Here is a 72,089-nt window from a genome sequence, read left to right as displayed (position 1 = left end):
TGCCATGATTTTAGTGTTTTTACTGACTATCGTGTCAGCATTGGCGAGTTTTTTGGCGATTAATCCATAGCATGCCTGTAATAGTAACCGAAAATCGAATTGTGCTTTCGACACGTTTTCTCAACCGATTGAATCAAAGACGATTGCTTTTGTAGTCATAAAAACCCATATCAAATTTGATATATTTAAGTCATTGTCTTTTGGAATCATCGCGTTTATACGTTTCGTACAGACCGACAGGCAGTCAATCATCTGTTAGATTTGGCTCAAATTTCATAGGTTCCACACTATAGATGTTAACTCTGTACACCGATTTTTATATATCCAACTATCTTCCTTTTATAGTTATCGTGTTAACTTTCAAAAAGCCAAACAGATGGACTTCGGCTGAACAGAGTTTACTCAAAATTGGACAGAAATCTGCAAATTAGGTGTAAAGATCGTGTACTAAATTTCAGCTGTCTAACTCAAAATATTTTTTGAGTTACCTTTGTCGCAGACAGACGGAGATTTTCCAAAAATGTGTTTTTCGAACTCAGGGTGGGCGTGGAGATTCTACAACATCTCGCGGTCGAATTTTTTGATAATTACTATACTTTCTCTATACGTGAAAGTAAAAATGCATAGAATTATCAAACAACTAAACGAAAATTTAGCCAATTTTCATTTAAATGAAAACTTTGAATGGAAATTCATGCCTCCAAAATAGCCAAACTTCGGTGGCCTTTGGGAGACTAGGGTCAACTCGTTTTAGCACCATCAGAAATGTGTTATTCGAAATGCTCAATTGTTTCTGGAAGAATTTCTTACAATATTCTAGAGACTACGAGTGTTCTAAATGATTCCTTACTAACCCTCTTCCCCGTCATGACAGTTTGACAATTTTAAAACTTTATCACCTGGTCATTTCTTTATAGAGAGATCTTTAACTTTAATTGTTAAACCCGATTTCCTTAATATATCAGAAAATAAACGTTCCGAGTAGAGAAAAAAAAATTCATCACGGCAAGCTAGGAGGCACAGACAGATTCCTTTGCATCTGTTAATTATTATCTGGCAGCATAAATTGTCGGTGTTAGAAACAGTCAGGATTAAGGCTTGAAAAATTACTTTTCAGCCCCTGATTTTTAAAGTATTGCAGTTATCGAAGGTTATTAAAGAGAATATTTATTCTATTAAAGGGAAATCTGCAGTATCTGAGATCAAGTAATTCATGTTATCAGCCTTCCTATATTTAATTTTTTTTAAAGATAGAAGCATATTTTCCAGCAAGAATACAAAAATGCATAAGAATTCTGAACGAATAATAAATGCAATCAAGAACTTAAACATAACAAAAACACAAGAATTTTGGAAGAACGCCACAGTTATTGATTAAACTCACTATTTATGGGGGGTTTTTTTTCTAATTTTAACACATTAATATGAAAAAATAACGAAGCGTGCAAAATTGTAAAACGCGCGAATTCTGTCCTTAATACAAATCATTATTCGCAAAGCAGATTTCAAGAAAGCAAGTGATATTTATTTAATTTTGAGAAGATTCTGGAAATGATTAATTTTTTTGTAGTTTAAAAACACTATTAACATGAAAAATATCCAATATTTTATTGTTTTAAGTGAAGCTTCGAAATATTTTGCTGAAGAAACCATGAATGCCAAGTTAAATAAAATATTTAGTTGTAAATTTTGACGACTATTAATCCCAACTAATCACTTGGTCACAAAAAGCGAAATAATTCTTAATATAATTTTTTTTAATGATTGTCTAGAAATTTCCTTTTATTATTAAACTCAATGCTGTTTAATTTCTTTATCATATTTTTTGCAGGGCGTCATGTTTTTATAATTTTTTATTCCCTAATTTTAATAATTTTATAATTTTCAGTTAATTTATAAATAAGTGCTTTAAAAAATTATCAATTTTAATACTGATATAAATTAATGAATAAAAAAATTATATAATCATTTTTATAATTATCATAGAATAATGGTATTAGTTTTTTTCTCAAATTCACTACTAGATGGCGCCATTTACGCACAGTCATAAATTAAAATAAACTGATGATTAAAATTTAAAAATATTAAACTTTTTCACAATTTATTCATTTTTATTCAAAATCATCGACTATTATGAGTATCATTTGTTCGTTCGAAAGAAATTTTTCCTTTAATTCTATGAGCCTAGACTAGACTCTGGACTAGCTGAAATCTAAGGGTGGAAAATAATTCGCGATGAACAGCTAGTACAGAAGGGACGATTTATCCCATTTTCGAGCATAAAAAATTGTCCTGAATTTTGAAGTACAGGAAATCTCATACGACGAGATCATAAAGTTAAATGCAAAATAATAGTCTTGCGCTAAAAGCAAATATCATAGCTTTTTAAGTGCCAGAAAAAGTGAATCTGAGAATTATTTTCAGAGAATTGTGGAGAAATCTCCAGTTAAAAGATAATTTAAATATTATTAGAACATTATATACAGCATTTATTTCAATGGCTCTATTTAAATAAAAACGCACGATTTTAGAACTTTCTATCGACTGTCTTGAAGAAAATATGCCAGTGAAGGCTTGGATTTTTTTCCCAGAACTGATTGTCTAAAATAATATAATTGTCGATAGTCCTAAAATAATGATATTCAAAGCTTTATAACTCGACCCGGCTTGATCTCAAAATATTGAAAAGTTAGATTATAAAGATAATTTTGTTGAATAAGATTTATAGGATCGAAGGACTGAATAAAATTTAGACTTCATAATTATTTTCAGAAATGCATTTATGGGTTGAAATAAAATAAAATATCATTTACAGTATTTAAATCTTTTTGGAGATAAACTGAGTTTCATGTTGAATCAGAAATTTTTTTTATTGAATAATTTTTTGAAATATTGCATATAAAAATTTAATATAAAAAATTATCCTGTGGTACACATTAGATTACAATGCTGAAGGATTTGATTTTCGGTTGTCATTTTTTTTTTTAATTTAGTTTCAGCAACAAAGTTTTCTTACTTACTGAAGTCTCTTCCATTTAAAATTCAAATTTAAATCTTATGGGAGCTGACAGAAAATTAGAGATTTATACTGTACAATGTACTAAATACCGAAGGTTTCTATATTAGTATGAATTGTATAAATATCAAAATTTGAAGCGTAAAAACTTTTTTCTGAAGAAGCTATTAAGAGACCAAAGTACATAAATATTTAATTAAAAATTTTAGAGAATATAACTCCAAGCGAACCAACGGGTCGCCAAAGACGACCAGTAACTAAATAAATGTGAAAAGATAGATCATTTATAAAGGGGTGAAAAAAAATACTATGCGTCGTAACGCGAAACAAGATGTATAGGAAGTTCTGTCTGTTAAAGAAACTCATGCAATATGGATAGAAAGAAAAGCAGAAACTCAATTTAGATTCAAAGCCCGTTCAGAATTCTACATCTTAAGAAATATGTCGACCATCTTCCAAATACAGTTATTCAAATATCTGGTTGCCGTTTAAGAGTTGCCGCCATACTAATTCCTTAAGGAAAAAGAAAAAAAAAACTACACTTTTGTTATTAAGATGTAACAACGATTATGAACGGTTTCAAAATTTTACATTCTCGGATTTTTTTTTCCTTTATAATAAATAAAAAAATTAAAATTTCATATTTCCTTACACCCTATCTTTTATATATTCTTTTTAGTTCTCACAATTTTTGAAGTGACATTTTCATTAAAAACATTTTCTTATTTATTTTTTCACAATTTAAGTTAATATTTTAATATTTATGTTACTGAAATCCTAACCTATCAAATATTGTTGCTTGATGAACAAAATTTGCAGAGAACTAAATAATTGCCATTTGCATTTAAAAGCTGTTTCAGCATACTTGTGTATCACATGTTTCAGTTTAATTTAAAGCAATTCAAACAGTTATTAAATACAGCTAGCTGTTGAACATCTCATATAAAATGGTACTCACGTTTTCGATAAAAATCCCCTCGTCATGTTGTTTATTCATGAAAAAGTAATATTTAAAAAGATTGAAATATTCTTGCGAGATACATTGTTACATAATAATGTTTTAAGTCTGATTCGTCCGCAGAGGAATGTAGATTCGCCCATCTTTATTTCACTTTATAAATCAATCTTTAATTTATTCGGTGTTAATTATTAATGTAATTATATAGTGAATTAGATAAATTACGTCCATGCATAAAATTATGCAGTATCAGAAAGCATATCAGCATAATTCCTGTAATTAAAGGAATAAAAAGGAATTTTAATGATTTGTAAAACATGCATGTTTGTCTGCATGTTTTACAAATCATTAAAATTAGAAAAACTGCGCGGAAATTAAAATTTTAAAGCTTTTTAAAAAAACTCATTTTTTTAAGGATTGAAGTGGTATGAAAGTCTATTTTGAAAATAGTATGTATGGATATTATTAGGAGAAAAATTTATTATAAAAAGAGTTAAAATTTCTATTGATATGTAATTCAAATTAAAGTTTCGAAAACCCTTTCTTGGCAAACGCCTACTATGCAAGAAATAATTAGGTATCCAATTTTTAGCTCTATATCCATTGGCCTGCAGCGTGGAACATTTTAAATTATTTTTTACATCAAGTATGGTGTATGGAGCAATTCAGAGACATTATATCAACCTATAATTAACTCATGTAAAAATGGAGTCAATAAAGCAATGTTAAAATGGAACTAATAAAATCGTGTTAAAATGGTACTGATAAAAATCATTTTATTTTTATTTGTTAAGTATATGCATAAGCAGAAATAGAATAAAGACATTGAAAGTTTATTCACACTTTTTCCAAAATAAATTCAGATTTTTTTTTTTGCATTTCGTGCAATGCAGAATTGATACAAGATATATTATATATGCTTTAGGGAATATATACTCTAAGGAATATATTTTTCTGATATTCTAAGGAATGTATTTTTAGGGAAACTATGAGACTCTTAATACAGGGTGTCCATAATTAAATGACCCTTTTTGAAGTTCTTTACAGATGGAACTATTCTGCAGAAAGGTATGAAATTTTGAATAGGACTTACTGAAAGGGTGGGAATTTGTTTAACCATTAAATGCCATAGGTTTCAAATTTAATACTGGACATTTAAATCTGACTGTACATTTGCAATTGGTTTGCTTTTAATATTAGGCTGTATGTATGTTACCATTGCATAACTTTCTTTTGAACACAAAAGTTAAAAAAATAAACTTCAGTTGTCAAATTTTTTTTAAATAATATGGCATTTCGTTTTTCCGCCGTATTGAATGAGTGACATATTATTAGAAAAGGTTTAGCGAAATAAATCTTTGGGCGCATTTAATTTTTCAGAAAAATAAAAATACTTTTAAGATAGGCGAGTATCTAATTTTTACTATAATATAATTATTTTTAGCAATGACTTGTTTTGCTTGAAGAAAGACTTGCTATTTTTGTGAATATCTATTTTGATACTTCAGGCGGATAAAATATATTAATATATGTATTGCGTTTTTTCCCCTCCCGCAGTTAATTCGTCGAAGAAAAACGGGCCGAGAATCGATAATGCATTAAATCCACTCCACACTGTTGCTTTTGATTACTACAGTGTAACCTCTAATATTGAATGCGGATGTTCCGTTTCCCAATTTGGCTGTTGCAAGGGTTTACTGAACCGTTCAATGAAAATGTGTTTTGTCTGTAAAGAGAATATTCCAAAGCCATTCTGAATCAACCTCAAGTCGAGAAAGAAACTAAACCAAGCTAGCGAGTGCTATGTCGAGTCCCGAAATGATGTAGAAGCAACCTCTGCACAAGTTGAAGCTTATGCGGATAATATTGGAGGCAATCTCCGCGTGATCTTCTGGACAACTGAGTTTATTCAACTTTTGGTGCGTGGTTTAACACGCATTGCCAAATTTACTTTAAATTAAAGTATTAAAACATTTTTACTTAATGAAAACTGCCAGCCATGTAGATAACAAAAATAAATTTTAATTACAAATTAAATTAACAAATATAGAACATGATACATTGGCCGTAATTCCATCGACCAGCACGAGGCAGCAGCTCTGAACAAGCCGGCGAAGGCAGGAAGTGAGTCACTCGTATTTGTTGGAGAGCAAAGTTCATCTCCGTAGGTATGATTGATGCTTATCGCCAACTGGCGAAACAAACAGTCATTTATCGCCTGTTTGGCCGCTGCAAACTGTTCTGGCACACGACGGATACTAGTACTAGCTTGTACGTTGGAAGCTTTGTCCTCTTCCACCAGAAGTTTTTCTTATTTTTCCAGAAAAAAACATTAAATGAATCTGTTTCTTCAAATGCCATTAATCGAAGCGTTTTAATAATCAATGGACTTTTTCTCATAGCCTTCAAATTCCGTTATTTCTGTAGAGTAACTAGTGCAAAATTATCGATTTTAGCGAACACATTGATAACAAAACCACAGCGAAAGTTTCAGAGTTTTATAATAGTTGCTACATGGCATGGACAAAAATTTGAGTTTTTGTTTCTTCTTCATCGTTTGTTTAAATCTTATCTTCAAAAATTAATTATCAAGAAAGTTTTTGATTGAGTGCAGTCATCAAACGACACCTCGTTAAGAAATCTTGTACTTCACAGTACTCGCACATCTGAAGAGAAATTTTTTAACAGAGCTCGAGTGCCTGCATTGAAAGACATTTCGTATTTTTAATGTTTTGTTTTTCTCGCATTAACTGTCAAAAAGATAGGGTTTTTGATAAGTTTCAATTGAGAGCAATGAGTTCAAATATTTTCGATGGAGTTGATATCGAAATTGTAACCAAGAGTATATTTAATTGTTTTAATTAAAGTTTACAGTTTATTTTAGCGATTGCGTAATTTAATAAGCTTGAGTTATTGTCTTAGATAATAACCTATGGATAAATAGGTAATGAAACCTATTAATAACACGTAAATGGGCAATTCATTGAAAAAAATGCCCTTTGGTAGCGAAAGTTTTGAACTAAATTTTTTATTCGCTCAATAAATCCCTATCTTTCCGTATGACGTACACAAAATTTCATTACCTTTTTCAATAGTTCCGACTACAGACAATTTTAAAATAAAATTGTTTAATTATGGACATTCTGTATTTCGCACATTTTATAGGCATTCTGAGCAATGCCATATGACAAACCGTGGAAGTATGAAATACAGCCTCGATTTTTGTTTTCGAATATCAATGTGAGACTTAGGTTTTTTTTTTTTTTTTTTTTTTTTTTACGCTCTACCCAGAATTTGCAATTTGCATTGTATATTTTGTTGGGAATGTCAAAATAAGCATTCTGTAGAATGCATGCCATTTAAATAATAATATTATCTTCATCTATCTAATATATAAAAATGAATTTTTGTTTGTCCGTACCTAATGCGCTGCCGTACCGTTCCTCCGATTGCGTTAAAACTTGATCAACTTTCTGCTAGCCCTTTCGCGATGTTTATAGGCATAGTAGATTTATAAGCATCTATTTTGAATACAATAAAATTTAAAAACAAATCGTTTCATGCGTTTCTATTATTCAACATTTTCTTAAAATTGACTATTAACAAAAGACAAACAGTAAACAGCAAACGGCACATGCCATTCGCAGTTAATCCCACATATATCAAACAAAACGAAATCGGTAATATCGATGCCAATCAAAGTGAATGAAGTGAAATCAAAAATATTTAGTGTAAGTGCTAATAGCTTTTTTTTATGCTTTTGATTAATGATTAGTCATCTATCCACGACATTGTCATTCAACGGGCACAATATTTTTACTGCGTCGAACCACGTTTATTATTCAGAATTTGACACACATACAAAATAGAATTATTATCGATGCTGATCAAGGCTTCGATGATTAATTATTATCGATGCTAAGTTTTCCATTGCAAACATCAATTTTTTCGTTTATTCAATGAATTGACATACGATATTTCGGTTATACAGTGTATATCGTGTTAATTGCTCCGTCAAAAAATATGCCCCCCAAACGATCGTCACTTAATGAATCTATCAGCGCAGCACGTAGAAATAAACGAATTCAAATTTCTCAAATGCGGAACGACAAGCGAGCAATGAAGCAGATCGTTTACGAATTGCAAATTCAGGTGTTTCAGAATCTCATGACCAACATGCAGCAAGAATCGAGGTAACTATTCTTAACGGAAAGTCGAATGGATAAGACGTGCTCATTCGACGCATTCCTATTATTCCCATCGATATGCCTTTGGATTTTAAACGACTGCAGTTCCCCATTCGACTCTCGATGACCCTCAACAAGGCACAAGGTCAATCACTTCAAGTGCGGATTGAACTTAGAAAATACATGTTTTTTACATGGCCAATTGTATGTTGGATACTCACGAATCGAACAGCCAAGAAATCTATCTGATTTTGCTGAAGACGGAAAAAAACATATTGTCTACCCTAAGCACTTGAATAATAAAGTAAAAAAATAGAATAAATGTTAATTATGCTGCCCCTTTATATATCATTCAATTTCAATGAATTTATTCATTGTCGAAAAGAGAATAAATATCTTTCTTTTTATCATTTGTAATTAAACAAGATAGTTATTTCAAATTTGAAACGATATTTCATAATTTCCTTCTGCGGCAGCAACGCGCCTGGTACCGGCTAATATTACATAAAAACCTTATATATTCATCTCATATTACATATAAACCTTACTATGACCTTCAACTCATATTTTGCGTAAAGAGAATTTCTATTCTATAGAATGCCAAAGCATTACATACAATACCCGGAGAAAGTATAATACATTTAAATAAATCACATTTTGTAATTTCCGTAAAAATGTCTTAGAAATCTTTAAAATGCCGCTTTTTCGTACATTAACGATAACGATGCATTTATATTCACAATTACTTTTAGTAATCTAAATTCATCCTTGTCGCCCAATTAGTGCATTATTCTTTCTGGATAACTTGTGCGATTGTGCAAAAAAAAATTACTCAAATTTTTGCACTAAATACAATTTCTCCAAAATTCTAAAATTATATATCAAAATTTTTAAAAATACATTTTTACTTTTATAATGTTGTACGTAAAATTTTTATGTGGTAATTTGTGTGATTGTGGACAAAAAAAAAAGCAAATTTTTGCACTAAATACAAACACAATTCCTCCAAAATTATACTTCAAAATTTTTAAAGAATATATTTTTCTTTACTTTTATGAAGCCTACATATGATTTCTGGTGAAAAGAAGTATTCAAAAGAAATCTAAAACATTTAAATCCTCAAATACTGGTACGCATATCAATGTGGCAAAAACAGTTAACACATGTCTAAACACTTGAAGCGTGATAAAACTCTAACGTCTTCGGTGGGGAATTACGAATTAAGCGTTATCCATTCGTCAATTATAATGATATTATATTATAATATTCTCTATCATTTGAAGTAATTATAATCGAAAAATGGCGCGAACTGAAAAAGAATTACCGATTACCGATAGATAATGAATAATATTCACTAAAATAGGAAATAAAATAGTTTTCGATTAATGTTTTTTGAGGTCCGGATTCTATCAAAAGTAATTCAAATGACCTTAAACTATTCCAAGAATAGAACGAGTGAGATGAGACATTCTCCAAACTTAAACTTCTCCATTCCTATAACTGAAACGCCTGTTACAGCATTTTTAAACGATTTTATTTAAATGACTTCTAAAATATTCGAAAAGGTAAGATTTTGTATTTCTATCTTCCTCTCGAAAACATTAGAATTGTGAAATTTTAAAAATTTATATAATTATTAGCATTGGGGTGCTATAATTATTGTGCTATTAGGGTCAAATAATTCTAATTTAATTTTGGAAAAATCCGTATGAAATATGTCATCTAGTAATAAATCTGGTGTAAAATTTATTTGGAGTTTTCTTGGTATTGTGGTGAATAGCATATAAGCAGTCCGGGTCACCAATTTAGGCGGTTTGCGATGCGCGAGGATAGAACCTGGGACCTTGTGGTTAGCAATCCAGTAACATAACCAGGATACAAAAGCATATGCTCGTGTAGTGTAGTTGTTAACTGGCTTATATGCTATTCACCACAGTAATAATGACAATGAATTACGAAATATATTCTTGAATGAATTTTTGAATTAATGAACTTCTAATAATATACGAAATAATAGAAAAAAATTTTTTTAAGTAAGAGCCCGAAAGTTAAAACCAAAATCGTAAGAGGTAATAAAAATAACACTATTAGGAAATTAAATTATAATAAATATTAGAATAAAGAAAACCCTTAGACCTTTAATAATTAAAATATATTTTATATTTGAATGAAATTTCACCTTTTTCACAGTACCTTTTGATGCTTTTAATGTTTCGGCTTCTATATTTTTGATTTAAAAATTTATATTTTCACTTTTTAGTTTAAATTTACCTAAATTGATGTCTCGTTTGAAAATAACAGTAGGACTATTTTGGAACGGACTTTATAATTTTGATCATATGAAGGTCAGATGAAGACAACACTTGGGGGTGGCAATCCCTCTCAAAACTTCGGCACCACACCAACGGGAGGACGTTTGGTCCATGACCAAATTTAATGTTCGAAAGGCCAGAATACACGACTGGTCTTGAGCGGAATCGGATTTAGAGTCTGAGATCCTCCGACTCAGAGGTCGATCTTAATTACTAATCTTACGATTAATTACTTAATTATTAATTAATCTTACCACTAGGCTACCGAGCCACTTTTTAGTACAAAAGATACAAAGAAAAGGAGTCAATGAAATATGGAACAATGAGACTTATTAAGAATTATTTTGAAAAGTAGAAATGGAAATTTTATAGTTGTAATCTTTAAAATGTGTTGTATTTTAAAATATTGATGCACTCTATATTTTGTAAAATGATTTCATTATCGCTATTCGCATAGTCCTTGGGTGTACAATTGATTGATGAACAACAAGTTATCAAGGATTCGTCTATGCTTGCTTTATACCATGTAACACAGTCTTTTCTACAATATTGTACAATTAATATTGTGTGATATTATATGATATTCAACAATGGTACACAAAATTGCGAGTATTGATTAATGTCATACGTCATTGTATAATATTTGTGTGCTATTAGGGTAACCAATTCAGTGGCATCATACAGGCGATAAAGTATGAAACAATAAGATGCATGAAGACCTTAATTTTTCTGGACTTTCCAGTATTACTTTGAAAAAATAAAAATAAGTAAAATGTTTTGAGTGAGAAGTACTTTGATTGAGAAAATGATGTATCACGTATTTTGTAAAATGAAGGTTTCATAATCTTATTTTGCATATTTATTGGGCAAATTACACACACGGTGGATCTTTACTGAAGCTCGTCAACATAGCCGGCCTTCTCCAAAAAGGGGCCTGAATGCAAGAAACCATTTGGGACCCTCACTTTTTGTTGTACAGTAAAAAAATTACAAACACGAAACATAAAACTATTGCATTTTTATTTAATACGCGATTTTGTTTTGCTATTAATTACATCAAAAAAATTACTATTTTTGGTAAGTTTTTTTTATGGAAAGTAGATTTAAGCTTTCTGCGCATTTGCCTGATCAAAGAATATTATTTTTAATTTGCTGTAAGAGTGCTCAGTATTAGTTATGGTAACTGTCAAAGTAAAAAAAAAATTGAAACACAGTTAATACATTTAGAAATAAGTCATTATAATTATTTTATATGCATTGTAACATATCTTGTGCGTTTTTACATGCCTTTCATTTAAAATCAAATCCCGCAGCAAACCAATTTCCTGGAGTAGGTATCTTTGTTATAAATTTTTTTTTAAAAAATGGAAAATTTTTCTAAGTTTTTATATTAATGATTAATTTGAAATATTTTTAAATCCATCTTCTAGTTATACAATAACAATATCAATTACATTATTAAAAATGGCATCTAAATTCTTCTGCCGGGTTTTCTTTCATTTCCAACTTTGCTATTTCGGAATATAATCTTTTCTTTTTCTGAATTCGTTTTTCAGGAAAATGTTCTGAAATATTCAAATTACCTGGTATCACTTTTACTTCGTCTAAAAATGTGTTGAAATTTGATTTTAAATTTTGTATTTGAGTTATAATTTTGTTGACTAAATTAAATTAAATCATCCAAGAATAATTATTTTTGCTTGAAATAGTTTATTGGTTGTGTTAATTTTGGACAATATTCCAAACCATACTTTTAAACATAAAACAAATGTCATTTCTTGTATTGAATCCAATAGATAACTTTAACATCGGAAATTGATTTATCATTATTATTTGCGTCAATAAAATATTCTAGGGCATTACAAATTTGTTCAAACTGTGTATACATTACTTTAATTGAATCCATTTTGGCTCCCCAAAGAGATCGCATAATAGTTTAAGACCAACATTTAAATGCGTTTGCATAATTTGCCATCTCTTTGTAGATACAGAAAGTAAGCAATAAGAAAGCTTCAAATTCCAAAAAAAAATTGTTTACTATACTGCTGAAGAGGTATCGGAAATTAATAAATTAAAAGATTATGATAGGCAAGGCACATAAATTGCATAGGGGTTTAAAGATTGTACACTTTTATATTTCCCTCTCATGTTGCTACCTTGTTGAAAACCCGTCCTCTACAATTCATAATATTGTCACGTAGGTACTCTAGTGTGAAACTCTATGATACACACAAGAAGTAGAGCTAAACCAATTTATTAACTCAACTCAGAACACAGTTACTGACAGATATTCTGCTTTTATACTAGCAGGGAAAGTTCCAGAATACTTTTCTGGAGACAGTAAGAAAAGTCCAGAACACTTGTCTGGTAAACTAAAGAAAGGTCCAGAATCTTCTGGAACATGAAACAAAGGAAAACATAAAATCAAGGAATTAAATATTTACACAAACTGTGAATTGCATTGTCTCTAGTGGGATTCGAACTTACGATCTCTTGATGAAGTGACCAGTGCTATGGCCATTCGGCCATGCAGAGTCAACTGCCTCTTTTCAATGCGGCAATATTTAAATCAAACTCACTTCATCTTTTCAATAATTTTTGCCTTCTGAGTCCTTCTCAGTTACTTCAATAGACCCTATAAAAGACTCCTCTTTAATTTTTTTTTCTCTTCAAAATTTATAGGACAAAAAGGATTGAAGTTTGTTCCTTATGGGAAATATCAGGAGTAGAATCCATTTGGATACTGTAGTACAAGTATATCGTCTTTAACTTTGTTAAGGATGTTATTTCCTAAAGCAGGAATAATTTGTTCTTGTTATCTATGTACCAAATGATGCACAATTATATTTTTTGAAATTTTCAGATGAAATTATTGCTTAGAACGTTATTTTAATGATTGATCATGTTCGTGCCCCGGTGCATAGCATCCACCGCACACCCCATATGGCCGACCCTGCTGGTCAAGACCTTAATATCTAGTCGCTAAGATCTTGAGTTAAACACAATAAAATGACATTAACCCCACAAGTGTTTTTGGGAAAAAGAAAATTGACTGTTTTATAATAAGCCTTTATCTAGAATGTTTTCTTCTTTAAGACATTGTTATTTCTAACAGAGATTTTTTACCCACGATTACTTTTTATGGTAATTTGAAGATGATTCACAGCAAAATTCCTCTCTCGGTTTCTTCTACTTCAGTCATTACACCCAAATTATTTATCTACATTTTTGGGACCTAATGGGCCAAAACAGAAGAACCCTGTCATTTGCATTCCCAGAAAGGCGCAGTTGTCAATTAGGTGAAATGACCTTGGCATTCGCCGCAAAGCACTTTCTCTTCTACCCTTTTTCAAGGGTAGTGAAAGTGGTAAATAAACAGCAGAGACCCATGGGCGGTTGCCTTCAACTGACCATGAAATATCTACCCACATGGAGTATAAAGGCTTAAGTAGATAATGTGGAGCCTACATGCATATTTTCAGCATAATACAAAGATGGGTGACATAGTAAGTTATGCTTTTTTTCCTCATATTAGTTACAAATTGTTACATAAAGAATTAGGCAATGCGATCTATTTTTAATAGTTTGAGTGCATTTTTATATGATAATGAATGGATTTTTTATTAAATTTGTATAAACATTAATTTTCAAATATCGTAATGTATTTAAAAATAATTTGTTGCCGAAATTGTTTCGTTAATTTTTTTTCGTATTTAACTGCTTAACTGTGGTCCTTAACTTCAATCATGTAGCGAATAATCATCTTCAAAATAATAAACTGAAATTATTAACAGAATATTTCATTCATAAATATATGAATTATTCTGTGAAATCTGAAATGAATCGATTACACCTATCCAGAAAAAGCACGATCTCATTACTAGAACATAACGTAGAAAATTAATTACACAGTTAGGAGTCAACTATTATGTGCTGCAGTAGTTTTTCACTAGTATATTAATTCTTTATTTACTTATATTTTTTTTATTTATTTTCTAGTCCGGAAATTTGACTTTCTTCGAATACTTTTCTAAATATTCAACAGATTTTTGCGGTAGCATATAATTTTTATGAATTTAATTATGAAGAATTTCAGTTGCATTTTTATCCCTTCTTAAATAAGTAAAAAACAGGATTTTTTTATCACTCTTGAAATACTGACGAAAAGTTATATTAAAGAAATTAAAAGTAATTTCTTTTAAGTATATTAAATAATATAATTTTTAAAAGTAATTTTTTTAAGTATATTAAATAATATAATTCTTAAAAGTAATTTTTATAATTATATTAAGAATTAAAAGTTAAAACCTTTAAATAATTTATTAATCAATCGCAAAAAATAATTGTAGTACAATAATGTGGTTATAATATGTAATGGTTATAATATTGTTTTAATTACGGTACTTAGCATCCAATAATATAACTATACGATAAATACTAGTGAAAGAAATATCTAAATTTAATATTCATAATAATTAATTTAAAAATTGACATATTTACTGTAGCTTAATGATTCGAGTCTTGATTATTACTTTGACTACAATTTTTGATAGAAATTGCTTTGTTATTTAAAAAAATATTCATCAAAGGTTTACTAGTATAAGTACAAATATTTTGTTAATTCAGCATTCATAAATAATTGATTAATCAATTTTGACATCAATTTTATATATTTGAAGGTAATTATTCTTTTCTTGACAGTTACTTCAAAAACGGTGTATAATATTCGAAACAAACAAATTCAACGATAAAAAAAATGGACATATTTGTCATAAAATTTTTTATTTTAGAAAATGTTTATTTAAATTCTGAAAAATTTAAATTTAAATTTAAATATAGTAAAGAAATATCCGATGATTTAATTCTAGTACATAATTATGCCACAGTTAATTAAATTAATGAATCTAGCTTGTGATCACGTGATAAATTTTAATAATCAGTATAATAGACAGTATCAGTATAATTCCATTGCCTGATTGTTGTACGGTTAGCATAAAGGAAGGTACAGTTTGACAACAGAAGGCATGCGCAGTTGCTATTATGACGTGACTAACATCCAGTGATTTATAGATTACATTACAATTTTTAAAAAAATAGAAAATAAGCAAATGGTATTTAATTTGATAAAAACTCTTATAAAAAATAAAATCTTATAAGAAAATAAAAATAATTAAATAAGAATAAAAAGATTCATTGTGCACTTTGAGCTTGAAAAACAGTTAAGGATAATTTAACAACATCGTAACAAATCTTATTTCATTATTGTGGTAAATCAAGTTTTGCCTTTTTTAATGATTTACATACTTCAAGACATAATCATACTTTACATACTTTAAGCATTCAAATATAAATCAAGCCCATTAAACTTTACAAACCTTATTCTGTATTTTGAATATAATATCAAATTTATATTCAACTCAAGATTGTGAAAATTATATTAAAATAATTTTAAAAAAAGATTCTAAATACTAAAACTTAAATAATTCATAATCTATTCTTCTGCAAAAACTAGCGAAAAATGAAACTTGTAATTATTTGCTATTTAGCTCCTAAAAATCAAAAAAATTGTAAGACGTCGGCCCCTAAAGAAATAAATATCTGATAGATTTTATATATGATATTGCTATTATTTCATAAACTTTTGAAATAATTTCAATATATTATTTCATATCTTTATTATCATATTTACATTTTTGTTGTATATTTACAGATACATTTATAGAAATAAATACCATTTATTTTTATAGCAATATATTATTTCCTTATTTTTACATATATGTAATGATATTTTAAACTCTTAATTTAATCCAAATTAATTTCAAAAACTTTATCTTAATTTGGCCCATTGTAACTTCATTCTAAAATATTCTCTTATTTCGTGATCCAATTCCACTTTCGGTTTAATTAATACCTTTGTAGAAATAATGTGCCATCAGTACTGAATGAATCAAATGAAAGTGATACTTTTGCCCTTATCAGAGATCAAAATATGTATTTCATCTGCACGCGGCCGGTTATCCTATGTTATGTAAGGCTAGTGATCATTTGTTTCGTCCCTTTTCGCTTCTTTCAGACTTCTGCTTTTGTGCCGCGCTGCGTCTGCTTGTAAATAAATTGCTTTCCCGAGATGGATATTAAGGAGAGAATAAAACGAAATTAAAGATACAAAGTCTCTTCACTGCTTGTCTTCAAACCTGCCTTCTACTTCAAATTAATAATGTTACATATATGTAAAAATAAGGAAATGAAGCATATAAATAGATCATGTAAAAACTGAAGTCATCCAATAGGTTATGTAATACCAGTAAAGTTAATGTAACACCTTCCATTACAAAAAAAAAAATTTCTTTTCGTAAGGATTGGTTTTATATAGTTATATAAAGTAAAATAAAAAAAATAAAAGAAAAATTCAGAGAAAGCATCATTTATCAAGAAAACCATTTATCAAAATAATGATCAAATGCTGTCAAAAGACTATAATCTAAAATATGAATAACCAACGGAGTTACTCTGTTATTATTTTCTACTAAATGACAAACCACAACTTCAACCTTGAAGTTCAAAGTCTAAGAGCTGTTCTGTTTTCTATTCTTTTCCGCCCTAAAATTGGAGTGGAACTATAAATAAATGTTATAATTCCCGACTTCCATATCACCTATCAAAATTTTAAAAATCTTAAGATTTATTAAAGGTATTACGTAAAAAAAATATCGTAGATCAAATTCTTTATTACTTACTCGTACTCGAATAAAAAGGAAAACATTACAATCGTCAAAATATTCGAACGCGATGTTTTGAAAAATCTCTACGTTTCAAACCTCCTTGAGACTGAAAAGCCTATTTTGGCGTTATGCCTACTGTTGGTCAATCTGCCTGTGAAAACTATTAACTCATAAAAGCTTTGTGTTAAAAGGATAAAATCTGATATATGGACATTAGATATAATTTACAGATTTCTATCCTATTTTGAAAAAACTCATTAAGAGAAAAGTTGGCTGCCAACTATCAGAATACAAGTAAATTCAACAACTACCAAACGTAAAGAACTAGATAAATAAAATTTGGCACATAAGTGTAGCACCTAAAATGTAAATTCTTATCAATTTTTTTAAAAAATCTGCCAAAGGCTGACCGTGTGTCGATACGAGTTCTCACATGCATATAAAGGCAATAACTTACAAATGAATTACTTAAACTGGTGAAATTTAGTACGTTGTGATTACAACTGTTCCGTTCAAATTTTGGTTTTAAACGATCGGTAAAAAAGATGTCCAAAATATATATTTGCACAACTGATTCAGTAAAAATATAAATTAACGCTCAAGATCTATATTTGATGACTTCTGTTCACCAGTGCCAAGCCAAGCATTCACGGCTTTAACGAATGTCCACAATTTTACGTGGGAAGAAGGAAAGGGAGTAAGGCATTTATTGAAGAGTATGCGAGACAGTTTCGAGGAGACCATTACCTTTGGTTTTATTGCAAATAGTATACTTCAAGTTATTTTTTAAAATATCTCATTAATAAATTCGTTGTAAACAATATAGCTTTTATATAACTTACAATATTTAGAACATTTTGTAAAAAAGAAAAAAATGCAGTTGTTAAATATCAAAGTAGTTTGTTAATATTGTTAAGATTTTACAATATGTGATCTGTTTTATAACTAAAATCTGTTTTAAATTCCTATAAATCAACAACTCTCTGACTGTACATTCTTTTAAAATCACTATTTAAATGCGTTGTTTGCAAATAAGTTCAAATATTTTCCAAACAAATTGAAATGATATTATATGTTACACGATGATAATAGGATATAAAAATCTGTAATCGTAAAAATAAACTCTAAACTGCGAAAAAACTAGGAAATGGACTGATTGCGAACCCGCGGAAATCATGAATAAGCAACTTGAGGGATAACGATATATAATTTATTTTATATTAAATAAGTAATCACTTACTAAATATTTCTCGCTGCGAAGAAGACGATAACGTACACAAACGAAGAGGATCAATCTAAATTTGGCGCATAAAAAAATGAAGTTGGCGATATTTGCCAAACTCTGAATAAATGAACAATAAATTGAATATCTGGAAGTTAAAATATCAGTTTACTTTTTTGAATGAATTTATTATCACATTATGTCAAGGTTGAAATCATGTGGTGGAAAACCTTATCTGGTTATTAATTGGTTAATTATCTGGTTACTTAATAGTTAGCGACGCTGCATATTTAAAACTAGTTTATATAACTGATATTACTCTCGGAATTAAAATCGTTTCACGTATAAAATTTTTCACGCAAAAATTATTTTGATTTAAAATATTGTAATATACAAAAGTTCTTGTATCATCTAAAATCTTAACGGCTTGGTTTAAATTAAAATAAGAATTTCGATTGAATCGTACCATTTTTAAAAACCACCGATAGCTAGTTTTATCCATAAGTTATTAATATTAGTTGTATAAACAATATTTTCGTTTGAGCGATTCATTCAAAATTAACACATATAAGGATAGTACTTTTATAGAATTCAATTATTTATCCCGTCTATAAATATAAATGAATAAATGACGGTTATACCCAAAAATAAAAAAATATATAAGTACGTTTCTTTTAATTGTCGCACCCACTAAAATATTTTTCTATAAGTATTTCGAAAGAAAAGACACTTTAAAACTCAGAAGAAAAAAAAATATGACATTGCTAGCCTTAGCCCTATTAATAAAAGTATTGTGAAAAAAGTACAAAAAAAGAAATTTAAGAAAGATACTGACAGAGCAATTAAAATGTAAAAAAGGGCGACATTTTAGTTAATTGAATATTTAATTCATTTTTGGCTTTTAAAAATTGGCAGTGTACTTTCTCATGTCTGATATAATAAATGTGCAAAATTTGGCTAATATATTTAGGAATAGATGTGGGGCATACATGCATGAATGAAATGATGTCTCTTAATCTAATTTAAATCCTAATTACTTCCCTAGTTTTTATCTTAATTTAGCCCATATTAACTTCATTCTAAAACTGTCTCTTATTTCCTGATCCAATTCCACTTTTTATTTAATTACTTTTAATATGCGCTTTAGAAAACTGATGAATTCGGCAAGTTCCCATGCTCTGATCGAAGGGATAAAAATCCATAATGCTTACAACATTCTTTTAAAGGTACCTAAATGTCCCTTTCCTAAGATTACATGTGTCAAAAGGAATCCCTATCAAAATCTCAAAGTAAAACCATCCAATTGGGAAATTTCTCTTTTTCCTTCTCTTGTGTCGTGAAGTAGGCTGACGTTTTTCTAACCGTTTTTTGTCTATAAATTATGCCTCCCGAGATGGAATAAATTGAAATTTTAAAACTTAAAAAGTTTCTTCAATTCGGTCAGACAACTGCTACAATATATTTACATACATACATGGATATACACCTGGAATGCATGGTTATGTATTTCGGCTATGCTTTCATGTATGCATGGCCAAAGTAACTTCTATTCATATCGAATTCTCAGGGTACCGAGTCCCCTTAAGACGAAAACTGTTCCATGCTTTTGGTAAATGCAATAAATTTTCTACTTGTATTGTACTCCTTATTTCTCTATTCATTTACATCTCCTGTTTCTTAATTACATAACTTACTATTAGTTTCTTTATGACATAACTTACTATTAGTTTCTTTATGACATAACTTACTATTAGTTTCTTTATGACATAACTTACTATTAGTTTCTTTATGACATAACTTACTATTAGTTTCTTTATGACATAACTTACTATTAGTTTCTTTATGACATAACTTACTATTAGTTTCTTTATGACATAACTTACTATTAGTTTCTTTATGACATAACTTACTATTAGTTTCTTTATGACATAACTTACTATTAGTTTCTTTATGACATAACTTACTATTAGTTTCTTTATTACATAACTTACTATTAGTTTCTTTATGACATAACTTACTATTAGTTTCTTTATTACATAACTTACTATTAGTTTCTTTATGACATAACTTACTATTAGTTTCTTTATGACATAACTTACTATTAGTTTCTTTATGACATAACTTACTATTAGTTTCTTTATTACATAACTTACTATTAGTTTCTTTATTACATAACTTACTATTAGTTTCTTTATTACATAACTTACTATTAGTTTCTTTATGACATAACTTACTATTAGTTTCTTTATGACATAACTTACTATTAGTTTCTTTATGACATAACTTACTATTAGTTTCTTTATGACATAACTTACTATTAGTTTCTTTATGACATAACTTACTATTAGTTTCTTTATTACATAACTTACTATTAGTTTCTTTATTACATAAACTTACATATAATGTAAATTAATCCCTTTCATTATGGTTTGAAAAACAAAGTTTCCTTTATCTAAATTGAAATTTTCATAACATTTGTTATTACAAGAAATTTTTTTCTTTATGTAATGAAAGGTTATACAAAACCAATTTTCTAGGAAATTCGTCGTATATAAACTAGTCCTCAGGTCTTTGCTTAGTTTAATAACCATTGTTTCACGAGATTAGATTTAAGAATCATAGGGAGGGGTCTTCCCGAAGCTTTCTCGCCTACTTTCCAAGAAATATCTTATCATCTGGCATAAAATTGCGGATCTTTTGTAAAATCACGTATACTTAACTCAGCATGGCATTGGCAAACAAAACTAATAAAAGGCAAACAGATCTTTGGATTGAATCGAGCATTTACTGAGTCTATTGTGCGAGTATGTATTTTCGACACCTTTTTTCAGATCGATTGAATCCAAAATTTGATACAAAACTGCATCTATAGTCAGAAAGTCACATACCAAATTTCACTGATTTAAGTCATTGTGTTTATGAGTTATTCCATTTGCATGCATGAAAAAGTGGATACCAACACGCGATCAAATACTTTGAAAAATGTAGTTCAAAATTTAAATATAACTTTAAGAATAAATGTAGTAGTGAAAATGAGAATTTACATTTTAAATGCCGCATCTACGTACCAAATTTTATTTATCTAGCTCTTCACGTTTTGTGGTTATCGAATTCAGTTGCACTCGAATATCCAGACAGACTTCCTTCGATTGGATTTCGTTCAAAATTTGATAGAAATCAAGAAATTTAGTGATAACCAAATTTCACCCATTCGTTTACTTCAGATGGATTTTGTTCTTCATCTGTTCACAGCCAGATGGGCATAAGGACAAAAGAATACTTTTCAAACTCAAAGAGAATTAAAATGTGGAAATTTGTCAGAATCTCGAATTCGAAATTTTTAATGGTCACAAAAAATTTTCTATACTTCGTGTACGAGAAAGTCAAAAGAAACTTAGTCTAGACTACATAAAATTGTGTTTGTACCAACTATGGTTAGAATGCAAAAGCAGTCATATTAGTATTCCGTGTCCAATTGCGACATCTTATATTTTTACTTATGAAATCGCATTTTAAATCTCAGAATGCTCTTTTAAAATTCGTAGTACTCAAAGAATTGTGGGGTTTTTTTTAAAACATTCACGATTTTTAAACATTCATACGATTAGTATTCGGAATATTATTGTAATTATTTGTTCTTCTTTCAATTTATTTAATACAAAAATGAAATGGCTCTTGAAGCTTTTACTATTACGTTAACAAGAAAAGGAATGACGCTATGTACTATGCATATCTTTTCTATGTTAAAATGGATGCGAGATTCATCTTACGAAGAAAACAACGTTTATTAAATTCAACGGATCAGAATAGATAATAATTTATGATTTCTCCTTTTATAAATTTCAATTGTGAATCCTTCTTTAAGATTTTTTATTTCCTTAAGAAATTTTGTATAAAAGTAAATTCTTATGACTTTCGAATTTCTTGTGTGTGTGTGTCTTAAATTTTAAAAACATTTGTGCTGCTCCAAATTCAGTACACTGACTATTATTTCTATTATTTATTTTCGAAACAATTCACATATATTTGTAAGAAAATAATTTTACGAAATAAAATGTCGAGCATAATATTATAATCGTGTCTACTTCAATTAAGGTAAACGTTATATAATAAGTAAAAATTTCTGTTCTGCTTAAACACCTGATTTTTTTCAAAGCTAATTAACATTATTACCTTGATAAATTTATTTTATGAAAACACAATTTGACAACTATTTTGCAATATTTTCAATTTAACTGATTGCTTCATAAATTAATATAATATTTCATATTTGTCATTTATAAGTAAGCAATTTTTTTCTCTTGCTGTTAAAAATAATTTAAAATAACGAATCAGTTTAGAATTTGTATTTAGAAATCAATAATCCCCTTTTCTAAAAGATATGTTTAAATTTGTTTTTAAAAAACATGTCAATTATTTTTCGTTGATTTCAGGAGTAAAAACATTCACCCTCTTTCAAAAAGTACCAAACAAATTTAGAATTCGACTATTAGGCTCTTTGAATGCGTTACTTTTCATTATTTTTCAACTTTAATTTCAAAGTTAGTAATATATATAGACCTGTAATGATATATGGTAAGATTGTCCTGTAATCTTCATTGCCATGATAATAACTGGATTACAGAAATTCAAAAAATCAGGAAACATTATCTTTCGAAAAAAATAGTATCGTGTTATAGAAAAATAAAATGTATAACAATCAATCAAGTTGAATATATATTGATTTATGTTTCCTTGCTCTTTCTTTGCAACATCGCAATACCTGCAATTAATATTCAATGCATAAATTTAATCTCTATTTATTTCATTCTACTTTTAATATTTAAATCCAATAAGAATCTTATGCAATTTTGCTTTTAGAGCTTTCAATACTAAGGGAAAACGCAAGGAAAAACATTATCTTTTTCTTAGAGGTCAACACAGTGGGTTGAGTTTTCAGCAATCAGTGTTTCCTTCTGCTGCGCATGTGCAATAATAAAACGCGATTTTTTTTTTGCTACTACAGTTTTAACGGGGGTGAGGAATGCAACGGATATCTTAGAATTTCAAACAATTTCCCGCAACGAAAAAAAATAATGACAAACACATGAAAAGAAATCTTTTTGTATTTTGAATTTTTTTGCAAATAAATATCATAACTTCCCTATACGCATTTTATTTTAAAATTATGCTTTATAAAGAAGAAATGCAAAAAAAAAAATTGAGGGCACTTATTTTAATGAAAATAAGATATAAAGTATATGTTAAATGTATAAATTATTTAAAAATATATTGTTAATTATTTCTTTCTTTAAAATGTCTTGATTAAAGACTTGCATGTATCCAAGTCAAAAATGTGATTGTTTTATTGACTTATCATCAAATCAACCAAAATGAATTAAAAAGAAAATTTTATAAAGAAATAAATCAAGAAACAGTGTCTTTAAAAGTGCGTGCAAGAGATAGATAAGTTACAATACTCTTATAATTACAAATGCACTGATGAATTCTTCAGGTAAAATTGTATTTTGTACATACTAAAATAATTTTCACTATTTAATAAATTTTATTCTGCATTCTATAAATATATTTATAACATGCTGAAAATTTCATAAATTACCCTGGATACTCAAAACCATTTAAGCAAATGAAATACAAAATAATAATAATAATAACAAGCTTTCTACCATTTAGTGTCAATTTTTCTGTTATTGAGATGCATGATTTTAAAAAATAGGACGATTTACTTTAAAATGATTTCTTTATTGTTAGGTCACTGTTGCATTTTGTCTTTTATTGGCCCTTCCTTCAGCTTACCTCCAGGAACATGCTGAACATAGAGAATTCCAATACAATTCAGTGGTTGATCCCAGTACCGGGCGTTACAATTTCGCTTACGATACTGGAAACGATAATGACATTGCACATTCTTTGCATATGCAATACCAAGATGCTAATGGAATAGTCAGAGGAAGATATGGCTATACAGATCCTAGAGGTAAGCTGAGGATGGTAGAATACGAAGCTGGACCCAATGGGTTCATCGCAAGAGGCGATGTAGGTCCTGATCAATTTCCTCACGACCAAGCACCAGCTCCTGGATCCGACTCACAGCCTGTCCTGTCATCATTGACTGACACGTCTGCGAATGATTTTGATCTGGATCCAGCTCCTGTCCAAATGGCTGGATGGGATCCAGCTGAAGATCCAATGAATCAGGCACAACCTGGTGCAGACTATTCAGCTCAAAGGTCTGGCGTCGAGTCAGAAAATCCAACTGAGGAGAATTCGGATGGTAATGAATTAACTGATCAAGGGCAAACTCAATACGCAACAATAAATGTCACAAGTGAAAATGCTTTGGATATTTATGGGCCAGAACTTGGATTCTACAATGATCGTTACCCGAGAATATCATATTCGTTGGTAAGTATCTGAAAATTTTTGTAGCACATGTTAAGGTAAAAGACCTATATTTGATAAATGTCGACATTCTCCTGTGAATATCAGTATTCACGTAGTCACCATTCACCGGATTCAACGGATGAGAATGTCGATCCTGATAGGAGAATGTTGACATTTATATTTGATAATAATATAGACATAATTTTCCTGTTTCCTTTAAAAATAGAAATAGAATGGGATAAAGGCATGTTGTATGTTCTTTGCTTTCGTGAATGTGGAATATACAAATAATAATCTTTTAAATGTTTAAAAGATTATTATTTAATAAATAACATTTCTTTCCTACCGTGTGGCCAGGTAACGAGGGAACACCTGTAGACGAATAGTCCTGAGACGGTGGTACAATCAGTCGAAAAAAATCATGAACTATAAATGCTACATTCAAGTAAAATATGTCATCGAACTTGGAAATATATCTTGTGTAAACTGCATTTATAAAACGGGCCATCTACTTACTTATATTTGCATAATTTCCAAATTTCCCAATTACATATCTTTGATCAGTGACTTTTTTAAGTCTTAAATCAATATTATTGAGAAATGGGAAAAAATCAGTATTTCCCGAAATCCGTTGCCTTGTAATGCCTTTAATATGAAACTGAAATATAACAAAACCAATTGATTCATTGATCATTTTAAAATTACTGAAGTAATATGCTCCCGTCTAAAACACGAATGTACACATTATCAGAATTATATCAGGATGTAGGTGAAAAATTGATAAAAGAATTCCATTTTTACAAACATTTAACTAGTCAAACTGCATAAAAGTGAATAAAAATAGAATTGTTCAATAGTTAAGCCTACGAATCTCAGCAACTTTAAGATTAACGCCGATTTTCGAAATATTAAAACATCAATGTACAATACCAGAAAATTATTAGAGGAAATATCCAGGGTCTATTTCAAAAATTAAAGAAAATGCAACCATTTTAATAGTTTGTTAGGTCCTGTTAATATAAGAAAGAAAATTTTTAGATAATCTTACCAATCCGCCACAGCAGGTAACAACAAATTGCGCTAATATTAACTAATGATAAAAAAATGCTTTCCAGAATTTCTAAAAATATTTGTTTATTTTAATAAATAGAAATTATCACAGAACAATTCATAGCAACCGAATGATGTACTGGATTTGTGGTAAAAGCTTATAAGCCAGTTAACAGCTACACTACACGAGCAATTGCTTTTGTATTGTGGTCATGTTACTGGACTGCGGACCACAAGGTGTCAGGTTCTATCCTCGCTCATCCCAATCCGCCACAGATTAATGCCTAATTTAGTATATTGCGGGGAGACTGCTCGTATCAAAAACCATGTACTTTATTGTCTATCTATGCAATCGCGAAGTTTACGAGAAATGTCCCAAGCCAATTAAAATTTAGAATCATTTCATATCTTAAACTATCACTCGTAATGTTAAAAATAATTATTAATTAATTTCTATTTATATTCTCTTGGAAAAATCATTCAAGTTCTTATTAAAATTGCTAATTTATTATTATTTTTTTAATTTTGTCGAATTTATTGAATCTTATTTTTATCAGAATCATTCGTATTGTTGTTCATATTTTAAATAAGTATTTAATAAAATTATGCCAGCATTTATTTTCAATTGTCTTCACTTAAATTATTTTATAAGCTACTTTTATTAGTTGATCTATTAGTTCAATACATAATTATACTAGTGTGTTGGAAGAAATATTAAGCCTAATGGAACACAATATGATGGAGATTTAAAAGCTTCTGTTCGAAAATTCGCAGTTCACATTAATAACAAAAATGTTAAAAAGGGAATATGACAATTTAATTCATCTTTTGCATAATTACCAAAGACAAATAGTAATAAACCTTACTTCGTCTTTCAAAAGCTTCATTTAAATATAAATACAATAATAATTTTTAGTAGAGGGTAGATGAAGAGCAAGATATTTTTATAGAGTTGATTGCTTTATATGTAATCATAATGTATTATTGCAGATGGATATCTAATACAGTAAACCATTCTATTTCATAATTAGATATCATCGGCCGTTATGCTTGTAATGTGACATTATAATCACATGGTTCTATTCTGAGACGTGAGAAGATAGCAAGATAGATATTGAAATGACATTGAAGCTAAAAGAATATTCTTTCTACCCGAATTTCCACAAATTGCAGAAATATCAGCACGATTTTTCTAATATTGGAGAGCTGATAATTAACGCAATGTGTGCTGCCACAGATAGCAGAGCAGTGCAACTAATAATTATCGCAAAACATATTCATTTTTATGAGATTAATTCTACAAAAAAATTGGCTTTAATAATCAACGGCCAGCAAGAATCCCTTTGATTTCGCAATATAATGGACGATATTTGCGAGGTAAAAACAGCATAAAATATTTGATGCGTGGGAATTTGTTGACTGATCTGACAGCAGATTTACTACATATAATGGTAACATTTGTGTTCCTGAATGGTCCATTTAAGAGAAGAATAAAGATATATTAATCAATTCCAAAACAATCTAATCTGGGGCAATTATGCATTACAATTGTAAATTGTAATATGCTTACTTAAACAAGCACAATAAAGAAAAGCCATCATTAAACAGTAAAAACAAAATTTAATTCTTGGCTATAAGTATATATACCTTTGTAACTATTAAAGTATCGTTATTCTAATGGTTCACTAATTACATCATTTATCTGATAAATACATATTTAAATTAACTATAGCACATAAATAAAAAACGGAAAACAACGACTGGAAATGCTTCCATTCTTAAGATAAGGAAAAGTGCCATTTTCTTACGAAAGGCACAATTTATTATAAATAGAAATTATATTATCCACTTTATAAATCGCACGACAAACCTAAGATAAAAATAAAAAAGAATTATATTGCTCGGAATTTGTAATATTTTTAACTTGCGCAATACATTTTCTGGAAAGAGATAATTTTACAGATATTGTTCGGTAAATAACATAATCTAAATCTGTTAATAGACATTTAGCAGACGATTCCTTTTCAGACATTTTATAACTGCTACCATTTTTATTTTGTTAAAATATTATTAAAAAGCAGAAGCAAACGAATTTTTCTTTGATAAACATATTTTGTTAATATTATTTCGTTTATTTTTTGTATAATAGCTAATGATCAATTGTAAACCTTCTGGAATCTGGCAATGTTTGTAAGATACGCTGTTATGTTGAAAGAATAAACAAACCGATGGAATTCTAAATTGCTTGGAGTATTTATTATTTTAGTTGTAAGAATTTAAGATGCTCTGCAAGCTATAGTTTGAAGCTTAAGAAAACGGGTAGTTTTCTAGAAAGCCTGCAAAAGATATAGTAACAACTGCTGAATGGATGCTGAGTCAATGACTCCCGGCAATAGCAATTATTTGGAGACTTAGAATGCAAAAATGAAGGACTGGGAATATTCGAGTATTTTGGCGATAGTAAAACTTGAGTTCCAGTGTTCGTTCTAAAACATTTTATGCCCTTACTGCTGTTTACTACTGCTGCTGCTATTCTTGAATATACTCCGACTATGTTTTATTATTACGATACACTTTTGAAAACTCAAACAAACAAAAAATGTAACATTCATAAGCTATAGAAAAAATTATTACTTTCAATGGCTAAAGTGCAGGATTAAATGGCTCTCTTTATGGGCTATAGATAGCTTAAAGTTTTAGGGCTCCTTTATACGAAACATCTTCCGAAATCAAATTATTAAACGATTCTGATTTTACCTCTATATAAGCAGTTCTCAAATTTCGAAATTAAGACAAACTGGAAAAGCAGAACATTTAATCTCAGGTCATCATTAAGGCAGTTTTAAATATCTCACATACCAGCAAAATTTTAATTTTAAAAGTACTCAAACAATATATTCAACAAATTTCAAGTCTTTTTAAAATAATCGAAACAACACAAATTTCCCCGTGATTATTTACTTCTGAGGCATATAAGAAACTACAAAAAAGGTCAATTCGGAGTGAATTCCAAAATGTAAATCCCAGTAATGATATTATGAAATTTAAACTTTTATTTTGTTTTAAATTTCCTTATATACGGCCTAGCAATTCAAACGAAAGGGCAAAATTAAATTTCCCTGAAAATGCTACAAAAAAAAATTTGAATTTTTTGGAGCCCTTCGGCAGTTGTCTAAATTGCTTGTTTGATAATCTGGTTCAGTATGTGTATGCTTTTATAGAAGAAAATGAAATTTATTTTAAAAATCGCAAAGGAAACTCTTACAAGAATTATTATAAACTGAAAAAAAGTACTGTGATATTGGTTTAGAATTCATAAGTATTTATTGAGACGTTAGAAAAAATGTTAAAATTTGTTTTTGTGTTTTACTAATACGTTATTTTTTAGGATTGAGTGCCTCATTCTGATTTTTTTTCTCTAAATTTTATTATTTATAATATAAATCTTAAAGTTGTGTATATTATTACGCAAGAAGTTTGTGATGAATGAATTTATTTGAAAAGTCCATTGCAAAATCTTCAAATTTGTCTTCAAATTTTTTTTTAAATAGAAAAAAAAATTGATTTTTTAAAAAAGTACAAAACATATTTCTTTATCCATCTTAAAAATTTGGCATATCTGAATCTGTTACGGTCTGAAGGAACAAAACGCAGCTAGATATGACAAATTTTCACTCTTGGCCATCTCCTAATTAATCAAAGTAAATTTGCTTGTTATTATATAATATTGACATTAGACTCTCCAATTCCTGAGAACCAAGCTTTATTTTAATTAAGAACAAATACGATGTTTTCTTAATATAACTAATGCCATCTATAGAATTAAATCACTACTAAAAGTGCATACAATTTCCTCAAAGATAGTTGGTAATTACCTTGTGTTCCTGTATTAGGACTTAACACTAATTTCATTTTAATTAATGGTATGTACTGAATTTCTCGATGCATTTTTACAATTCCCTTTATCTAAATAAAAGAGTATACATGTTAGAGTAATTGAAGTTGAGCGAATATTAAAGATATAAATTTCGAAAATTCCATAGCTCATTACCTGTAAGTTTTTTTTGTCGTTTTATCCATAACGAATCTCTTCCAAATTCCATTGGAAATTCATTAAAATTCTTCGTCAGTTAATGACCCATGCAACTGAATTTTTCAAGAAACAAGATATAACTTTACAAATTTATTAAATTGTACAAAATACTAATTTTCTTTCCTGCCTTATTTAAAATATTTTAATTAAAATGATAAAAATTGCAAGCTCGTCTGATTTCAGATTTTAAAAAAATTCAATAATAGTTATTATAATCATATTTCTTAAATTTAGGGCTGAAAATTTAATTTATATAATAGAATTTGGACACGACAAAAATTAAAATTTAAACATAAGTTAAAATTATTTAAGAACTATACAACTAAATTTGTTTTCTTCGGCTTCGAATTCGAGGTCAAATTGAAGCGAAAACATTTCTTTCTTTTGCTTATTTAAGAATTGAGTGGGTCAAATTAAATTGGTTTTAAATTAAATTTAAAATTAAGGTTGGATTAAAAAAGATTACTTATTTACTAAAAGTAATTTATAAATTTGGTTTCATCAGCTTCGTATTCGAGGTCAAATTGAAGCGAAAACATTTCTTTCTTTCGCTTATATAAGAATTGAGTGGCTTCAATTTAATTAGTTTTAAATTAAATTTAAAATTAAAGTCGGATTAAAAAAGATTACTTATTTACTAAAAGTAATTTTAAGAATTTTCTGTGGATTTTTTTTATACTTTGGATCAGAAAATTTCAAATATTTTATTGCAAACGAATTATTACGAAAATAATTTAAAACTTGACAATGGCTCCGATTTATCTTTGAAGTGCAGATTGTTTTCATTCATTTCATTGCAGCAGTCATTTTTTTTAATTTCCCGATTTAATAAAAATTTTAATCGGATGATTAAATATTTAAAATTTATCTATGTGTTGACCGCAAAACTTAGCTTTACAGAATTCCAATTTTTTTAAAAAAAAGTTCGAATTTTTTAACCGTAGTTATATAGTGAAAAATTCTTCTTCAATGCCAAAGAAATAAAAATGGATAAATATAATTTAGTTTTATCAACTATAGTAAAAATAGGATCAGATGCAATTTGTTAGCTGTCGGATAAACTATGTTTCTATGGTTACTCAATAATTAGATTAGACTGTAGCCTGTTTAGTACATATTTTAATATAATTTTATATTAAAAAAATATAAATTCATTATATATGGGCTAACAGGTGAATATGAAGGTATCTACAATTATTTATGATTTCTGGAATTGTTAACTGATCAGGATTTTTAAGTTTTAAACCATTCGCTGCTTCAAAATACTGAGAATATCTTGTTCTCAGAAAAAAAAATTCTTATTTGTCTTTGGAAAACATATTTCCTAAAGTTTTTTTTTAATCAATGAACAGCAAATATTATCTTTTGAGAAGCATTTATAATATTTTAAAAGCATATTAAATCATAGTGTAGATGGCACCACTAAATAAATTCATAAATTAAACGAAAATTCCAAAGTATTTAATAATGTGTATACAACGGAACTTTGATAATTTGAACTTCTCGAATAAACAATAAAGATTCGATTTATTCAAAAATTTGAATTAAGAAAAGCAGGTCAGCAGTGTGAATATTTAGAGAAGTCAATATACAAAATAAAAGTGGCAGATTTGCAATATTTAATAATTATGTATTATTTATAAAAAATGGGAACAAACAATTCGTCATTTTAATAAAGTATTCAAAGACATAATAAAATCTTTGATATTTTTTAAAATAATATCAGTAAATAAGCAAACAGTTTTAGTAAACTATATACAGCGTTTTAAATATAACGATTGAAAAATAAGATTCTAAAATGGAATAATTCTCAACTAAAGTGTTCGATTGTTTTAAATCAGATTTTAATCAGTGTTTTGTTTTATTGGATGTATTGTAAAATAATGAAATCTTCGAATGAATTAAAGATTTTAAAAAAATTTTCACTTAATCTCACAATTTTTTTCAAGATTTGCTATATTCAAATTTCCCATAGTCTCATGAAGACACAAGAGACTGACACATTTAAATAATAAAAAAAAGTTGAAAATTTTTAAAAAAATGCATTTTATTTTGACTTTGATTAATCAATTCATTTCAAATTAAAGATGGTATTTTAACAATATGCTAATTGAATAATCAAATGGTAATGTTTACCTTACAAATTTAACGTTATATGAATTGACTATTATGCATAGCATTACCAGGGACCGTTTTAAAAATTCAGTTTTAAAAAAATTACCCCCGATAATGATAATTAACATTATAAAAATTTTCTGGTTAGTGATGCCTTTTATACTTTCCTAAAAGATTCGTGTAATTCCGATTCATCCATTGATCTAAATAACCTTAACAGCAAACAGTATAAAGCGGAAATATTTTTGAACACTTTCTCAATATATTGTCCTGAGTTTTTTTTTTTTTTTTTTTTTTTTTTTTGGTAATATTTAACTATGTTGACTACATAAATATCAATTTTATAAATAGGCATGTTTTTTCCCCACAACGTTAAACAAAGTTGTTGCTGAAAGATAATATGTCAGTGAATATTAGTAATAAAAAATTCATCAGCATATTATTATCGACATTCTGCAATAAAAAATTTTTAATAAAATAATTTATTTTGATTTTTTTTAATTACAAAATTTTTGATTTCCCAAGAATAGATAGTAAACTGTACACCATAATGTCTTGAATATATTAATTAAAAGGAAATTGAAAAACGAATTTATAAATATTTTAGTAATTAAAATAATTGGATTCATTAATCGTAATTATTTTGATAACTGACTTTGTGAATTTAAAGAAATACTTACTCTAAATACTGCTAATAATAATTGCTAAATAATATGTTATCAGATTGTCATTAAAAATCAAAAGAATTCTGTTAAATCAGATCTATTTTGAAAAAAAATTAATAAAGATGGATCGATATTAAGAATATAAAATTGATCTAGTTTAAAATCAACACCTTTACAAAGGGATGGAGCACTAGGAATTTTTAACATTAAAATCTCAATTAAATTTTTTTTTGTTAATTCATTTTCGATACCCACTGAAAATTTTTAATGCTTATGAGAAAAGATAGCAATAATTCCATCAAAGCCAGTGACACCAGAGGGCGACACGTCAAACAAAACTATTTAATACATTTTAAAACAATAATAGGATTTTTGTTTAAAATATCAAAATATATGAAATTTCTACTACTAATTCAAAACTCTGCGTTATTAGATTTTATATTATATATTATATATATATATATATATATATATATTCCAAATACCGCAGAAATAATGAAAAATGAAACCAAATTTAAAAATGATGGCGAAATATTCGTTTGTATAAATCAAGTCTGCATTGTCGAAACAAGTCAAAAACATCAATTAATTTTTTATAGTATTTTCATACAAAAGAAGTAAAAATCATAAAATAAATTAACTCTATCAACTGATATTTTCTTTTTCTCTGACGTTCTATGATGGATGAATTAAATCACTTCTTCTCTGTCTTTAAAAATTCTTTCAAGGTACAATGAAAATGCATTCACTCATTAGGCTACTTGTACTTATAAGATATAATTAGTATAAATGTTAAATATTATGTTAATTATAATTAGTATAAATGTTAAATATTATGTTAATTATAATTAGTATAAATGTTAAATATTATGTTAATTATAATTAGTATAAATGTTGGAGATATTTTTATTAACATTTTTTAATGGATTAGTATACTTTGATTTCTCAAAGACACTAGTTTAGTTTTTGATTCATCAGAGATTTTTTTATTGTTATTTTTAAGTTTGGAGGGGGAAAAGTTAAATTGTTAAAATTTATTTTATGATACCAAATAAATTAACGGAGTGACATAAAGCAAAAGTGAAATTATGTGAAATGCTATTAGAAACCATATTCCTACATCATATATTATTCGCAATCATGTTCAATAATTTATTCCCAATAATTCCCAATATTCATCTTATTCCCAATAATTTATATAAGAAATCTGTTACAGAATTTCTACATATCTGCTTTGCAAAACACACTGTTACGATTCGGACGAACTTGTGGATTGATTGTATTTTAAAATAAATTTATTTACAGTAATTATTTACAAAAATTTTAAATTAATCAAAAGTAAACGGCACAATCTTTTATAAATTACAAAAGTAATGTACCATCTCACTCACGAAGGTATAAAAACATTCAAAACTTCACGCGGTAAATCGACTCAGATTCTCGACCAAATTCAGAAGCTTTGTAATAATCAAAGGCATCAAAGATCGTGTTCCACATTAAATCAGCGAAATAGCAATAGTAATTCCTTTTTTCCCACGATTCCAGCAATATACTCTCGGGAAAACTCCCGAATTTTCTAGAAAGAATTGAAATTTTGCCATACCAAGAAATTAAATAAACCAACAAGTCTGTAGAGATATGTGATGCGCGAGGATAGAACCTGGGACCTTGTGGTTAGCAGTCCAGTAACATAACCATTATACCAAAACAATTGTTCGGGTAAAAGAGTTGTTAACTGGCTTATATGCTATTCACCACAAGTCTGTTGCTAGTTCACCAAAAATATAGCCAAAATTTGCTGTCCAGTCTCTAATCTTGATGTCTAAATCCTCATCGAGAAGACAAATTACTTTTAATTTACAGAATTCATAACAACATTTAACACATTTTCGACAGTATGCATGAATTGACTTCTTTTGGTATTCGATTGTTTGTATTGGGGAACATTAATTTGCGTCTTTCTACAATTCAGGAGCTAAGGAATTAAAAACACGTGCTTTATTAATACATCGTCTTCAATGATTAAACTTTGTTTCTCTTTAATTTCAGGGTAACGATGTATCTGCAGGTGACTCCAGCAATTCAAACTACCAAGATAATCAGCAAGAAACGACATCCAATCCTATTCAAGAGAACCCTGGTTTGAACATTTACAACATTGATGTTGATCCAGACCAGATTCGGGAGGCTGCTGGAACACCTGTAAGAAGATCAGTCAACACGACCCGTGCACCCATCGTTCGACGGTCAGGAGATACAGTTCGCTCATCTTATCGATACTATCCCAGACAAACTCATGATCATGATGCAGAAATGAGATCAAGATGGGCCCATGATCACTATAATGAAAGAACATATCGCCTACGACAAACTCACGATCACGATGCTGAAAAATACCGATCCCGGCAAACTCATGATCATGATGCAGAAAAATATCGAGCTCGACAAACTCACGATCACGATGCAGAGAAATATCGCGCTCGGCAAACTCACGATCACGATGCTGAGCGATACAGATATTACAGATATCCTGATCATACAGCCGATCGTGCAGCTTACTATCGAAGGGCGTATGGTAGATACAATTATCCAAGAAGAATTTTTTATAGAGACAGTCACAGCATGGAGCCACATGAGCATTATGATAATCCTGTTTATCAAAATTACCGTGATCATCAGCATTCTGATGTTCATTTGTATGGTAGATATCGAAATTATGACTATCCTGCGACGGCTAAACCTCGTCAATTGCATTATGTACCTGCTGATAAATATCATGACAAAGCATATTATTGGACATACTCTTAGAAAAAAAATTTGGACAGATGGACAGAAGTACCACCAGGCAATAAGCTTGTTACTCTGTTTTCATTTAAAGTAAATTTCATAAAAAGACTTCTTATTAACACAGAAGATAACTAAGTTCAAATCAAAATTTCAAAAATATAAATTTCTGTTTGAACAATCTTTATATTTATTCAATGAACTAATTGTATATTTATGTTCACTGAGTATGAAGTTTGCTTATTGAAGAAAAAACACTTTTTTTACGAACAGAAACGATCGGCATTCATTCATTCAGTTGCGACTCAATTATATTTATTCAGTAATTAAAAATTATTCTGTTCTTTGTGAAGGCTTCTAAATTGCTTAAGAGCCTTTTGTTTTAAAATATCATTGTTCTGAAGACTGTAATTATGAAGTGTTTGTTTTAAAGAATAAAAACTTTTCTATAAATATAGTTTCAAGATTCATTAAGAAAATATATAAACACGTGAATATGAACTCTAAAAATGAATTAAAAACTCCTAACAGTAAGGAATTTAACGGCAAATTAAAATTCAATTTTCACATATTCAAAAACAGAGCAGTTTTTCAGAATCTTCCAATATCGACACAATCAAGTTTTTAAAGAGCTATGACACTACTAGAATATGAACATCTGTTATCTTAAAATTTGAAGCAGCATTAAAATTTAAATATTATCTCTAACCATTTTAGCCATTTAACATTTTTGAGACGATCGATATAAGTAGGTACAATCGTCAACAAAAATAAGGACACATTTTCGTAATTTTGTTATTTTTAATGGCATCTTCCCAGATTGATTTCGATGAAAATTACTCTAAAATACAGGTTCATTAGATCTAGAAACTTATTAACCAAATAAATTAATATAGTTAATTAGTATCAAGGAATTTTCTCATTTATGGAAATCGAGATTTTTTTAATAAATCAATCCTGTATGATTTTTTTATACATGTATCAAGTTTTGTTTCAAAATTCCCAGTAGCTCTTGAGTTATAATTAACTTTATGTACTAAAACTCCACCTGAACTGAACCAACATACTATATTAAGTAAGCATATATTAAGTAAATCTCAGGGTATTCAAAACAAAACGTGCTTCGCGTTTATTTTATTTCACTGAGATTCTAAAACTTTTACCAAACGTGACTCAGATTGATCTTTAGCATGAATATTCCTTTTCAAATTCCAACTAATATACGATTTTTTTAATGGAAATTAAGCATTTCATTACCTTTCAAAATATTTTCGAATCCACATCTGTGGTTTATCCAATCCTAAATACTTCAATATCACCCAGAAATTTTTATTGTTAATGAAATGCATCTTCCCAATATTTTTAATGAAATTTTATTTCATTGGTAAAAAAACTAATTTGCATAATACAATTTAAGAAAAGTAATTTATCAACCTTTATATAAAAGAGGACATTTTATTTTCATGTCAGAATCATTTTAAATCAGATAGGAAATTCATTAAGCAAAGAAGTACTTTTTTATAATAAAGACATTCTTGAAATCTGTTTGAAAACAAAGGGTAATCTATACTTATAATAAAGCTCAATGTGTGTGTGTTGGCGCTCTACAGGCCAGGTCATTTGACATACAGCTATCAAATTTGGTACATGTATACCTTAGAGGTCGAGAATGTGCACCTGGGGTCCCTTTTTTTGAAATTTTAATTATTAATTAAAAACTAACTTTCCCGCCAAAAAAATCTTCCATTTTCCCCACCGCCAACTTTTCCGCCAAAAAAATCTTCCATTTTCCCCACCGCCAAATGAGTAAAGATTCAGTTTCTTTTTTCTCCCAACAGTAATGAGGCTAGGGTAAATATTTTTCGGCGGATTATTTTAAACGATTCTGTTTATTTTCTTAATGTTTTATGCATTTAAAATTAAACATTGTTAATTAATCCATGTTTCAGATTCATTCTGAAGTACTTTTGAATTAAAATAACACAGAATAAAGGAAATTAAAAATGTATAATCTGCATAGCGTTACCCCAACTGGCGTAGAAAAATTCACGCATTTGCGTTACCTAACTGGCGAAGAAAATTCACGCATGCGCATTGTTCTGATTGTTGTCATGACAACCACTTTCAACTGATGATTTAAATTATTTTTAGGTTAGTTGCATGCTTTTGAAAGTAAATTGTATTTATGTTAGTTATATATATTTTGTATATGCTTATAGTTTTAAGTACATCGTTTTTTAAGTAGTTTTTTTAAACCTGTTTTAGACCGATTATTTTAAATGATTCATTTTATTTTCTTAGTGTTTAATGCATTTAAAATGAAACATTGTTCATTAATCGATCTGTTCATTATGAGTCTGAGAAAATTTTGTTGACAAATTCTTGAGATATTACATAAATTAAGAAAGATATTCTTTAGTGCCCATAAAGTTTAAACGCTCAGTGACTCTATTATCAGTAATCATATTATTAAAAAAATGCTTTGTTTCAGTAAAAAATATTATTATATTAATTGCAGATTAATCCTTTGCACTTTAATTTAAAGCATAAATTCTACGAGGGGTAACAGAAAATGAGAGAGATACATATCACGTTATGACTGAAGGCCTTTATAATATTATGAGTGAATTATATGACTATCAAAATTTGAAGTTTTAAAATATTTTGCTGAAGAATCTATTAAAGTTGGAATTGCATAAAATATTTAATTATTAAAATTTTAACGAACATTAAGATTGGCGAACCGGCTGGTCGCCAAAGGCGGCTAGTGTATCATAAAATCACTAAAGTCAGATCAAAAGTTAAATCAATTTTAAATTATCAAAATAATGATTTATTCACAGAATTAAAATTCAAGTTCCGTCATCTAATTGAAATAACTGCACACGATTAATATTTATGTTGATGAAGCAACTCATCATCAGAATTAGCATTTTTTTTTTCTAGAATTAAATTGTTATTTTCTCATATACGAAATAAGACAAATCACTATAATCTTATAATAATTTTCGTGCTTTTTTCTTTTAAACATCAAGTTTTTATAAAGCGGCAAAACATAATAAATTACCCGTTTTGCATTTCGTGTCTTTTTGTTATTTAAATTTGCATTAATGGATGTTTTCACAAATTATAAAAATTAAATCGACAGGGAAGATGGCTTAATACTAATTAATATAGGTGAAGAATGGGACGAATATTTTGACATTCTCAATAAATTATCCACTGCCAAAATGTGCATGTTTAATGATCTAGCTAAATAAATGGAGGTTATTTATACATAACTACGTATGATCTTCATTTATACAGTAATTATAAAATAATTTTAGATGAAGTATATTCAGCTAAAATTAATAATTATATTGAGATCAAACTTCCTATTTAGACTTTTAAAGGACAAAAATTAATTTCAAAGAAAAAACTTAGTTCTGAGACTCACAAGAGAATTTTAAAGGACAAAAAATAATTTCAAAGAAAGAACTTAGTTCAGAGACTCGCAAGAGAATTTTGGCTATATCTGAATTAAAAGCAGCAAAACAGTAATGTTCAACGATTGTGAAACACATTGTGTAATTTTAATTCTACGTACGTGACAGAGATGCCATTAATTTACTGCATCTTGGAGTAGTTAAATATTCTTTAGCAATCTAGAAGTACCAATGAATTCTGGTATTGCAATTTTTATGTGAAATTGCATAATAAATTTCATGAAATTGTATAACAACGGTTATTATGATAAGATCGCATTTACCTCGGCATATGATTTTTAGAAACCCGGTATACTACTTCATTGTTGAAGAGAATTGTTTGAGAATGTTACAAAATTTTGCATTTCCTGAAATTAAATAAAGATGTTCGGTTTAATAATACTAAATACAGCAAGGGCACGTATTCATTCATCGTTCTGGAGATAGCGCCCTACATCAGTAGTACACTGAAAAGAAAATTATTGACGAATTCTTTCCGATGGAATGACTTTCTCGATTACCAAATAATTAATACCATACTGCTTTTGAACTTGAGGAAGGGCAAGATTTTTTAATCTATCATAAAAGTCAGTAAAGTTCTCATGACTACATGAATCACATAACATGAGACCGAATATTATGAGCATACAATCCGATTTATTACGTTCAGCATATATACATGAATACAATTTCCCGACTCAAGAACGGCCAACACGTCAAAAATTATCGTTTAGTCACTTATTTTGATCAATAAGCGACTTTTTTCATGTAAGTTAAATCAATGTATTTGAATCACTAGCAAGTTATTGTTTTAAGATAATCATTAGGACTATAAAACGACTCATTCGACAAAAATGCTATGCCATTGAAAATTTAAATTCAGGAGAAACGCGGGTGGGTAAGGACCGTTAAATATACTATAGACTACTTAACATTTCTAAGGTGAGTAAATATATTATATCCAGTTATGAGTTTAAAATATATCACTCTGCAGTGTGAAATAGTTTTGTTGACGTAATTAATTTGTGTCACTCATTTAATGTTTGGTCCGCGATATCCGATTTCTTTAACATGCCGACAATCAGATATTTGTGAAAAGTTACGATACGACTGCATGCAGTTAGGTGCATTATTTTGAGATATTCATATTAAAATTTATTAAAAGAGCATATTTTTAAAATTCGTATCGTTAATTAAAGATGACTAAAGTGGCTACAGCGGAAATTACCACTTAAAAATGACTGGTGTGGCCTGAACGAAAAATACAAAGTCATCGATAAATCATGAGCATACTATCAGTCACCGGTGACTGATGAAGTTGAGTGTCAGTCATCAGTGATTGATATAGTGCATAACATATTAATCTTCATTGTTTATGAATTTACAAATAGTATGTTCTAATAACTTTTGATGGCTTCTTGAACTGTTACAAATGGGAATAAAATTATGAAACTGGCGTTGTTATTTATCATACTTTATTCAGATTAAGTCTTGAAAGTTTCATTTCTCCATTAAATAACTGCGCTTAATAATCACCCTATTTCCCATTTCAACCTTGATAGGTTAGTAGGATAAAACATAAGCTTCAGTTTAGGGAATGAAGAATCCTCAAGAAGAGTCCTAAAGGCTGGGTTCTGAAAACCGTCTTTGACCAAGTTTTAGACGACAGGGTAATCTGACGTCATGCATCATGCATGCATTGATGCATGCAGTTGCAAATGTTTAGAGAAGAAGTGCTTATCTTGGAAGATTAAAAGCTATTTTCAATAATTATTTGACATATATGAAACTCAAAGTAGTATTTCATTTCAACTTTCGAAGATCTATATGAAGCAAAGTTAGAAGAACATTTGAGAGATTTAGATGCAAAATTAAAGTCCATTTAAAAGTGAATTACTAGAATATTTATGTGGCCTTGTAGAACAATTAAGTTTATTCTAACACGAATGACTTGTAAAGATTTTTCTGTGCATATTATGTAAAACGGTTTTCGGGATGAAGTTGTAAGAAATCTCAGTTAAAAATTTTCATTTTTATAGAATTTAATACAACTAGAAGTGGATTGGTTTTAACAATGATTTTAGTTTTCGAGTTATAAATGCAATTTTGATTAATTGTTGGCTTCTTACCATGTCATCATGACTTTTATTGGAAGATAATTCCATTTGTTCATATGTGCATATAAAAATAGGTTTAACTAGGGATGCATCAGAAATTCCAGCTTTTGGAGATCAGAATGCAACCATTTTTCTCGCTTCCTCAAAGGAGCTACTATACATTTGGCTTCACTGAATCCCTTACTCATCTTACCAATGTGATCTGGAGTAATCACGATGATCATCTTTACAATTAGCACAAAAAAGAACTGATTCACAAGAGTTGCTGGTAGGTCCAGTACCTGCAGATCTAGCACGCATCCTTTCCACGACAAGACTGAATTAAATGTCCAAACCTTTGGAATTTATAGCAGTACAAAGTGTTTGGGATGTATGGATGAACACGACAATTTGTGATCCGAACACATTTTGGGAGTGTTGGAACACTGAATGTCAAAGTAAACGTTTGTTTGGAAAAAATTGCCCATCTTTATGAATAGGTATTCTTTCAACTTCAGAAACATTTTGAACATTTTAAATACTTCATTATTCTCCTTTTTGAAATTTCGATTCAGAAATTTCACTTTTTACTTTATTCAATGAATGATGGGGAGTCACAAAAATTTCATTTTCACCAATCTTTTTCTAAACCATTGCTAAGAGGGCTTGTTGAAAATTAGCAGTTTCAATAAGTAGCTCTCCGTTTTTACCCTTTTTGATCGATTTCACATCTCCGACCATACTTAAGATGGTGTTATGAATTAATAAAAGAGAAACTGTTTTGAATGACCCTTCTTTTAAAGTGATGACATCTTTTCCCTCAGCAGTATTCTCCTTCACAGGAAAGAGTGATGAATGCACATCTCCATCGGAATTTTTTTTCAGGAACCTATACAAATACCTCGCCCACCATGGAGCCCAACAAGGGAAGACAGTTACTGGCTTTGGAAATTTCCACTCTCATAACTTATCTTAGAAATGGCACGGGGGTACAGCATTACAGAGATTGCAACGCTACCCCTATAGCAGCAAGTCCTTGCTATCAGAGTACAAAATCACCAGCTGACTGACGGGAGCGGGGAAGTCTCTTGCCGACAAACTTACAGAGAAGCATGGACCAACCTAAATGACGCAGAAAGAACTTTAGAATTCTACTTCCCTCTTAATGAGTCGCCATGCACGGCCAACACATGGATGTAGTGTATAAATATCTAATTGTATCATCTCTTTGCATAATTACACAAATCGGTTTGAAAAGAACTCAAAGCAAAACTCAAAAGAGAATGGAAGTTGAGAAGGAACAAATGAGAGAAGGATCGTTAGGGCAACCTGGCAGCACGACACCCTTGAGAAAATCTCTTTAGAAAAGATGAGATCCCTGGGTACCTCGGTATAGTGTTGCCCGTACCCACCTAAAGAAAAAAATAGGTAGAAAATCAACAGCTCTAAATCTAGTGCTAAAGAATTGCTAATCTCAATTCTCATACTACAGAATCTAAAGAATAAATTTTTAAGATTTAGTTTAAGTTAGGAAAATTAGATTACGAGATATAAATTAGGAAGATTGACACCTATGTAATTACAATCCTCATTCTGATTATCTAACGGCACATAGTATTGCATCATACTATAAAATTACATTCATTTTCTTTACTGGAAGATTTTAAAAACTTAAATTAGACTGAATAGTTTGAAATCTGTCATATGATCATGCGTTGACTTCATTTAAAAGACTATCATCTTAACATATAATATACAAAAAAATAAAAATAAGAAGATACGATATGTTGACAAAATGTTTTTAGAATCAAATCTTTCGGCTATCAGTTTCTAGAAACTTGAGCAGCTCGTTTTTCTAGTTTCAAGTCAGCTGAATAATCTTACTATAATAGATTCATAATCTGAAATATTCTGCGTAGGCACAGCAATATCGAAGAAACATTTGTTTATTTCTGCATTAACAAAATTTAAATTCAAGACTTCACACTTTAACATGCAAGGAACTTCCGCGTTTTTTCTAGGATAATATCACTGCTTGGTGGGTTTTTTTTTTCTCCCTGTAGTCAGGCAAGATTTCAGAGTGCGACATTAAAAACTTTATTTCTCTGTTATCTGTAAATTGTGTGCTTCGCATTCTAATGATAATTTAAGGAAGGAATTCACAGCAGGAATGCACTTCATAGCTAAAGAAAATAGATGACTATTTATTTTAAAACTGATAACTTTTATTCATTACTTATAACATGTAAATTAATTATTTTTTTATTTTCACAAATATTTTTCAAAATTTTCTAAAAATTTTTAGAAGTTTCTGCGCATAAAATTCAGCTATCTCTCACAAATTGTAATTGGGACCTATTGTAAAAAAAGGGATTATATAAAAGGCAAGAATTTTTTTAAAAAATAAGCAAGTTGTGTTTTTCAGCTATATTTTCCGAAAATATGACATCAAAAAAATTGGTTTCTACACTATATTAAAAGTCTAAAGATGCCAAGTTCATTTTCGTACAGTTTTTTCCCTCTAATTTTAATAATTTTTAATATGATAAGAATTTGACATTTTTTTTTTATTGTTATAATGAAATTCAAGTTAACTTAAAAGTTTAATCAAATTATACAATAGCCGCCTTTACCAGTATTAAAATTAAAATAAATTACTTATTTTGGATATTAACTACTAAATAGGAATTTTATTTCTACTTTCATTTCGCATTATAAACACTTTTTAATTATTTTCTTGCATACGAGGTACACAAAGAGTAAATATCTTAATCTTCAAAAAATTCAAACTCGAGATTTTGAGAAATCACTTCAAACTTTTCCAAGACCGAAAAACACATTTTTTGAATTTCGTCTATCTGTCAAATAACTTAAAAATGCTCGAAGCTACACTGATGAAATTTTGTATACGGCTTTTACACTAAATTTGTATATTCTTATCTTATGAAACGGGGGAAGTCTGTTTGTCCGGTTGTTCGAGTGCAAGTAAATTCATTAATTATAAAACCTAAAGAGTTAGATATAATTTGGCACACAGGTTTAGCATGTCAACTGTATATGCATAATACATTTTGCAATAACTCAAAAAGACAAAGGTTTAAATCAATGAAATTTAATATATGATCTAATATCTATAGTCGTAGTTCTCGATCAATCTTAGTATCAGTTGTTAGAAAAAAAGGCGTCCAATATACAGATTATATTTCCCGATATTAGCATATTAACCGCATGCCAGAGATTAATCGAAAAAAAATTCCAAAGATTCAGTAAAAAGGCTCAGTAAATTCAGACTCAGTAAAAATGCTGCAATCGCGTCAAAATTCTACATTTTGTAAGTATTGTTCACCAGTACCAAGCAATTGTTTCGCGACCTCATACATGGCCTACAATTTTATGCTGGAAAAGGGAAATAAACCTTCTTTATAGAACATGCAAGAAAGGTTTGAAGAAACCACTCCCGCTGATTCGCAGACGAATTTTTTTCTAGTAGACTAATTCTAGGGATGTTGTAGATCAAAGGACGAAAAAGTGAAAATCCGAAAATGCGATACGAAACAACGCGAATAAGAAAAACATGCAAAAGTAAATTAAAAATTACAGCTTAATTGGTTTTTTAGATTCATTTCAAAATATTTATAAAAGCTTAAAAAAATAAATAGCTTATGGCTCTTTGTAGTATAAGACACTTTAAAAAGTATATTGTCTATGACAAATTAAAAAATATACAGGACAACAAATATGAGGGAAAAAATCAATACATTATTAAAACATTCCTCACTAGCATTTTTCGAACTCGAGAGTTTGAGAAATCAATTCAAACTTTTCAGAGACCGAAAAACATTTCTTATTTGGTAAACATTTCTTTAATTCTCAATGGACCATTGCGGTATATCTTGGACACAATACTGGCATTTTGTTTTTTACTTTCTCGTTCATAAATATAAAGAAATCTCGTTTATTAATATAAAGATCGTTTACGTAATATAAAGAAAGTATAGTAGTCGTCAAAAAATTCGAACTCATTTTGGCGAATCCCGACATTTTAGAATTAACCTGAGTTCTAAAAACACATTTTTTGGAAAATATCCGTCTATCTGTGACTAAGAAAACTCAAAAACGCTTTGGGCCAGACGTTTGGTACCTGATTTTTGCAACAAATTCTCAGATTTCTATCAATATTCGAGTAAAATATATTCAGATGAAGTTCTGTCTGTCCAGATAAGGCAATACATGCTTTCAAAAACATTCTAATATATAACTATATAAGAAGATCAAAAAGAGATATTCTTAATATTAACTTCAAGAACAAAAGAATGCCAGAAACTTCAAAGAGTAATTGGTGTATCTTATGTGGGCTCATTGCAAGTAAGATTTTAATAATCACTGAATTTAATAATTGCGAACACTTCAGCAGTTGGAACTATCAACAATAAAAAAAATGCTAGGAAATATTTTCTTAATTTAAAAAGTAGATAATTATTGCTCCATAAAATATTGACGAGAAAAAAATTCCAAGCTTTTTGCAGTCACTTTTCTCATTGAGAAACAAAGTAATGGACTATCCATTAATGCAAAGATTATTTCCTCGTTTTGTTCACTTCCTTCCGATCATTAAAGCCCCCTAAAATAAAAAATACAGAGATGAACTTTGGTTATGGCAGATTACGTCTGACGATGCCAACCAACCGGTTTCACAGCAGGTGTTAAAGAACGACAAAAGTAGAAATGAAAAAGAACCCAAGAGTGAAAGTAACTGCATTTTAATTCAGACTGTTGTCAAGGGGGTATGAAAAAATGGCATGTGTTTTCTTCGAAAAATCTGGTTTGGTAAGAAAGAAGAGGACGCGCCTAAAAAGAGTAGGAGCGTTCAACACAAAACATCCTTGAAGACACTGTTCAAGGCCGAGTTTCAATGTCAGTCTAGATTTGAAAGATCATTGGAAAATCATCACTAATACTTGGAAGATGTATTCCAATTACCTTTTCAGATTCATCTTACTGATGATTCGATTGCTAACAAAAGTGAAATCGATCGCATTTCGAGTCGTAAATGGAAGATAATACTAGTTGATCAAATATATTCATTCTGCTTCATCTATTGCTAGTTATTTTGGTCCAATTTTTTTTCTTCTTGCGAGTTGTTTGTTTCGGGTTCTGTTACTTTTTCAATGCTAAGTTTAAAGGTTAGACTTGCTTGTATCAAATTAAATTGGAATTTTGTCAATGAAATAATAAGTTTGCTTCGAAGAACAATGGACAACGCTTGATTTCTGAATTCATTGTACTGTTAAAAAATAATGCGAAATGGATACTTCCATTTCCTGGAATTAAAACTAATTAGTAAAAAAATAATAGTATCTCTGAATGGCTATCAACTGAATACAGTGGAATTTGAGTTTACTGTTTGATTAATTCGATAATTATCAAATCAATTTTAAAATTTCCCAACTTTAAATTTACTACACTTATTACAAAGTAATGGTTGGCAAATCGTGGCTTGCCAGCTACAGTGAGCGTGCGTTGATCAGATTGAAGACGTTCTTAGTAAAGTCCAGTATAAGAGTACCCTAATTAAGTGAATAACAATATACCTACCCATATATTTTAACCCTTTGCACGCGACAAAATAATTCGATTCATAATTATTCACTTAATACATGGACTTGTTTATTACACCTAAAAATAAATACATGCAATTATTTTAAGTTGAATTTCCCTGGGAAAAAAATGAATCTACATCATTTTACCATTCTGTAGGTATTATTAACAATTAAAATTTTAAGCAAAGGGTTAAGTTTTAAAAATGTGACTCTTAAGAGATTTCAATCGTTGAACTACTGATAATTGAATCTGTTGACTAATGAGTTGGCCAACTACTGCTATAAAGCATTTCTTGAATTTGACCATAAATCAGATTTATTTTTACTTTCATAATTCTGAGCATGTTTGACTTTAAATAAGGGTTTTAAACATAGGATTTGGCTTAAACAAATTTGGTACAATTTGTTGATTCTTGAATTTTCAGCAAAAAAATAGAAATAAAAATATATGAAACAAAAAAGCATGAAATAAAATGCAATTTCAAGATAAAAATATTGGGAAATTCTTCGAAATATGTCTTTCACGTTCTTTAATGATTTGAATTCTGAAAAGTAATGAGATGCATTGTTATGCAAACGTGAATATAGGGATTCTTTTTACACTTAAAAATTTCGGAATTGTAGGCTTATTATAATTCATAATGTACAATAGCTTAAATTTTCACATCTTTTATAATAATTATTAACCAACAAAATGTGAAAACAAATAATCGTGCACAGTGAGACTAAATATAAGAATACAAAGGGTTAAATAAAATAGAAACGACAAAAAAGGCTAAATATAAGACTAGGAAAGCAAAGAAAAAGGTATGCATAAGTTACAAATTGTTTGGCAAACTAAATTATAAAAACGATATCCTCCTGCTTAAAATGAAGATTTAATTCTAACATTTTACTAGAATAAAAAAATTTCAGGAAGGGGAAAGGGAAATAGTTTTATGATTGCAGCTTAATCTTGTCAAGGGACATAAAGATATAAAATAAATATTTTATTCTTAAATTTTATTGGTATTCCACTTCCGTTTATTGATAGTCACATATTTCTTAAAAAAACGGTATTAAATGATATACAGATCTCTTTAATTTTGCTCATCAAAATACACATATTTCTATGATTGCATAACATGTTTAGAAGTTACGATTAAACGGTTAGTTACTCAGTAAAATTAAAGTTCTAATTAAGTAAATAATAATAAATAATAGCAATAATCCTTTAAAATTTGTTACTTACGCATGTCTCTAAATCCATAATTGAACAACGGACATCAAAACAGCAAAGTTAATCACAGCCTAAATTCAATTTCAAAAGCACTTATCTTGACATTCTTATCAAACGATACTGGTTTTGCACTGTCCCCTTTGCTACAAAGTTTACAAATTGAGACTTATTTGGAACGTTGATCATAGTGCATTCAACGTGGCAAAAAATACTCATTACAAAACGCAACAATTCTGAATCACGATTATAAACAAAATCGAATCTCCTGTTTGTACTAAATAGAATTTAATCATTTTAAATACTCTTGTAGTTAGCGTATCCAAGACTGAAAATTTAATTCTAATTATATCATTTGTTTCTTTTACGAAATAATAGAAGAAAAATGTATGCAAAACAAATCACCATCCAATTCTATTTTACCAAAAAGGCTTTAAAAAAGTCCGAGTTGGAGCTATTAATTTAGTGATATAAAAGCCGTTATTGTCGCCATACTGTGGTTAAATTAAGATTTGAAGACATTATCACATTGAAAAGCGTTGTAAAATCATATATACTCATAAAAGCATGCAGTTCGTATCATATTCTTAATCGCACATATTCTTAAAAAATTCTTATAAAAATCAAAGTGCAATTGTATATAAAAAAATTTTTAACCTAAAATTTAGGAATTGTTTTACAGGTTGTAATTTCTTTTATTAATATTTCAAAATCTAACTTCATGCATTAATCAATTAAATATTACAAATACATACATAAAATCCGATCATGCGAAGCATTGGCAATTCTCGAACAAACCAATTATGTAAATGATTAAAATACAGGAATAAATTCTGATGAATTTCATATGTATAAAACAATAAGCATAAGAATTTTCAAAAATAAATATATAATAATATTCTGGTTCTATTAAAATTTTCATTTCCTTTTAAAATCTAATATTAAAATAATTTTATTACATATCTTACTAATTTTAATATAAATCCGACATAGAATCTCTTCAGCATAAAATAAATGAAAAGAAACAACGTAAAAAGCCTTTAAAATTCCGAAATATTATTCTTTGCTATTTGTATAATTTTCATAAAATCATACATGCATTATTACATATCTTACTAATTTTAATATAAATGTGACATATTAGAATCTCTTCAGCATAAAATAAATGAAAAGAAACAACGGGTAAAACGCCTTTAAAATTCAGAAATATTATTCTTACCTATTTGTATAATTTTCATAAAATCTGTAAATATTCAGTATAAGTGAAATTTATACAAATTTCACTATTGATCCAACGAATTATTCAAAAAGAAATTGCAAAAGAGCATTTCTAGCCAGTTTTAAACTATAAAATATTCATTTTTCATATCTTTACTGGAATTTTCAATTTTATTAACTATTTATCTGCTTGAAAAAGAAATTAAGATCATTGAACGAATTTTGAAAAATTAACAATCCTCTATTTACTTAACAAAAATAAAGTTGCTTCAAATGAAAAAACTATAGTCGATTCAATTTACTAAATTAAGCATTAAAACTAATAAAATAAATTGTACTTACATCAGAATTGAGACACATTTTGAGCAAAATGAGCTGTAAATTTAAATGTGAAAACAAAATTTGCTAATTTTTAATAAAATTTTTTAAACATTGGAAGCCATTTTTCAGAATTATTGTAGCAATAATCACGAGTTGTACTCATATTTACATACACTGTCCAAATGTATTGTTTATTTACTCTTTCAAACATTCCAACTCGGTGCACAGTTCAATATCTTGCATCAGAAATTCAAACATTTTATCTATAACAGCCTCAACCAGTCTTTCAATCTTTTAGTAAAAGATAAAAAGGTTTTGAAAACAAACCATGATTCACTCAAAAAACAAACTAGAACAGCTTCAGTTCGTAAAACCATCAAAAATCCTGGAAGAAACAGGACATTGCGCATAATGTGCATTATATGTTGAGAAGTATTCTGCCAGAATTTGTCACAAAACTGTTTGTATTTCTTACGAAGAAGTAATACGTTAGTACATTTAGAAATTTCTTCTTTTTATTCTTTATTCTATTCTAGCACGCTTAAAAAATTAAAGTGTTGTAGAGAATAAACTGGATTATATTCTTCCTAATTTTAACTTTGCATCGCTCTGGAATTTTATATGGTCCTTCGATAAATTGGGACCAAAATCTTTAAAGATACTACCATTCATTTATTTACACATTATGATTATGATTCATTTATTATTACATTTATTTATTTATTTATTTTTCTCGTATACATTGTATCCAGATTGGATTGGATTGTTATTCGGATTTAATGGCGAAAATTAGCCTATACTGTGCCAACGTTGTATCGAAAAAGTATAGCAATTGTCAAAAGATTCGAATTCAAGGTAAGGCCGAGGTGGCCTGGTGGTAAGGTCTCGGCTTATGAGCCGTAGGGTTTCAGGTTCGAGACCCGATTCCACCGAAGAACCGTAGTGTAAGGGGGTCTGTTGCACATTAAATCCGTCAGACCAAACGTCCTCCCGCTGGTGTGGTGTGGAGAAGGGGGTGCCAGCTCAGGTGCCGTCCTTGTCATCTGACCGCGATTCAAAATTACGAGGTCTGTCCCAAAATAATCCTAGTGTTAATTTACAACGGGACGTTAAAATAACTAAACTCGAATTCAAGATTTTGACAAATCCCCACGTTTTAAATCTCTCTGAGTTTGTAAAACACATTTTTAGAAAATGTCCATCCGTCTGTCTGTCTGTTTGTAACATAGATAACTCAAAACTGTTTTGAGTAGACGGTTGAAATTTGGTCAACGGTCTTTGCATCTATCAAATTTTAAGTAAAATCTATTTAGAGGAAGTCTGCCTGTCCGGCTGTTCGAATATTAGCTATCACGTTAACTGCAAAACTAACAGATCTAAAAAGAAAAAAAAATCGGTACACTAATTTAACATCTACACTAATTTAACATCTTTTGTGTAAACACTTATCAAATTTTGAGTCCTCCAAGGAGTTGATCATTTCTGTCTGTATTTTCAGAAACATGTAAACGCGATATCTCAAAAATACAGTGACTTAAATATACCAAATTTGTTATGAGATTTCGCGACAATAAGTATAGGTTTGTGCCAAATTTTTATTTCAATCGATTGATAAAAACGCGTCTAAACACAAATTCAATTTTTGGATACTATTAATGGCCTGTCAGGAATTAATCGCCAAAAATTTCGCCAATGATGACACAATAAATTCAGTAAAAATGCTAAAGGTATGCCAAAAGTAAATATTTCGTAACTATTGTACGCAATGTCATGCAAAGCGTTATCTGGCATGACAAGTTTATTAGAGAATATGCGAGAAAGTTTTGGGGTTTTAAGAAAGGATTTGTGTCTAAGCCTAGAGTCCTTCAGTATGTTGCCTAGGCCTATAGAAGAAGGGAAGCTTAATTAAGCCTTTTAGAAAGACCTTTCTCTCTTTTACTTCAACACTATCTATCTGTGAAACCAACGGTGACTTTCATGACTAAACCAACAGGTCAATCTGAAAATTGGCCTGAGTTTGAAAGTTTCATTTATGTAATTTAAGCAAAATCAACAATTCGTTCCTGAATTAGAGAAAAAAAATTAGGATAAATAATTTTTATTTAACTTAAATTATAGAATGGTTATAATTAACTTAAATTATAGAATGGTTTTAAGGTATAGAAAATATTTAGAACTTTATATCTTTTACCAGTTTTTTTTAAAATTAAAGTTAGGTGCTGTAGACATATTTTTCGCATTTCACTTGCTTTTTTTTTCACTCACTATATATTTTTTTATATTTTTCACAAAAAGAATCAATCTATAAAACAAGAAATTCACTATTTTTATTGTTTGGATAAATAAGTGCCAGATTGGAAATATAAGGCATTCCAGTCAGGTCTCATATTTCCTGATTAGTCACTGAAAGAAAAAAAAATGAATTCAGTATTGCATGGACCGAGTTTCTCATCTCCTTTCTTTGCTGATGTCTTCAGAGCCTTGCTGGCAGAATTTCAAACTGTAGACTGATTCTGCCAAACATAATTTATATATGGCAATCGGTAAAATAATATTTGGAGTAGTCGGCAATTAATGTTAGAGTATTCCGGATTTTTTTTTTTTTTTTTTTTGAATAGGTCAACAATTCAAGGGCGGGCCGGGATAACCTGGTTGGTAGGGCGTTGGATTCACGTCGCTAGGGTTGTGAGTTGAAACCCCGTCGGCCGAAGACTCTCCGTGTGTCTAGTGGCTGGTGCACGTATAAATCTGTCGTGGTCACAAAGTCCACCATACCGAGAGTAATACCAATGGGGGGTACTGGATCAGGGATGTTCGTTCTCTGATTCGGGTCTAAATTACGATCTGTGGATGAGTGAATGAAATGCATGAATGAAGTCCGCCCGTAAAAAGGGTTATGACGCGTGTGTAGCTTAGTCGCACTCTTGGCCCTAGATGGCACTACTGAAAAAAAAAGACGCATCCTTGGCTTAAAATAACTCACTTCTAAAATCAGTGGGCTTTTCTATGACAAGTGCCATGAGAAACACCAATTCAAGGGCATTTTTTTTCTTATTTCGCGCCAAATTACGTAATATATCATTGTGTTGTTTTTAAAAAATGGCCATTTTGGGATGAACCTCTTAATTCTGAACCGTGGTCAGGTACCTCGCTGGTGATACTCTGTACAAACCTCCGAACCCCACCACCAGCAGAGCATTAGATTTTAAAGGGATATGCGCCCCTTTACAGGTGAATCTCTCGTGGAGTTGGATTTCGGATTTGGAAACCACTGGACCCACCTGTACTCGATTATAAATCCACCGAAATGCGAAATTCATTTCATATAAAATATAAGATTCATTTCATATTTTACTCAGTTTCAAAATATGATCTTAATCTAAATACTCCACTATTTTAAAATTCGTATTAAGTTGTACTAAACTAATGCTATTTATTAAGGATTCTTCCGGGCCTGATGGTAATGCCTCGGTTTCGGAACTGGAGGGTTCAGGTTCAAGACCCGATTCCACCGAAGAACCGTCGTGTAAGCGGGTCTGATGCACGTTAAACAGTCCGGGTCAAACGTCCTCCCGCTGGCGTGGTATAGAGTGGAGAGAGGAGGTGCCAGCTCAGGTGTCGTCCTCGTCATCTGACCGAGGTTCAAAATTACAAGGTGGTCCGTCCCAAAATAGCCCTAGTGTTGCTTGAAACGGGACGTTAATATAATTATACTATACTACTAGTATACCATACTAAGGATTCTTTCATACATTAGAAAGCATGCAGACTGTTTTCTAAAATTTATCTTATACTTAAAAAGAGAGCCTCACTTCATCCACTTTCTGGCTTTATACAATTCCTTTAGCATATTGTATCACAGCTCAAATGACGAGTTCTGGATTTTGGCATCTGAATGTATAAAATATGATACACTTGTGTCTGCTCTATTATAGATATTAAAACTGCAAACAGACAGCTTCATAATTCTGTGGAGCAAAATGCATTTGAAACAATATTTAGAATTATTCCTTCTTCAACCAGCTGTTCGCTCACGATATTAACCCTCTGGCTGCGTAATTCTTTAAAATCACCATTAAAATGCGATGTTTGCAAATAAGTTCAAATATTTTTCAAAGAAAGTGAACTGATACTATATGCTACATGATAATAATAATATGATATAATAAAAATCTGTAATCATAAAAACTAACACTCTAAACTGAGAAAAACACGGAATGCAATAGGAATGGATTGATTGCCAACCCGCGGAAATCGCGGGATACGCAGCTGGAGGGTTAATAGCGTTTATTTAGTAATCATTAACCTAGATCTTATCATGCCAAATAGAAATATTATTTTAATTTATACAATGAATATGGGTCATTGATTGTTTGCGCACATAAAGGGACGAAATCAATTGGAGAAATCGATTCGATTCTTGAGGCTGAGGGGTGTATCTGTAAACTGAGAACGCTGTGGAACGGGAGACTTCTCATGAAGTATCTAAATGCCGTTAGCTTTCAAACGAATCATGTTTTTTGTCCATGGATAACGCATAGCGAAGTGATGGTCTTTAGCGTTTTTTCGGATACAGATATAGTAAGGGATAAAAGACTATTAATGATTTAAATAAGAATCACAAGATTTCATATGAAATAAAAATTGGCGAAATTAGAGTTGTAAATCTCTATCATAGTTTTCCCAATAGTACAACAAAGTAGTGTTTTTGAAATTTCTATCGAAAAAAGGAAGATGGTGGCCATTGATGATTTATTTAGAGGTCATAAACTTTCATATGAAATAAAAATAGCAAAATCAAATCTATGGTTGAGATTTAGGGAAATAGTTATTTATTTCTCTTTATTTTAAATATACAGATAATTTATAAATATTTATTATTCTAGCATAAAAAATTCTACAAAAAAAATAATATTAATTAATATATTTTTAACTGATTTTTTAAAAATATGTTTTAATTTTAAAATTAATTTGCATCACAAATGAAATTTTTATAAAATGAAATATTTAATAAAAATGATCCAATGGAATAATTCGAAGAAACAATATAATTATAAAATATTTGTTATTTATTTTACATGTATATATCCATGTACTGTGTCAATTCTGCAAGGAGTTTTATGACCTCGCAGAAACGGAATTTACCGAATAATTATGATATAGAAATCATTATTTTTAATTTGTATTAATTTACATCATTGTTGTATAATATGTATAGATGTAAAAGAGAAGCATGAAATATTTCCCCAAATCTTCATTTGACAAACATGGTCTTGAAATTTACGAAGTGAATTTTATGAATGTTCACGTATAGGGTAATGGTTCTCAGGCTTGATAAATCTGATGTTCAAAATTTTAATTGCCTTAAAATATGATGATAAATTCATTGCTTAATATAACCTTTATCATAAATAATTAATTTTCAATGAATACATAGTCAATGACCATTTTTCCAATCTCAAATTCTTTTAGTTCATTTCTGGTCATTCTTTTAGTCCGTCTTTTAAGCACTTTAAAAATGATGTTTTGAATTCATTTCCCTGTTTTTTAGGATAGACTTTTAATTCTATCGTCCGTAAAATGTAACAAAAAAATTATTTCCCACATTCGTCAGAGGTAATGGATCTTCTTCATGTGTAAGAAAAACATGTTGAAAATTGGATACCATAGATCTTCTTACCGTAGATGCATAGAGAACAGCAGGTTTGAGAGCTACCACAAATTGTTGTTCAAAGAAAAATTATTCAATTATGAAAAACTTGCCGTAAAAAAAACAATACCAGGGCGGTGATTCATGAATTCTCAAAATTTGATGAACAACAGTAGAGATTTCTAGCGCCTAGATAATGGTTAATCATGTTGGTCAATGTCATTTTGAGATTAGTAGCATTTTCAGATTCGTAGAATGAACATGGAAAGAAGTCCTTAGTAAACAAAAAAGAGGATAAGTTAATATAATCTTCAACATTTATTCATATTTAAATAGTGAAAAATTATAGTAGTTCAGAATTAATCGCTAATAGAATAACATAGCTTATGAAACTACATTAACTCACGGAACCTTAAATATATATGCCCAGTCGAACGATTTTAAGGACCCTACCGATGATTGCATTTCTATTTATGTAATAAGGGACAAAAAATGCATCATTTTGAGAAAATGGCAGATTAAAATTGCTGCACGCCTCTGATTTTCACAACGTTGTAAAATAAGATTAAAACTGCTGCACACATCCGATTTTCACAAGGTTGTAAAGTAAGATTAAAACTGCTGCACACATCCGATTTTCACAAGGTTGTAAAGTAAGATTAAAACTGCTGCACACATCTGATTTTCACAAGGTTGTAAAGTAAGATTAAAACTGCTGCACACATCTGATTTTCACAAGGTTGTAAAGTAAGATTAAAACTGCTGCACACATCCGATTTTCACAAGGTTGTAAAGTAAGATTAAAACTGCTGCACACATCCGATTTTCACAAGGTTGTAAAATAAGATTAAAACTGCTGCACACATCTGATTTTCACAAGGTTGTAAAGTAAGATTAAAACTGCTGCACACATCCGATTTTCACAAGGTTGTAAAGTAAGATTAAAACTGCTGCACACATCTGATTTTCACAAGGTTGTAAAGTAAGATTAAAACTGCTGTACACATCTGATTTTCACAATGTTGTAAAGTAAGATTAAAACTGCTGCACACATCTGATTTCGACAATGTTGTAAAGTTACATTTTACAAACCATTTTCTGCACAATACTGATTAATAACTCCAACTGATGAAAGATGGACCATGTTCTGTAATACTTGTATTGCTGTTCTTTTCAATATCAATGTAGCAGATTCTTCAATTTCTTCTTGAACAGACTTCTATCTAAATGCAGGTACGATGGAAAATATTAATGTGATTTCTAATTTTTTTAACTCTTTTTTCAAACGCTCTGTAGATATTGGTCCAATTCGCAATATTGATATTCAATTTTGAATTAAATGTGCATTGAAATAAAATGAATAAGAAATGAACAGATTTTCGTAAATGCTATTATCAATTTAAAATAGTTTACCATTGATAATAGCTATCAATCAAAGTTTTTCGCAATGATAATAGAACGTTATGGATAAAACACTACCTTTCATTGATAAAGGCATCTTTAATTTCCAGAAAATGTACAAAAAATTGTAAAAAAAAAGTTATCTAGGCCCCTGCGAATTAACATAAATGTCCAAACTTGCATTAGGTATGTTGCTTCAAATTTACATGAAAGCTGCATTTTTCGTAAAGGAAAAATCCCTGGTCCTGAATATAAAACACAGTTGCTATTTATTTTTGATGGCAACTGTTTGAAATATATATATTTTTTTTCATTATTACCTTTCTTTAATTTTTAAAAAATAAAAATAAAAAAATCTCATGACTTTTTTCATTATATTTTCAAGTTTGATGCATATTTGTTGATTAGATATTTATTTCTTTAAAGAGATCTGAGAATTTTTTTTAACTATAAAACCCTGGAATTTTTTTTAGACTTCCTTCAATAAACATTTTACTCAAAAGATAAATTCTAATTAAAAAAATACCTTTACAAAAACATAAATATGGCATGAATAATTGCCTTTTTAAAAACTGCAGCTCTAAATAGATAGAATTCAAACTTAAATATATTATCTAATTGTTTGGTATCTTTACCAGTTTAAAGTCTTCAAATCTTTTGTTGACGCTTAGTGTTATGCATGTGTATGACATACATAACACTGTATGTATGTATGCAACACTGTTATGTATGTGTGTGTGTGTGATATGAGTCAGTGTTATGTATTAAATCTTATGCATATTTATGGCCCTTAGTAGTATTATGTATATGTATGACGCTTAGTGTTTTGTATTATTTCATATTCTTTTATTTATAGTAAGGCATTAACTGCTTACTAAATAAACAAATATGTTTATTTATAATAATTTGATCCAAAGTAAAACCTTGTATTTTTAAATTATATTAATATTTAGAATGAATTCATTTATCTCTTTTATTATTATTTATTTAATATGAGCTATTTACTTTTAAATAAAAAAACGAGTTTAATTCAGGACATTTTATTCAGATTCGTGGCATTTCTAAAGTTAGGAACAAACAATAGAAAATCTGGACTGTTCAGGTTAAACGAGATGTCCGGTCGCCTCACATAACAGCTCATGCTTCATCAAGGAATTCATTAACTTGAAAAAAGATTCTGACAAAATCATTTCAATTTTTACTGACGCTTTTGTTTGGTACGATTATTTTCAGGCATTTCGTGGCCTTCTCAAGACCTCTTTAAAAAATGCATTATTAATTATTTATTTATGCAATTGGATTCCCTGTAAAAAAATTCAAAACCCGAGGGAACTAAAAAGTCGTTGAAGCACAAATGAGTGATTAAATCGCTTCGCCGACAAGAGAAAGTGATCTCAGCGATTTCATCATGTAATACCTCAAGTTCCCCAAAACAATTAAAATGCCTCATTTAGCCGCGAGCATCTCCAGCTACTCCACAATCAAATTGACCTTCGGTTCCTGAAGTAACCTTGAGATATTTTTTTCACAGTGTCGAACACTTTGTTTTGTGAATATTTTTGAGTTGTTTTATTCCTGTCTCACTCTCTTATTATTCTTGAGGATGCTTCTATTGAAAGTTTAAAAAAATATAACAAAAACCAAAGATTCCGAGCCGGTGAGGCGAGTATGAAATAACAGAGTCTGGTTTTAACAGGGGGGTAAAGGAAGGGTGTGGACACGATATCTTAGGTTGTCAGAGCGTTTGTTACACAAAACGCTGCAGGCGGGTCTATATAAAGGTGAACTTTTATCTCTAAAAGTCTAGATGGTCGTACAAAACAAAGCGATGCACTTGGTGAGTGTTTTCATTTATTAATTAACTAAAATGATACCTTTTCTTACAAAATAGTGAACTCTTTTTCGTAATTGCATTATTTTATTTGTGCCTTCCAATAATATATCAAAAATCGTTTTAATTTTGCATTATAATAATATTTCAAAAATTATTTTAATTATGCATTTCAATAATATTTCAAAAATTATTTTAATTATGCATTACAATAATATTTCAAAAATTATTTTAATTATGCATTACAATAATATATCAAAAATTAGTTTAATGATTACATTTAATAATTTGGATGCATGCAATCAGGCATAACTATATTTCAGAGATTTCATGTTTATTATTTGATTATAGTACATTTTAAATAATATATCAAAAATTATTTTAATTATGCATTCCAATAATGTATAAAAATTATTTTAATCACGTATTCCAATAATATTTCATAAATTATTTTAATTATGCATTTTAATAATATATCAAAAATTATTTTAACTATGCATTTCAATAATGTAACAAAAAAATTCATTATAAATAATGTTATAATAAATATATTATATGAATATATAATATTATATCAAAAGTTATTTTAAATATGCATTCTAATAATTTTAATTATTTTGATTGTACATTCAATATTATATCAAAAATTATTTTAACTGTGCATTCCAATAATATATCAAAAATTAATTTAATTATGCACTCTAATATTATATCAAAAACTATTTTAATTATGTATTCCAATGATATATCAAGAATTATTTTAATTATGCATTCTAATAAAATATTAAAAATTATTTTAATGATTCCATTTAATTATTGGATGCATGCAATCAAGCATCAGTTACATTTCAGGGATTTTAGGTTTATTATTCGATTATAGTACATTTTAAACTGTATTATTTTAAAAGATTATGGAATTGTAGATAGTCTGAAGGCAAATGGATTAGAATTCATTCACTGAGGCACAGTGAAAATATAACGTAAGTGCATTTTGATCTGTGTTGTCTAAGTTTTACAGAATTCGGTAATTTCTAATTCCTTTGCTTAGCAGAATATATACAATAAAATTATTCATTTAGAAATATACCGTACAAGAATTTTTTTTTATGTAAAATCCTGCGAAAATAGATAAATCTCAAAATGTGCATTGTGAAATTGTTTCCTAATTTTTGGGATCAGTTTTAATACTTATGTAATTTTAAGTTCTGATTAATTTAGAATGTAATAATGTGGAGATTAATCAAATCTTTTGTTAATTATATATAGTTATTTTTTTATGAATTCTTTTCGTGTTAAATTCTAGAAATAATTATAAAGCTCTTTTAGGGTTCTAACTTTATTCTTAAAATTAAATTAAAAAATTTATAGAACACTTTCAGTTTTTGAGTACCACTCAGTTCTACCCTAGATTTAAATTTTATTTGATCAAAAAATATAATAACTATTAAAATGTGTTTATAAAAATTATGAGATTATTAACTATGTAAAGTTTACTTGATGAAAAAGTACAATAACTGTCCGAACATGACAAAAGTGAAGTAATATTTTCTGAGTAGTGATATTAATTAAAATACTTACTAACTAATTTTTGTTTTTCATTAATGATGCTTAAAAATAATTGTTCTAAAGTGAAATATAGAGCTTTTTAAAATTTTGAGGGATAATAATTCTTAACAGAATATTATAAATTATCTTTTGCATTAATTGAAAAAATTAACAACTTCTTGAGATGTTGATCAAATTCAAATTCATTATTTTTATAATATTTAGCTTTATTAATATTTAGAATATTGAATTTTAATAAAAATTATATATTTTAAATATTAATTATATAAAAAAGTATTCTCTATTTGCTAATTAATTCATTTATATTAAAAAAAATTTTAATTATTTTGTTTCATACAAATTTTGCCTAAGGATTTAGGTCGAAAAGTTTGTTGGAAGATCATTATAAAAATGATTTTCCCAAAAAATAAAAAAACAAAATTTAATGTAACAATCCTTTTAACTTTTAAATGCAATATCCACCATGTGATTTGAGAATGTGTGACTTTTATTTTGTTAATTAATTACTTGCAAATCGTAATCAATTTTGAATAATTTTAAGATCTCAAATGAGAATCCTTTAATTAGTGAAATCAATTAATACTCCAACAAAAAATGAATTTTTTTTTGGTAAAAATCGAGAGGTTTTTTTTAAATTTGTTCTCTATAATATTGGCCAATAAATCTTAGATATACAATGAAGAAAATCACTGATTATTTGCAGCAATGTAGTATGGAATAATTGAAATATGATTAATTTCTACCTTGATGTAAAAAGATTATTTTGAAATGGAATGTCTCTTGAAAGTATACCAGAAAGTAGAAAGGAAACACACCTGATTCCTCTATTATGCAGTCTTTTTTTTAAAATTTTTATGGAAAAGATTAAATAAATGTCCATTTATTACGCAATCGCATCCTATATTCTTAGAAGAATGTCATACAAAATCACAGTAATTTATTCACTGAATTTTAGATAGCATTAATCATCCCATTCTTCATTCAATATCAGTTCTTTTAGATGTATGAAATTAATTTTCTCTGTTAGCCTAACATCTATGTAGAGCATAATCTGCTATTTAGAGCAAATATCATATGTTTTAAGAATCCCAAAGGACTTGAGATTCAAGCTCAATATTTTCTATTTACAATATCTGTCTCTGAAAACTACTTTGACTTTTTTTTTATTTTAAAAGTTTTAAATTCCGAATTGGGATTATATTGTACCAGAACTCGCTGTAAAAATATAAATCATAAGTAATCATCTCTTCCGATCATGAAGGTCTTACATTTACTTACTAGTTTGATACTAAAAAGTAAAGATTATTTAATTTTTTTTTTCGTCGTGTGACTATTTTAAGCCAAATTTTGCGCAGTAGCTTCTGAGGGTAAAGAACCCTGAGCACCCGAGGGCAGTAGTCTAACTTCTAGCTCAAATGAAGATAGCACACACACACTCGCTTGCACAACCCCTTTTTACAGGGGGGCACATTCACACACCTCACAGATAAAACACAGTTGACGAACAACCATGCCCGAACCAGGACTCGAACACGGGACGCCCGGATCACTGGGAAGACGCGCTACCCCTAGGCCAGGACGCTGGCGTTAAGTTTCATCTTTTTATAATAAGTTTGTTATATTATAATAATCTTTTGCCCTCGGGTTCCCAGGGGCCTTTAACTCCAGAAGCTACTGCACAAATTATGCTTAAAATCAATGACTTCGTCAGCGGACTTGTCTATAGCAAGTACCATAAGTAACAACAACAACATATTGTAATAATTATGTTGTCGTCTATTGTTACAGAAATGATGATCGTTTCGTAACGGGTAGTCATCATGTGAAATGTTATTTCTGAAAAATACGCATTTAATATATTTTCATTGAATAATTTGATCTCTTTATGCATGAAGACAAATTTTGTTAGTTAGAGGTTCGACGAACGCCAGCTTGACTCAAACTCGAAATGCAAACAATTAAAATCTTAAAAATAAAATTAAAATAGACCCTGCATTGAAGACAAGTTAGAGGTCACTACAAACTCACACCTGAACACAAAAGGAACTGCTTGCTCCGACCAGTTCTGTCATTCTGATGTAATCAGTTCCTGTTTTTGGTTCACACTCCCCCCCCCTCAAGGAAAATGTTATTGAACTTTCAATGAATGCTGTTCTTTTATGAATTTCTTCTCAACTATTTTACGTCTGTTAAAAATTTGAGAATAAATCTGCGTAGGTAATTTAACTACAGTGTAGTAATGTTGAATTGATACTGGTTGGAGATCATTTTTTTTCTCTTATAGAATCTGGTACATTTTGCATACAATCTAAATATGGATAAGATTTAAATAAGATGATTATTTTCCTTATTTCTATTTTATTTCACAGAATAATACTTAACATTTATTCGTATAATTATTAATTATCTTTAAAAACAATTGATGTTATTTAATTTTATAAAATAAAGTGAATGAGATTTTACAACATCGCGGGAATGTAATTTCGCATCTTTATTCGTTTCATGAACTGCACAAAGATTAAATAGTATCTTCAAGAATGGTTGAAAAGTAATCAAATATTTAATGAAACAGTGAAAAAAGCTTGAATATCAGGGCAACAATATAATTTATTGTTGAAAATTAAGCAAAAAATATTTTTGTTTAAATTGCAAATATTCAGAAAAAAAATGTACGAAAATTAAGTAAATTGAAAAGATAATTTTTTGAATTTTAAAATGACGTAAAAATCATATTTATGCTGTAATATTTTTGGTAATTGTGATAGAAAAACGACAAAATTTCGTTTAATTTCTAATTTATTAAAATTTCGAAAAATGCACTCTGAAGTGTACATTCCCCTCTTCTAGATAGTATATGTGCCAAGTTTGGTAAATCAGGTGAAGCAGTATAGTATGACACACACACACACACACACACACATATATATATATATATATATATATATATATATATATATATATATATATATATATATATATATATATATATATATATATATATATATATATATATATATATATACAGGGTGCAGCTTTTATTCCTTAAATATTGATCACAGACATATACTGTAAATTACAAAGTAGTATTAAAAAAGGTGTAAAATTTTATGAAATCGATTAAAATTTTCAGAAGGTTAAACTTCAAAAGATGCAAAATTTAAATTTTTATACAGACCAAAAAAATTCTCAATGAGTAAAATGTGCCCACACCATCTAATAAGGTCATGTACAAAATTTCAGCAATTTATCACAAAAAGTCTCAAAGATATGAAACTACATAAATGCTGACTTAAACACTTTTCGATACATGGATATGAGTTCGCAAAGAGGAAAAATCATGTCGGATGTTCGTGTTTTAGGGGTCATACACAAATTAACAAAGAAAGTAATGATTGAATAAATAAATAATAATTTTGTATTTATTGGTTCAAAAATATTAAAAATTTGTAGAAATAATAACTTAAAGGAAAGATTACATAAGGAAAGACTACTTAAAGAAATATTACATAAGGAAAGACTACTTAAAGAAATATTACATAAGGAAAGACTACTTAAAGGAAAGATTACATAAGTTTTTTTTTTTCATTGACTGTGCTATTTTTAAGTTATATTCTGTAATTCATGATATAAAATTTTAAAGTATTTTTCAGGAAGCATAGATTTTAAAATTTGTATTTAAAACTAAAGATATAAAGCATATTTTATTTCCTTATGATGCATTTCTCCGTCGCGTCATCTGCACTGAAGCTGTAAGCATTTGCATTTTAATTTGTGATTGACCCTTCACCAACTTTGTTTTAACATAACTTTGAGAATTTTCATGATAAAATTCTGAAATTTTGCACTTGACCTTATTAGAGGAAGGGCACATTTTACTCATTGGGGAATTTTTTTATATGGTGTCCGTAAAAAAATTTAAATTTTATATTTTTTAAAGTTTTATCCCATGAAAACTTTAATCGATTTCATGACATTTCGCACATTTTTAAGCAACTTTGTAATTTACAGTATATGTCTGTGACTAATATTTAAGGAATAAAAGCCGCGGTCAAGTTTTTTGAGACACCCTACATATATGTGTGTGTGCATTTACACAAATTATATAGTCTTCTTCTGAAACACTGTCATAAAGCACATATATATGTGTGTGTGTGTGTGTCTGTGTGTGTGTGTGTGTGTGTGTGTGTGTGTGTGTGTGTGTGTGTGTGTGTGTGTGTGTGTGTGTGTGTGTGTGTGTGTGTGTGTGTGTGTGTGTGTGTGTGTGTGTGTGCATTTACACAAATTATATAGTCTTCTTTTGAAACACTGTCATGAAGTATCAATCCGGCCTGAATTTCTTCAGATTCCAGTTCCTAAGACCATTTGCCCCAATCTGTCATGTCTAGCAAAGCAGCTGTTTAAATGAATACTTCTTGTCCATGCTACGTGTTATTAGTTCGCTGGCAACACATTTGACTTACGTTGACTCCAAACTCACATTAGTCATTCGGAAATATACCTGCCACTCTTCTGCCAAGTGATTTTAACTAGGATATGTTTTAGAGATAGGGTTTATACTGCGAATATTATTAAGAGTATGGTAAGGCTTCCTTTTTTTCTTTTCCTTTTCCATTAAGCCATGTTTTCGGCAAAATGCAATATGGAGGACATTCTTGTGTCTCTAAATCGGATCCCCAGGGGGAGGGGGCACCTCGAAATGAGGATGAGATGCTTCCGGCATGGTGGTTAGATCTCGCCATCCTGGAGGGTACACAAATAGATGGGGGATCTGACTCCTCCCATCGATGGCGGGGCGTACTTCCTTCGGGGAGGGTTGTACCGTGGCCGGTGATGGCCCTTAGGACTCAACCACAGTTTCCGCTAGTGTTGCTGTTGCGGCGGTCCGGTCATTCAGTTTTTATGGTTTAAATCCGTGTGCCTTCGTGGCGGATAGATGAGTCAGATGGCTGACTTGTTTCTCTAATCTGCTCAATTGAGGTCCGTACCAAATTGCATATTGTGACTAATGTATTTCTAAATAAGAAAATCAAGATTAGTTAACGCTACATGTGTCGAAATGAACTTGTCCTCTAATGGCTTAAAAAGAGGGGGGAAACACCAAAATCCTTGCCTGGATAAGGACTTTATAATTTTATTCAATTTTAACCAGAAGGTTAAACTTGATTCAGTTGGTTTACTATTTCATCAAATAGTTATAGAACAGATACAGATTACTTTAAAACTAAAATATGAAATTCTTATTTTTTTTTCCAAACGCTTAACAAAACAATAATTCTGCAAGTATAAACAGCAACTTATTTCTATAAATATTAAACTACTATCAGAATTTTATTTTTCTCTTTATTTAACATACATATGTATTAAAGTACTCGTTTTATAAATTAAGTAAATTTGTTTGCAGCAATTTTATTGAATGTCGCTTGAAAATTTATTGTATTAATTATTATAATTGAAATAAAATATATAAAAACTTATTAATTTAAATTATTATAATTTTTTGTTTTGTTTACATAAGAGTTTATCTCTATTTTTACTTATTATTATTTGGAACGATTTTCAAAATTAGTTAATGTTATAATATCAGTGTTAGGATTATTATATTAATGTCATATTATTAGTATTATAATATTATATATAGTTCATAATTCATATTATTAAATCTTGTTGCATAATTTTTCAATTAATGTAAATTATTTTGAGATATCTTCAACGAATACGAATAGTACTATAGCATAGTATCCTTTGTTTCAATAAAATACAGGCAAATTTTGAAGGATGTTCAGTACTACGATGTATTCATTACAAAAGCGAAAAAACCTTTGAATACACGGAATGAATTATTGGTGTTCTTATATTACTAAGCTCAGTGGAACAAATTAATAATGATTTTATGCCAAAATTGCATTTATAATATTGCACAATGCATAAAATTTTTTAATTAGTTTCATATCGGGTGTTTCAAAAATGACCGGTATATTTCAAAAATCAATAAAAACTAAACGAGCAGCGATAGAAATATACCGTTTGTTGCAATATGCTTGGGACAACAGTAAATTTTCAGGCAGACAAACTTGCGAAATTAGTTACAATTTACAACAACAGATCGCTGCAGGCGATTTGAAAGATATAGAAGAAAACGCAGTCTGAGTTCGCCATTCTGTAAGTCGTCTTTCTGCTTTAAGCGTGTGCTGTTCACAGATTGCAAGTTTGTTGTGAAAAAATGGTTTATTCATTAGAACAAAGGATTTTTCTGGTGTTGGAATTCCACGGCGTAGAACACAGTGTTGTTGCAAGAAGACGAATTTTCAACGAAAGTTTAATGTAACCAAAGAGCCGAAAAGCGATACAATAGAGGATATGTTTGAAAATTTTTGAAATCGCTAGAAATGAACCCCTGCGACTTCTTTCTGTGGGGACACATGAAAGATCAGATGAACCGCCACAATCCAGAAACAATTGAACAACTGAAGCAATAAGTCTGTTCTGCATGTGAAGCCATCCCGCCTGAGACGTTACACGGGTTTCTGCTCATTTCATTCTGTGACTACGCCATGTTATTGCTGCGCATGGTGGATATTTGGAAAATATCGTAGTTTAGATTTTTTGCCGGACTGTAGCGCTATCTGTTGTTGAAAATTGTAACTAATTTCGCAACTTCGTCTGCTTGAAAATTTACTGTTCTCCCTAGAATATTGCAAAAAACGGTGTATTTTTATAGCTGCCCGTTTAGTTTTTATTGATTTTTGAAATATACCGGTCATTTTTCAAACAGCCGATATCATTTTATGCATAATATTTCTTTTATATTACTCTTAGTCCTACTTTTTATAATTTAATTCATTATTTTATATTCTTTTTATTCTTTCAAGCTTCGTGATATTTCCGTTAGAAAAATAAAACACTTTTTTGGCTTTTCGCTTTTGATTATTAAAATCCCTTCTTGTGTTTTAATAGACAATGTGATTGAATATTATATATAATCATTAATTATTATATAATTCAAATTTTTTATAAGGTGCAATCAAAATGTTTCGAATTTTGATTTTCATGATTCAAAAGTGAGTAGGAAAAACTGCACCAAATACGTGGTAGAAATAAAACTCAAACGTGGTCTAGTATAAAACAGGTATCTGTCATTGACAAAGTCGATAAATAAGATCCATTGGAGCAAGGTTAAATACTTGGTTAAAGATACAGTTAATTAAGTTAAATCGCATTTCCCACTTGTGTTTTTTTTTAAAAATTATTTAAAACAAAAAATGTTCAATCTCGCAAGTAAAATTTTGTTATAACTTGGTAAAACAAATCAAGTATGTGAATAAAAGCCCATAAATCTTGAAAAAGTAACAAATAAGTAAGAATTATATCTAAAATAATAGGAATTGTCTGAAACTATAAATTCATTGAAGCCTGAAATGAAAACAACCTTAAAAAGTATATTAGACTGATAATGGGTGTATAAATATGCATCCGTCCTTTTTTTTTTTAATTTGAAAAAAATGTTAGTTATAAAAATTAAAAATCGATTTATTCCAAATATTTCCTCTCAGAAATTATTTGTCCTCATTTGTCCGTCTTTTGGTCAGCAAACGAATTCTGTTAAGAACAAAATCTGATTGTTTAGATGCAATCCAGTTAATATCTGAGTGGGAATTGAGAGGGGGGGGGTGTCAGCTCAGGTGTTGTCCTCGTCATCTGACAGCGGTTCAAAATGACGAGGTCCGTCCCAAAATAGCCCTAGTGTTGCTTTAAAACGGGGAATTAATATAACTAAACTAAACTGCGTGGGAATTTAATTTTTCTCCAGAAACTACATGGAATAAATTAAATAATGGTTTGAAGGTGAATATAGCAGGAGGGCAAATCAACTCAGCGAAATTATTCCAAAGTTTTTTTTTCTTAGACTGGCAACATATGGGTGAGCATTGCCGTGTCGTTTCGTCGTATTCTGAATGTTTCATCTCCAATGCCTTGAACAAATTTATCAACTGTTGCTTGCATTACTTCGCATTAATGGTTTGATTATGTTGCAACAGTGCATAATAAACTCTTACTCTTTCTCATGTGTAATGAAATTGTTATTTTTAACTAGACAAGTTCAGTCTTTGAATGTTACATTCGAAGGGAGGCTCCCACCAAGGAGCACCTCAGAAATGAAGATGAGAAGCTTCCAGTATGGCGGTTTGTTCTTGTCACCCTGAAATGGTGCAGGTCGGTTACCTCCTATCGATGGCGGAATATACTTCTCACGGGTAGGGTTGTCCCATGGCCGGTGATGGTTCTTAGAACTCAACCATAATTCCCACAAATGTTGTTGTCGCGGTTTCCCGGTTATTTAGATTCTCCATGTGCCTTCGGGTGGGTCGGAGTAGCGAGTTATGGTTATATTCGAAGGGGCATATTCACCATAAATATTTAACCGCATCTAATGTATTTCTGCTGTTACATTATACTATTGCATTGATATAATGTACTATAACTACCCTCAAATTCTAAGTACAAATCCCGATATATTTCCTAAGCTTAATATATATATATATATATATATATATATATATATATATATATATATATATATATATATATATATATATATATATATATATATATATATATATATATATATATATATAATATTATTTTGGAATCCTGTCGACTAAATAATATGTAATTTTTTTAGCCATATATTTAATGGTTTTAGTCAAATTTTTCAAGTAGTACCATTAACATCATCTATTAAAAATGGATGGATTCATATTTATACACCTCATATAAGACACTAACAAATAAAACTGAGAAGAACAATGCCTTTTACAAAGCATGAAATGTTTTAATCAAATAGGTCAACACAGAAAAGCAAATATTGCAGTAACATATTTATTTTGGGCATACTATAAATAAGCCAACATTAAATTAGAAATTAATTTTTAGAATTGTTCTGTAATGTATATTTTATATAAGGAAAATAATATCACTATGTTTTCTCTTATTTCAGATAATATTCTCTACGTTACTGGCGGGCACATTAGCTGCGCCGATGATACAGTCTCTGAATGTCAATGATGATGGCACGTACCAGTTCTTTTACGAAACTGGTAAAGAAGCTGGGAATCATAAAAGGAGCGAGGCCAAACAATCAGACGGCGTAGTTATTGGAAAATTCTCTTACGAAGACCCCAATGGAGAAATTCGGGAAGTCAACTACAGAGCAGATGACTCAGGTTACACTGCAAACGGGGATGTCAGCGTAGACGGTGCTCCTAAAGGTCAGTTCCCTGCTGTCCCAGAAGAAACGAATGAAGCCCCATTACTATCTGCACCCCAAAACGGGAATCCCGAGCCCCAAGCTTTTCCTGTTGAAGAAGCGAAACCAGAAGAAGTTGCACCAAAGTCTGATGGTTCATCTGGCGAAGAAAAACCCGAACCCCACCATGAGGAAGAGTCAAAACATGAAGATCTCAAAGAACTACCTTCAGAGGAAAATACAGCAGATGAACCACCAGAAGCTTTTCCACCCGGATTCTTTTTGGAAAAATTCCATGGGTTGAGAAGACTTCCAGAGCCGTCAAAGGAACCTGAACCAACCTCTAAAGAAGTAGCAAGCGAAAAGCCAAAAGAAGAACCTGCATCAACAGAACAACCGAAACCAGCCGAACAAGATTCAGAGCAACCTGGGCAAGTCGTTCCAACAGCACATGAAGATCCTTACAACGTAAACCTCAAAGCTGCACATGAAATGGAGCTTTTCATGCACCTGCGGCCCTTTCAGAGTTTTTCACCTCAACAGATGGATACGTCAATGTTTCGCCAGCCCGTGTATGTATTTTCTTACCAACACCCCGACTCTTACGGGTATCATTACTTCTTCTGAGTCCATAATGACAGCTGTTATTCCAAAAACTCTTTGGTTGTATTTTTATTGCGAATGTTAATGCGGAAAAAGAGCAGTTTGAAATCAATGGGTTTTGGAATTTCTACTTTGGTTCATTCCCAAAAAAAATCTGGTGGCCAGTTCAATCAAAAAATCGTGAGTGAGGATTTTAAAAAAAAATTCTGAGTTTTCTATATTCATTTGGAACTATATTGCAAGGCACTTGAAACTTGGTATTTTCTTTGGCAAAAAATAACTTTTCTGGGTTTCTTAAATTATTGGTAAACATTTTTACTTACATTTGTATGTAAATGTTACATGAAATAATGTAAGATAAAAGAATTGTTATTTAGATAATATTAAAATATATTTTTTGGAATTTATTTACAAATGGCTTATAGTTATTTTCATTATTCTGAACTTCAATTCAAACTGGTTTTTTTACGAATTTCAAGCAAAAATATTTTTATTATGTATACTGAAAAATAAAATTTTTATAAAGAAAGTAATATTTTAAAAATGACTTATTGAAAATTGAAATTCAGCAATGTATTCATAATAAACAGTTTCTATTATCTTCATATTTCTATTTCCTTATTTAACAAATATTTATTATTTAACTAATCCACAGTTCAAGGCTATTATATCTGAATTTTGAGAAAACTGGAAATATATGTACAACAGTACATTATTTTCGGACTCTAAAAAATGCAAAATTTTATTATATTGTGTTGTATTATATTATTCAATATCAACAATATTATGCAATATTTCAAATATTGTTTAATATCATACAATATAATACAATATATGTGTGCCACTAGTGTCTCTAAGGCATACATTTCCTGATCCTCCGTGTGTGCGTATGCTACTTTCCTCATGCAACTCACGAGAAGAGTGAAATCAAATGAAGATTTATATTAAGTTTTACTATATCTCAAAAAACAAACTGATTTTACCATAGTGATCAAAAAGATTTAAGGGTCTTAAAAAAAATTCAAAACGCAAAAACTTTCAGGCAAAATTTAAAAACTATTAACAATTGAAAATAGATGCTCGTTACAGGGAAATAAGATTTTTATATGGGAAATACAATGATTCGAGATGATATTGCATTAGATAAACTGAGGCGATCAAAAATCAGTTGAAGACTAATTTAGAATCTGTTGGTAGAAATCAAGTAATTCTCGAAGGCTTTGATTTTGTTCCTGAGTTTTACAATTCTTTAGTTTGGAGATAGGTGACTTCTTCTTGTATACAGCCAACCACCCTGCCACCACTGAACGAGGCATTATCGACAGGATGTGTTGTGGCCGACTGCTGTCTTTATCATAACCCATCTATAACATCAGCCGATTTACCAAATTTACATCCTTTTCGAGACGGTTGGGCCGCAGCCACAAAGTGATTGATCTCTAACCTTCATTCTAGTCTTCCCTTACTCATATCGTCCTGTTAAACGAGGAGCATGCTACCACTTTAAAGAAAATCTCCTCAAAGTTATTATATTCCTCTAAATTGTCGTTCCACAACAAAAGAAATCCAAACATTTTAAAACTTTTAAATAGTTCGGGGAAAAAAACAGTTAATTTTTAACGTCTTGTGTTTAACCTTCAGTATTTTAAGATATCTGGTACCCTCAATACTGTACTTAAATCATTATTTTCAACTTTTATATGCTTTTTTAATTCCAATGCTGTGAGTTCCTTTAAATAATGATAAACAGTTCCAATTCCTCCATATATGCATTTATCTTCCAGCATTTTTCCCAATCTTTGGAAGTATACGAGAAATCTTCCGTGTCCCGATATAATTTGGATTACCAATGGATGGTATCTTCTTATTTTTATTCCTGGATTAGAAATGAAGTCATAAGTTACTCTTAGTTTTTAGACATATACCATCTGTCAAACCATTGTAGCTTTATTTCTTCTCTTAGGTCCCATTTTAAGACACCATTTGATTCGAGGAAAATTATATCAACATTCTCTTTCTGTACCGCCACCTTCGCACATTAATCCGCATTTTCATTGCTATATATTCCAATATGGGCCTTAACCCAAGTCAACTCTATCCACTTTGTTGCGTGCCTTGACATGAATCATGACACTTTTCTTGACAGCACAAGTTTATTATATCTTAGGGATTAAATGATCGATAACTGTTTACATATATTCAATTAAATTTATATTTCATTTCTCGGTGTTCCCACGAGAGCTTCTACCAATATAAAATCTCCAACGCAACTGTTCCTCTCTCTCTCTCTTCACTTCATCTCCTTTCAGACTTGAGCCGGAACAGCTACGTGGAGGTTAGAAGCAAGGCACAATTGTTAATTCTTATGTAC

The 72,089-nt window shown here is 29.4% G+C and overlaps 1 protein-coding gene across 1 annotated transcript; it reads left to right on the top strand.

Annotated features, from left to right (window-relative positions):
- The first annotated feature begins 13,869 nt into the window (after window positions 1-13,869).
- LOC129980671 (uncharacterized) lies at window positions 13,870-70,323 on the top strand. The gene is made up of 4 exons (XM_056091052.1): window positions 13,870-13,979; window positions 24,169-24,822; window positions 34,774-35,529; window positions 68,867-70,323. The coding sequence occupies exons 1-4, from the start codon at window positions 13,929-13,931 to the stop codon at window positions 69,740-69,742; spliced, it is 2,337 nt and encodes a 778-aa protein (XP_055947027.1). The 5' UTR covers window positions 13,870-13,928; the 3' UTR covers window positions 69,743-70,323.
- The last annotated feature ends 1,766 nt before the right edge of the window (window positions 70,324-72,089 follow it).

Source organism: Argiope bruennichi, chromosome 8 (genome assembly GCF_947563725.1).
Source record: "Argiope bruennichi chromosome 8, qqArgBrue1.1, whole genome shotgun sequence".
Lineage (NCBI taxonomy): Eukaryota > Metazoa > Arthropoda > Arachnida > Araneae > Araneidae > Argiope > Argiope bruennichi.
Note: the sequence above shows the minus strand (reverse complement) of the source record. Positions and strands in the feature narration are given on the sequence as shown.

Coding starts and splice junctions, on each gene's coding strand:
- LOC129980671 (XM_056091052.1), top strand. CDS start 13,929: ATGTGGAGCCTACATGCATATTTTCAGCATAATACAAAGATGGGTGAC. Junction 13,980..24,168: donor ATACAAAGATGGGTGACATA/GTAAGTTATGCT, acceptor CTTTATTGTTAG/GTCACTGTTGCATTTTGTCT. Junction 24,823..34,773: donor CGAGAATATCATATTCGTTG/GTAAGTATCTGA, acceptor CTTTAATTTCAG/GGTAACGATGTATCTGCAGG.